The sequence below is a fragment of the Sarcophilus harrisii genome, chromosome 2 (assembly GCF_902635505.1).
Source record: "Sarcophilus harrisii chromosome 2, mSarHar1.11, whole genome shotgun sequence".
Taxonomy (NCBI): Eukaryota; Metazoa; Chordata; class Mammalia; order Dasyuromorphia; family Dasyuridae; genus Sarcophilus; species Sarcophilus harrisii.
The window spans coordinates 623,048,232-623,120,320 of NC_045427.1; the positions used below are offsets into that span (position 1 = coordinate 623,048,232).

The 72,089-nt window shown below is 37.7% G+C and overlaps 1 protein-coding gene across 2 annotated transcripts; it reads left to right on the plus strand.

The window, feature by feature from the left end:
• The first annotated feature begins 12,435 nt into the window (after nucleotides 1-12,435).
• Nucleotides 12,436-50,350, plus strand: FUOM (fucose mutarotase). 2 transcript variants are annotated; one of them, XM_031956679.1, is made up of 6 exons: nucleotides 12,447-12,609; nucleotides 15,790-15,858; nucleotides 19,894-19,964; nucleotides 20,905-21,003; nucleotides 46,939-47,012; nucleotides 50,099-50,350. In XM_031956679.1, the coding sequence occupies exons 1-6, from the start codon at nucleotides 12,525-12,527 to the stop codon at nucleotides 50,190-50,192; spliced, it is 492 nt and encodes a 163-aa protein (XP_031812539.1). In that variant the 5' UTR covers nucleotides 12,447-12,524; the 3' UTR covers nucleotides 50,193-50,350. The 2 variants fall into 2 exon arrangements, with proteins under 2 accessions (XP_031812540.1, XP_031812539.1); XM_031956680.1 differs by lacking the exons at nucleotides 46,939-47,012; nucleotides 50,099-50,350 and adding an exon at nucleotides 30,177-30,332 and having other exon boundaries at nucleotides 12,436-12,609.
• The last annotated feature ends 21,739 nt before the right edge of the window (nucleotides 50,351-72,089 follow it).

Consider the following 72,089-nt stretch of genomic DNA (forward strand, 5'->3'; position numbering starts at 1 on the left):
GACAGCCCAAGTCAATTGGCCCTGACTACAGGGAGCCAGAATTTCTGAATTAAATTCAAAGAGAAAGAAACACGATTTGGGCAATTTACAACATATAAGTGATACAGAATAGTTCCAATTATAAAGTGGGAGCAGAATCACTGGCCAATCACAAATCAAATTATAGTAAGAATGCCCTAAATGAGGGACAAATTCAGAGAGGAAATTTATATCACCACCAAGATAACTGAGAGAATTTCCAATATAGTTACAGAGAAACAAGCAAACCAAAAAATAGGACAACGGTGAACATCGACATTAACGCACATAAGTTTCCTTACAATTTAGTAACTGTTTCCCAATGTCCATTCATCAATACATTTCATTTTGGATCACAAACATCCCACACAATTGTCTGATCTGAAAAATCTTTTTGTGGGACAATCTGGAAAACATCTTGTCCTCAGGAATGCAACTTCAATAATTTCCTTTCTGATTCCCAGTTACTAGTAACAAATTTTTGGACATTTCTGCTAAAATCTTTTACAAAATAGATATTAATATAAGATTTCAATACAAATATCTAAGTTTACTTCTTCCACAACTAGTTCATGTGGTGAAAATGAGCTGGGACTTTGTGGTTCTGATCTTATCAATAAGAGAACTATAAGAAGGACACCAAATAAGAAACCCATAGTTTACTTGAAACTTCAGAGAATTTAGGTTTTTACATATCCCAGTAGAATCACTTACTTATGACACACAGGATTATCAGGTTTTGTTGTCTTCCCAAAATTTTCCATTCCAATTAATTCCAATTCCTTTAGGAAGATCAGAGGCTATTAAGAATCTAATCCTATATATGAAAATAAAAGTAACAATATTCTTTTTTTTATTTAATAGCCTTTTATTTACAGGTTATATGCATGGATAACTTTACAGCGTTAACAATTGCCAAACCTCTTGTTCCAATTTTTCACCTCTTGCCCCCCACCCCCTCCCCTAGATGGCAGGATGACCAGTAGATGTTAAATACATTAAAATATAAATTAGATACACAATAAGTATACATGACCAAAACATTATTTTGCTGTATAAAAAGAATCAGACTCTGAAATATTCTACAATTAGCTTGTGAAGGAAATAAAAAATGCAGGTGGGCATAAATATAGGGATTGGGAATTCAATGTAATGGTTTTTAGTTATCTCCCAAAACTAATGCAGACAAGATTAGAAGGGAAGCAATAAACTGGGAAAATATTTTTACAGTCAAAGGTTCTGATAAAGACCTCATTTCCAAAATATATAGAGAATTAACTCTAATTTATAAAAAATCAAGCCATTCTCCAATTGAAAAATGGTCAAAGGATATGAACAGACAATTCTCAGATGAAGAAATTGAAATTTTTTCTAGTCATATGAAAAGATGCTCCAAGTCATTATTAATCAGAGAAATGCAAATTAAGACCACTCTAAGATACCACTACACACCTGTCAGATTGGCTAAGATGACAGGAAAAAATAATGATGATTGTTGGAAGGGATGTGGGAAAACTGGGACATTGATGCATTGTTGGTGGAGTTGTGAATGAATCCAACCATTTTGGAGAGTAGTTTGGAACTATGCTCAAAAAGTTATCAAACTGTGCATACCCTTTGATCCAGCAGTGCTGCTACTGGGCTTATATTCCAAAGAGATTATAAAGAAGGGAAAGGGACCTGTATGTGCAAAAATGTTTGTAGCAGCTCTTTTTGTGGTAGCAAAGATTGGAAAAGGAGTGAATGCCCATCAACTGGGAAATGGCTGAACAGGATGTGGTATATGAAGATAATGGAATATTATTGTTCTATAAAAAATGATGAACAAGCTGATTTTAGAAAGGCTTGGAAAATTTTATATGAACTGATGCTGAAACAAGCAGAACCAAGAATACTTTGTACATAATAACAGCAAGAATACGGGATGATATACTATGAAAAGCTTGGTTCTCAGTGGTTCAGTGATCTGGAGCAGTCTCAATAGACTTTGGAAAGAAAATGCCATCTGCCTCCAGAAAAAGAATTAAAAAGACTCAATGTAAAATCAACACATGCTATGTTTATTTCTTTTTTTTTTTAATCTTTCCCATGATTTTTCCCTTTTGCTCTGATTTTTCTCTCCCAAAATGATTCATAAAGCAATGTGTATTAAAAATAAATAAACTTAATACAATGTTAAAAACTGGCAAGTTTACAGATTAAGGGGAGTTTACAAGATCTTTTCTTAGAATCTTTTCTCACACTGTAATTACCATTTCCCTTTTAGAATGTATGTTTTCATATCATGACATTAATCCCCAATAACTTATGTAACATTCTTATAACTCCCATAGGTGGTAGCCAAATAGCTTTAGCTATAACTTTTTCTTCATTAAAGGCAATGGTAGAAATTTCAAGTAACTAAACTCTAGTTACAAAATATAATTAGCCGGACTATACAATAACATAATAGATTTTAAATAATTTTTCTATATTTTCATAATTATATCTAAGTTATTTTTAAAAGTTGCTATTCTAACAACATACCTGATTCAAGAATTTTCTAAATTTCACAACATTAGAAAATTTAGAAACATAACACTACCATAAATAATATTACATATCTGAAACTTGAAACAAACCCATTACCAATCAGGTGACCTCATTTCAGTTGAATGCATTTCCAAATTACCTTGCATAGAAAATCATTCATTCATCACCACTGACATTGTATACTGATCACATCTAAAAGCCCTATATAGAGTTACCAAATATAAAGCAATTATAGCCAATTAAAGAAATAATAACAGATAATATTTATATGGTACTTGTCCTATGCCAGACACCACATTGTGACTTATCATAAGTATCATATTAGAACAGACATATTTTACTTAAAATGAGACAAGAATCAATTCAAATACACCTGGATTTATTTTCCATTATGTAGAATTTCAACTTATAATCTTAATAATTTAATATTATACTTTACACAAGGCTATTTATGCCACATATTTCAACAAGATCCATTACTTTCATTCAATTTTCTGCCAAAGAAACTGAAAGTGGCAGTCTGGTATTAGGTTTTAATCTACTCTAATTATACGACTAGTTCTCTACAATCTTTTTTCTATTGACTCCAACTCAAGCTGCAAAAAAAATGTATTACTACTAGTTCCAATAAAATAAACACGTTATTTCACACAACCTTCCTGCTTGAATAAAGCAAAAACTTTTTCAAACCCATTTGTTAACAGTCATTATTTTGTTCATTACCTACCTATATCCTCCTTATTATAATGGTAATTATTCACCAAGGTTCTTCTTGAAAAATTTACTATACACTGATGTTAAACAAAGCTAATTTACAAAAGAATTTTATTCTCAAGTTTCAATATTGCCTAGGAGTATTCATATAACATTACAGTATTGCTAATTTTGTCATTCACTAAGATACTAAGCACTCCAAAAGCCTTTAGAATGTTTTAGCAATGATAAAAAATTTTAGTTTACAAAAATTTGATTTATTCAAATAACAATTAAATTCTAGTGTATTATTCACAAAAGCAACACAAAGCATTTTTACATTGCTTTCTTAAATAAACTCCTCTTCTATAAAGAGGGAACAAGACAATTCTTTTTTTTTTTTCCTTCTTAGGAGGCAATTGGGGTTAAATGACTTGCCCAGGGTCACACAGCTAGGCAGTGTTACGGGTCTGAGACCCCACATTTGAACTCAGGTCCTCCTGACTTCAGGGCTGCTGCTCTATCCACTGCACCACCTAGCTGCCCTGTGAACAAGATAATTCTTAAAATTCAAACACATGCTCTATTATAAAATTGGTTAGAAATCTCACAGAATTTATAAGAAAATTTCCAATTTACAAGTTATTTTTATGTTGATCAGTACTTAACTTTAATTTGTTAGATTCCTCAAATATCTAAGTAGATGTTCCAGTCAGTCTCAATTAGCTTTTTGTTATTTCCTGGTATACCCAAACCTTTCTTCTTTTTTCCCTCTCTTCAGGGGCCAAGAAAGGGCTAAATGCCAGTCCTATTCCAAAGTGCAAGGGTTGAAACTTTCAGTGGCACAGTCCCCAAACCTGTTTCTCTATAATCAGTGAGATTATCTTCTCTAGCTATAAAGCAATAAACAAGCCATTCTAGGGGTGAGGGTGGAAAAATTAATTTTTTTAAAAATTAAAAAGAATATGCATTTATTTAAAAATAACCACTCAAACCACAATATAGTTCTGAGAATAGATGGTTCCCTTTTCCCCAAAAAAATCTATCCTTTTACACCACAGAACTTGGCCACAGACAGACAGACAGACAGAGACAGAGACAGAGAGACAAAGATCAAAGACAAAAAGAGTCCTGAGCTAGTACCTAGCCCCACCACCAAAGTTCTGATTAGTCTGCGTCACTTTCTTTCCTCATATCCCACTTCTGACACCAATTACCATTAGCCAAGTGTCATGACTCCAAAATATATGGATAGTAATAGCATATTTTATAATAAATAACATAATAAATAAATCTACTTGATTTATTTCAAGATAAAGATGCATTCATGTGAGAGCTTCTTATATCAAGGAGTCCATCCTACAGACAATGCCTTTGATTTTTATGAAATACCACAGAAAGGGGAGGTCACATGAGAGGAGTAGAAGGAAATCACCTCCCAAATGGGATCGATATGGGAGGTGGAAGGGAACAGTAGGGGAGGGGAAGTGAGAGGAAGCAGGAGGGCTTGGAAACATGGGACCATCAAGGGAGGATGTTCTATTTATCTTAAAGGGTCCCAGTTACCCAGTTAACCCATAATCTGGGTTAGCCAGGATTTCAGTGCACTTGGCTCCAAGGGCACTGATCATTTAGGAGAGTTCAGTTGCAAACTATTATTGTTAACTTAGTTCAGCAGCATTTCATCTCTGGTAATAGGGCAATTTAAGAAAGTTGAGGGAGTCCCTTTAGACTTTCCATTGCCTGTCAAATAAGATTTACTTTCTATATCTTGGCACTCAAAGCCCTCCAGAGCCAGGCAAACATTTAACAAAGAAGGAAACTTGGAAACTTTCAAGGCAGCAACAGTACCTGTGAACTCTCATTCATGGGGGACCCTCATTCCCTTAGTGCTTGACTTTGTAACATTGGGAACCAATTTTTTAAAATTATCCTTTCTCTTTTTGGGAAGGCCCAAGACCCAAATTTTAAATCATTTGCCTGAAGGATGCTGAATTGAGAGTTTACCAAGCTGAAGGATATGAGAAAAGGGGACCTAGACGTCCCCTCATTAGAAGTCAGGCTCCTCTGAACAGGGAAATAATGGAGGGAAAGGGGATATCTGAAGGAAAAGATTCCAGAGGAGGCAAGAGGGAATGGTTGTCAGGTCATAGATTGGGACATTTTCTATTTTCGTCCTTTGAGACAAAAGGAAAGGAACAGAGGGTATATGTAGACATGTTGAAGCCTTATCCTTATATCTTATACCTAGTACTTTACCCTTATCTCTGTACATTGTTCTTCTACCTGTCCCAACCTGTCCAAGGTCTAGCTGTTACTGCAGGGGAGGTTAATAGTGTGTAATTCTGAGGATTATAGGCTTTGTTCTAAAGTATCTCCACCAGAGAAATAAATCTGCCAGAAGAAGTAAGGTTTTAGGGTCCCTTTAGTGGTTAATCAGTATTCAAGTCTAATTAGGTTCAAACCTCTTAGACATGTGTGTGTATATATATATATCTATATATATATATATCTATATATATATAGATATATATATATATTTCCATTAGCAATCACCTCTTCTAGCTAGGTAAAAACGCTTTCATTTCTTATTCATTATAGTCCTGGAGTTATGAGCATTTACATTTTTGAGTTTCTTTTTTGTCTGTTGCCCTTTTCATCAGCATTAATGACTGTGGTCAGATTACTGGGTCTCTTCCAAGGTACTTAACTTGTGAGTCCTGAAGGATTTATTCTTCTCTCATAATAGGACATTGGATGGAATAGGCTTGAGAGAGGATTTCTCAATTAATTCGCATTGCTGCCTCTAGGAATGGTCATCCCTGGGAAAGGGAGCTCTTGCAGCCTTGGTGATTGTTTTCAATAAAAAGCATAATACATAATAACACAAGGGACAACTGCAGGCAGCTAGTTATTGATGGAGTGCTGGGTCTGGAGTCAGGAAGATTATCTTCCTGAGTTCAAATCTGACCTCAGACACTAACTAATTGTGTGACTCTGGGCAAATCACGGCACCCCGTTTACCTCAGTTTCCTCATCTGTAAACTAAGCTGGAGAAGGAAATGGCAGACCACTCCAGTATCTATGCTAAGAAGAATTGGACCTACCTGAAACAACTCAAAAATAAGAGTGACATCATAACACAAAACAGGAGCTTGACATAGGATAACTAGGTTCAAGTCCTGCCTGTGCCAATAATAGGTATGTGATTATGGACAAGTCATTTTCTAAGAATCTAAGTCATAAACAAATAGTCCCATATGTGGGTAGAATTTCCATATAGAATTCCCCACATCCATGAAAATACAAGTACAGTGGTGATTAGCTCTTCAGCTCTTTACCATCACCACAAAAATAAGCAAATAAATGAATGAAATTAAAAAATTAAATCATGATCACCTAGTCCCTTTTTTCCAGTATCAGATCTGTAACTAGGAGGTTTTGTTCTAAGGATAAATGTCATGAAACACGTTCTTAGTAGGTAGAGGGAGACACAAACCAAGGGACACCAGTGCAAAGCTGCTCCTCGGGAGTGAAGTAACAGGTACATAAAGAACATTTATGAAATACAAGGTGGGGGGGACAGCAGTTCAGAATGTGAAGAATTCTCAACAGACATTTATCATCATCACAAAAGGTGCCCTTTATTAATGTGAAAAGGTTCAGAAGCAAAATCAAAAAGATTAATTAAGATGCTTAGAGTAAAATGGCTTTTAAAGATGGGAGGGGGTAGGGGCAGCTAGATGGTGCAAGAAATAGAGCATTGGTTCTGAAGTCAGGAGGATCTGAGTTCAAATATGCCCAGAGACACTTATTAGCTGTGTGACTCTGAACAAGTCACTTAAACTCAATTGCCTCACTAAAAAAAAAATGTTGGAGGTGGGAAGTAAGGGCAGAATCTAAGGAGTTAGGGAAGAATTAGGGAGGTGTTAGGGAGAAGCCAAAGAGGGGCCTCATTGAGAATAAACTCATGGTCAATTGTGTCTAGAAGAGCAGTTACATGATGAGTGAGCAACTGCCTAATGAGAAGGTTGAGTTTGTCTCAGATATACTAACAAGACAATCTTAGGGATTCACTTACATTGTGACAATGGAAACAGGACAGGTTGATTAAAGTTCTGAATGGAGGCAGAAGGGACTGATTAAAGTTCTTCCACTTCAGAAGGATACCCCAAGTCTGAGGAACAGGGAATTCTGGGGGCAGGATTCCAGCCTGCCATCTTTTAACTAATTATTTTACCAATTAGCTCTTATGTCTTCTAAATCTGGCACTCTGGCTCAAAAGTCTAGATGCTTTACCCCAGTTATGTGTCTGACTACTAGCAATTTATATCCTAAGAACACACAGGACCAAAAAGCAAAAAAAGGTGCATCTCTGCTCATACAAGGGAATGCTGGAACAAATGCCTACCATAACTGCTTATATTTTGTTATGAGGGCCATGACATCTGAAAGGGGGTGCCATGGCATGTATGGAAACTGAATTTGATAAGGGAGGACTGGGCAAGGTCACTTGCATCCCTTCCTCCTACAGAATCATCTGGGTCCAGTGACCAGATATAGACCAGGATGACTGGAGATGGCCCTGGGTGCAATGGGAGAGCGTGGCCTTTTCAAGCTGCTTCAAGTCTAAGCCATAGAATTCAATAATGGGGTACAATTCCTCTGAGCTCTAGATTTCAATACTCCTCAACCCTACCTCTAAGACCACTCCTCAGTTCTACTCCTAAACTATAAAATTAGCATTTCAGTGACTTAAAATACCTGATCTTTCTATCTTTTCCCCATAAATTTATCATCTTCTTTATAGTTATTTGCTAAATTCTTTTGGAACTTAGCCTGCTATTAGCAGCATAATAAATCTTTGTCCCTTAACTTGGAGACAAATTGAGTTTGCAAATTATTTCACCATACTCATGACACTCACCTGGGAACACTAATATTGTTGGGGTGTCTTTCACCTCAGCACTGGGACCTATTCTTGACCAATCAATGAGAACCAGTGATTTGGATTTAAGACATAATTCTTAAGAAAGCAATCTAACCTATAAATCCCAAGATTTCTTGTGAGCTTTCAGCAATCGAAATTTATATTCCTTTGGGTAAAGTACATTCAGGTAAGGATATGATGCCCTATGTGGACCAAGGAAAGGAGAGGGGAGGGAACGGGCACAGGTTCCCAATGGGGCAGCTCCTAACACTACTTTCTGTGAGTAGAGGGCAGATACTTTGGGGCCAGAAATGGAAAGAGACAAGAAAGGACTTGCAATATAAGGGGGAGGAAAAAGATAGTGTCCAAGAATGGATGGAAAATAGAAATGTGGGGACCAGACATACAAGAAGGTAGACTGACTGGAGCAAAGATGTCTCTCAAAGGTTTCAAGCCAAGCCATTCCCTTCTATTTACCCCATTCCAGCAGCAGGACTAGAGGTTTCTCGACCTGTTATTGTTCAGTCATGTCTGGCTCTTAATGACTCCGTTCGGTGTGTGGGATCCTTTATCTCCCCTCGTTTCTTCACCTACAAAATGAAGTAGTTGGAGCAGGAGGGGATCTCAAAGGTCTTCCTATATTGAAATGTTGCTCTGTAGGATTCCTGTTGGCCATTATTCAATGTGGCCACAAGATGGCAGCCAGCGATTAGGAATGGGAAAGTACTGTGTCCCTCTGCAATATTCTAAGTCTCCCAAGGCTGGAAATAATCATTAAGGTTTATGGTTGTTGCTGTTGATAGTTGCATTTCTAACTATATTTTGTTTTGTTTCTAAATCGCAATTTCCAGCTTTATTTTTTAATTTCCTTTTACTGTTAGAGGAAAGGGAAGAAGCCACTCTAATGCTGTACTAATAATAGAAGAAATCTTAAGCAGAGGTATCTCTAGATTCTGGAAAGGACAGCAATAGACTGTCCTTTCCCCATGAAGGAAAGATGATGATTTCAACCTTATTGAACAATGTACTCTTATGGATAAATAAGAACAGTTCTAAGTATAGAGTACTGTGGTGAACAAACTAGAAGAAAGGTTGGTCATGAATAGAGTGGAAAGAGCAGAGAATCAGAGATTTGGGATTCAAATTTTATCCCTGAAAAATAATAGCTGGCATTTGTATAGTGCCTTATGGTTTGCTAAGTACTTTGCAAATAATATCCTTACAACAACACTGCTAAGAAGGTGCTATTGTTATTCTCATTTTGCATATGGGTAAACTGAGGCTGAGAGCTTAAGTAACTTGCTCACAGTCACATAGCTAGTAAATGTTTGAGACTAGATTCGGATTCAGATGTTCCTTTCTCCAGATCTAGTGTTCTGTCCACTGCTGTAACTGTCTGCCTCTAAGAATGTAGGCAAGTGACTGAATCTCCTGACCAGTGGAAACTCCATCTAAAGCACATGCATAGGGTGCTCTAGGATCTGGGCCCTGCTTCTAGATAGGTGTGATGATGTGTAATAAAAGACCCCATTAAATCCAGGGCCAGCACATTGACTCTGGATATGAGTGTTTGTTCTTTTCTTTCATTCTTTTCATGTTTTTAAATGAATGAATATTACAATTATGATCAAAGATCAATATAGAAAACTACCAGAGGTCTGGGAGCCTGAATCTTTGCCAGACTGATTTTTTTCTTCAGCCTAGAAGGGCAGGATCAAGGCTCATAACTCACGAACCCCTAATACAGGTAAGTGCTGGGAATACAAAGACAAAGAAAAAATAATATCTGATCTCAGGGAGCTTACATTCTAAGTCTTTTTTCTTCTCTTCTTCCAGGTTAACTCTGTTCCCCAACTTCTCACACAACTTTGTAGTTAAGTGGCAAAATGGATAGAGCACTGGACCTGGAGTTAGGAAAACAAACCTGAGTTCAAATGAGGTCTCAGATATTTACTAGCTGTATGATATTGGACAAATCACTTAACTCTGTTTACTTCAGTTTCCTCATTTGTAAAATGAGCTGGAAGATAAATGGAAAACACTCCAGTGTCTTTGTTTAAAAAAAAAAAAAAAAAAAAAACAACCCAGATGAGGCCATGAAAGTTGGACATAAATGAACAGCAATAAAAAAAAGCATCTTTCGGAGCACAATTCTTATCCTGATGATATATAGTCAAACCAGCCCAAATAGATTAAACCTCCTTGAGGACAGAGATAGCTCATTATCCTCCAGCCCCTAGCATGAAGTGTTGGATTAAGTAAGAAATGCTTATTAAATTTGTGTAATTGAATTTGTTGTGTCCCACAACTATTTCTGGGGTTCCGTTCTCACAAAATTCCTGCCCAGCAGCCGTGGCTTTCCCTGAATACCAGATACCAGTTGCTGCTTGGTTTCCAGTGCCAAGTGACTCAGATTTCCTCTACTTTAACAGGCTAGAACAAGTCACAGAATCCCAGAAATTTAGAATTGGAAAAGATCTCATCAGTCATCAGTACAAGCTATATCTCAAATTGAATTCCCATGGTACAAAGTCCTGGAACAAGGACAACAGCTCTCTGCACTCAGTGTGTAAACATTTCAAGTTTGCTTTCCTTTACTTAATCTCTTGGAGAAGCTAGTAGACTTCTAGGGGCAGAGTCAAAACTCAGGCTTTTTAGAATAATAAAAGATATATTTTTTCCACTAAGGTCCTACTCCAGTCTCATCTTTTTATGTACTTGTTAACTTCCATGTAAGTAGTTGGAAGATCAGGTTTGTTTTATTCTCTCTACTTTTGTCTGAAGTGTCTAGTATGGTGCCTGGTACCTAGTGGATATTTGATTAATCTGTGATTTTTTTAATTGATTGATAATCAAGGCATGGAGGCCATGCTGGGTCGATGGTAATGGCTAGAATGCAAGCTTTGGTCAGTGAACTAGTATGAAGACATAGCATACCCGATGGTGCTCATTCCAAGATCAATTTGGCTGCATCTTCAGCTTGGTTTCAAAACTGTTTTGGATGAGGGAAGATTTATACTAATGAAATCATAAATTATAGGAAAAGCTATTAATCCTGTGATTTCAGTGAATGGGGAACTTTTCCCATGAGGAAACTCCAGCTAATAGTACTAATCAATCTGTACCTTTCTGGCAATTTCTAGTCCTTATCTAGAGAAGAGGTATTAAATACAGGGCATGATGCTTTTAAGACAAAAGGGAAATATTTAACAAAATAAAAATACAGTAGCATTTAGATAATGTTAATATGTAGTTTTTAGATCAGTTGCACCTTCAGTGATCCTTGTTAAAATTTAGAGATACTTCCTTCCTCCCCCATGCTCACACATACTCTTTAATTTGGATTTGGCCCCACTGGTCTACATCTTGCCTAATTAAATGTAAGTGAAACTTGAAAACCAAGACTTCCTTGCTTTAATCTGTGCAACAGTCTCTGATTTAGATTTGTTAGGACCTTAGAAGGTAATTAGTCCAACCCCTTCATTTTATAGGTGAGGAAATAGAAAAAATGAAGTGATTTATTGTCACTCGAAGGCCTAGCGCTGCCTTGGAAATTTGAAGTAACGGTGAAAACTACAAGTTTTCTATTTGTCCAAGAGATTTCGGAGACCTCCAATATTCAGGTGGGAGGGAAGGAGCCATCGCTGGATTGGGAGTCAGACTGATTTGGGGACATGGCTGGATTTCCAGGACTCAGGGGATAGAGGGTAAGTTAAGCATTTGCCCCTCCGTGGATTGGTTGGGATCGGGCAGCCCTATGGACTGCCATTGCAAAAGAAATCCTGAAGTAATGGACAGGGAATTGGATTAGGAGGCAAGCGACACAGAAGTTCCAGTTTTGACTAATTGGAGTAGAAGTCCGGGTTCTAGGTTCAAATCTTGCTTCTGACACATATATTGCCCGTGTGACCTTAGGCAGAAGGATCCCTAAGCGTCAGATCCTTTTTCTTCAAACAAGGCGTGGGACGAGCCGCTCTGGTTGGAGGCCCCCCTCCCAGCTCTGGCTTTCCGTGATTCTTTGAATCCCACCTGAACTTACTACACGTCAGCATGGCCCCTGTGCAGCTGCTGATAGCAGGGGAGGACTCAGATTCCAGACCCCCGAGAGACTCGGGGTTTGCTTTGTCCTGTGGGCAAGGGCAAAGCCAGGCGTGAGGGCTGGTGATACTTAGGGCCGGGTACGGAAGATTGGGGTTCTTTTTTTTTTTAAATGTCTCACCGCCCCGCCCCTCCGAAAGTGAAACCATTTCCCTTCAATTGCTGAAGGTCCGCCCAGTCCCCACCCCCAGCCTGTCCCTGCCCACTCTCTGTGGACAAGCCGCAGGTGGTCGGCCCTACCTGGCCCGGGACCATGGTAATGCTGAAGGGAATCCCCGAGCTGCTCTCCCCCGAGCTGCTCTTCGCCCTGGCAAAGATGGGGCACGGAGATGAGATTGGTAAGAACCCCGAAGTCCGACCTGGGACTGCCTCGAGAGGCTGGGGGACGGATAGACGGGGCACGCTCCCGGTGTCCCCTCCAGCCATGTAGTGTTCACTTCTCAGTCCCCGACAGTCACCCCCACACTCCGCCGCCACCTCCTCCCCTCAGCGCGGTCCTTCGGGACCTCCTCTCCCCCCAAGATCCCCTGACAGCTCAGCTTGACCCCAGGACAGGAAGTCAGGTGACCCGGCCCTAGGCTTCCTTCAGCCTGCAAGCCAAGCAGCCTCGGGCTATTTGAATCTCAGTTGGATTCCCCGCAAAGAGAGAAAGCTTTGGGGGTCTGGCCCCTTAAGGAGTTTCCTGACGACCTCGGATTTTCCTCCTCTCTACATTTTCTTCTATCCCCAAGAAAAGAACGCCAGCCCGTGTAAATACAATTCGCATGATTTGAAAATCCACATTCATAAAAATTTCTTGGCAAGATTCCTGTGAAGATTGAACTTTCCTAGGCCATCTTAGGCAGGATTTGATTTACCAAAAAACAGAATTTTTCTGCCCTTATGTCTGGTGTCCAGAAGTGTGGCTCAGCTTTTCCAATCACCAGCCCCTAGAATTCCCTACCAGCCTTTCTCCAGGCTGTGTCCTAGTCACAGCACACTCGCGGCAGGGCGTGGTAATAGCCCGAGGAAATTATGACTTTTTGGGGGATCTGGTTCCTATTGATTTCGGCTTATGCAGCAGGAAGAAGTTGTGGGGTTAGCAGAGTTTCAAGGGTCTTTTTCAACTCTATGGGGCCCTGATATCTGCTTTCCTGGCCTAAGGAGACATACATCAGCAGGGACCAGAACAAGAAGATGCTTATGTTCGGAACCAGCTCTCTGGATTTTCCAGGGTTACCTCAGCTATATGTGATAAAGTAGATAGAGGGACATTTTCACTTATTCTGATGTTTAATTGTGTAGCTGATCAACCCCAGGAGATCTACTTGACTGTGAGATGGCCCCCCCAAAAAAACCCCAAAACCCTAAATTGACTATTGCAAGTCAATTATTTCAATGTTTTAAAACTGACTGCTATATTGACCCTGTACCCCCCTGCAAAAATTCACTCTTCTCTGTTTGGGGAAAGTTTTGCAAACCCCCCTTGCCAAGGCCCTTGTAGCAAGACCTGGAGGTAAGAGCACTGGCCAGGAGCTCGATTGCAATCCCAGTTCTATCACTGACACACCCTGTGACTTTGGGCATTGGTTACTAATTACATTTATTATCATCAGTTTGTGCTCTAATAAATGGGTACAGCAATTTCAATGACCCTTGCATTTCCAGCATTAGTCAGTCCTAGATGAATCATTTGTGTTAATGTATCAGTTTTTCTTCCCCATTTATGGGAGGAGAGCACAAACTCCTAGATAGTGGGGACTGTTTTATTTTTGTCTTTGTATTCCCAAAGCCTAGTGTCTGGCTAGAAAAAAAAAATGCTTTTTGAATGGAACAATAGCAATGATCATCTCTTTTACATGTTATTGTTCTTTTTTGTTGTTAATTCTGTGGCTATATCTTCCTTCTTTTGACTTCCCAGAAAACTTAGCTCCCAAGACACATGGAATTTAGCTTGGCCAAAACAGATTTAATTATCTCCCCTCCAAAATCCACCCTTTTCCAAACTTCCCTGTTGCTATGTAAGGTACCACCATCCTTCCATTTAACCAGTTTGACCACTTTGGTGAGTCATTCTAACTCTTTGCCAATATTCAATCTGTTGTCAAATCTTATTTCTGTTTCCAGTCTCTTGCATATGTCATCTTCTCTCCTCTCATACAATGACTAGTTCAGGCCCTTATTAATTTTTGCCCACTAGGAAACTTCATAGTTGTTCTTGATTCCTCAAATCTCCCCCCACTTCACTTTGATGGAATCTTAGCTGCTGTCCCAACCCCAATAATCCTTTCACTTTCCTTCTCATAGACCTCATAAACAAAGGGGTTTTTTACCTTTTCCTACATATATTAATCTAATCTTTGGGACTTTTGTGAGATGGTCCAAAAATATGCTATATTTCCTCAAATCTTTCAAATTTCCTGCTCTGCTCAGTGCTCCTGTTTTGTTTTTGTTTTTTTCTTTTTTCTTCTTACTTTTCCTTCTCTTTATAAACTCTCACCTGACTCTGCTGGGATTGCCCCTATCCTGTAAGGCAGAGGCCCCCGAGCTACTCCAAATAAATCCCCTTGCTTGATTTGGACATGTTTTGGGTCTGAATTCTTTCAGAAACAACACCTTGACCTACATTCTGGTACCCCAACAAGTTTATCCTCCATTCATCTTCCAAAGTATTATTTTTCAATCACAGGATTGTTATGGAACCGACCCATATATCCCCTCCATAAACTCTAATGGCTCCAAGAGCTTTTACCTCTAAGAGCTTTCAAAGCTCTTCCTTTCCAGGTCCTTCCTTCCTTCTTTCATTCCTTCCTAATCTTCTTCCATATTACTTTTGCAATAAACTCTATGGGTCATCCATGGTGACTTCTTGCTGTCCCAAATACACTATGATCTGAGTCTCTGGTTTCCTTCAAGACTCTGCTTAAGCTCCTCCTCTTGTAGAAGAACCTTCTTGATGCTTTTAGCTATTAATATTGTTACCTTATAACTATTTTATATAACTATTTTAAATAGTATTTCATACTATTATGAAATAGACCTTTGGATGCACTTGTTACATCTCCTGTTAGAGTGTATACTCTTTAATGGCAGGGATTTTATTAAAAAAAAAAAACTTTAAAAAAATTTTATATCCCCAGTGATTAGCACAATGCTTGATTAGTTTGCTATTAACTGATTGATACAAATCCTTTATTTTGCTGTCTTTCCTGGTTGAGAGGACCTGAGCATAGGGGACCTCTAATTTCTGTTTGGTCTTTCAGTAGTCATGTACCCACCAGCCAGCTATTGCACAGTATGGTAGTGACAAGAATGCTGGATTTGGCCTGAGGATCTGTGTTCAGCTACTAACTCTTCCATTTACTATATAAGTGACCTTGGGCAAAACACATTATCTTTTGGCTCTCAGTATTCTCATCTACGAAATGGAAAAATGGTCTCCAAGATTCCTTTCAGCTCTAAACTGATGCTCCTCTGATCTTGGCTATTGTTTTTGTTGGGGCTGGTGATGATGATTTAACACCTCCTGCCTTTTTCAGTTCTTGCAGATGCCAATTTTCCTACGTCTTCCATATGTCAGTGTGGCCCTGTGGAAGTCAGAGCAGATGGTGAGTCCCTTGCTTTCTTCCCACCCCATCCCCAGATGCACAAGGATCAAAATGAAAAAAAAATTCACCTTATCCTTTAGGGTAAGGTTTCAGATTTGCTGTTAACTACTGTGGGAGGTTTTTCATCTCTTTAAGATGCTTAGAAGTCATGTGCAAGAAAATGAATGAGGTATCAGAAGTGGGTCAGAGAGAGACATCTGTGGAAGGCTGGAGAGGGCTGGATTGGAGTCAGGAAATCCTGCTTCAGGCACTCGGTAGCTGTGTAATCTCTGGGCAAGTTCTTTTAGCCTCAGTTTCCTCATCTGTAAAAGGGGATGATAGTAACATCTAAGTTATAGCTTTGTTGTGAGGAGTAAATAATATCAAATAGGCAAAGCATCACAGACCTTAGAGCATCTCAGAAAGGTGGCATATTAAAATAAGCAGTGAGTTCCAGTTTTAGTTGCCATTTATTAGCTATCAGTAGAGTACTGGACTTAAGATCTTAACCTCAAGCCATGGCTCTGACACTTACTATTGGTATGATTTTGTACAAGTTGTTTAAACACTCTGGATTGTGTGTGTGTGTATGTGAGAGAGAGAGAGACAGAGAGAAACAGGGAGACAAGAGACAGAGAGAGACAGAGAGACAGAAACAGGGAGACAAGAGACAGAGAGACAGAGAGAAACAGGGAGACAGAAGAGACAGAGACAGAGACAGAGAGACAGAGAGAGACAAAGAATAAGGGTTCATCTAGATGTCCTTTGAAATACCTCTCAATTCTAAAGTTATGCTCCTTCAATTCTAATAGGAATCAGAAAGACCAAAGTTCAAATATGGCCTCAAATATTTACTCTGTACCTCTGGGCAAGGGACATAATTTCTGTGTGCCTCAGTTTCCTCAGCTGTAAAAATGAAATAATCACACCTATAGCTTAATATGTGTAATTAACATATTCCTTACCTTCTCAATGTAGAGGAAGGGGGAAGAGAATCTGGAACTCAAAACTTAAAAAGAAAAATGCTAAAAATAAATACTAAGTTAAAAATGTAAAAATAATAAAAAAAAAAAACAGCACCTATCACGCAGGATTGTTTTGAAAAGCAAATGGGATAACATGTATGGTGCTTTGTGAACCTTAAAGCATTATACAAAATTAGCTAATAGCTAAATTCCATTTCAGGGATATTATTCATATATTTTCTATGAGCCCAAAGATCAGTTGAGGTCATTCATGTATGTCAAGCATTTGCAAGCATATGTGCTTTCTAAAGATAAAATGCTATGCAATTTGGCTGAGTTGCTATCTCATTCTGAGGCAGGGCACTGAGAAGATGACCTTCCAAAATTTTGCTATTTCTATATGCATGTTTTTCAGTCAGAGGTTTTAGTCAATATGATTTCATCAGGAAAGTAAGATCCAGTTTGAGAAAATTCCTTCTACTGCTTAATATCTGAGTTCTCCAGAGCAGACTGATAAAAGGAGTCTTCTCACTCTATATCAGTGCAGGTCATTGTCTTCAATTTATTGGCTTACAGAGTTCACTGAGGGCACTGAGAAATTAAGTGACCCATTCAGGGTCACATAGTCATTATGTAAAAGAGGTTGCTTCTAAGCCCAAGTCATATTGACTCCAGGGATACCCTCTATTCATTAGAGAAGAGTGCCTAGGACTAGCTAGATGATATCTGGAAATGAGCAGATATGAAGACAGCTTCAAACTGGGAAGGGATTCTGGAAAGATAGCAGAATAGGCCATAGAATTCCAAGCTCTCCCGGATTCCTTCCACAAACAAGACAAAATAGTATCTTAGGGTGAATATAGTGCAGCAAAAAGAAAAAAAAAGTTGGGGCATTGTAGTAGTCCTCTTAAGGTACATGAAGAATGCTTGAGAAAAGACCCTTGGATGGATATTCTACCAGGGTGAAGGGCAAACACCTGTAGGCTGTCTCTGCTAAAACCACAAACAACAAGCCCAGGGGCAGCTGGGTTGGGAAGTGGGGGCTAGAGATGCTAATACAAAAACAAAAACAAAATAACCCAATGTAAAAATGTGCTAACAAAGGAGAAAAAACCAAACAATTGACAACAATGGGAATAGAGAAGATCAGGACTCCTTTTCACAGGGGGATGCTGAAGGGAAAAAAAAAGTCTCTCCTACCCCTAAGAGTAATATCAAATGGTCACCTCCCCAAAAGAGATAAAGAATTAAAAAGGGTTTTAAAAATCAAACTAGAGAAACCAAGAAAACCAAAAAAGTCAACCAATTATACAAGAGATCCAAAGTCTTAAGGAAGAAAACAACTCCTTGAAAACTAGAATTGCACAAGGGGAAGTAAGTGAAGTTAGGAGACCAAGAAATAATAAAATAAAATTTAAAAAATGAAAAAATAGAAGAGAATGAAAAACATGAGAAAAACAATAGATCTGGAAAACAGATCAAGAAGAAAAAACATAAGAATAATCAGATTACCTGAATACTATAATAAAAAAAAATCTTGATATAGTAATATAAGAAAGAAAAATTACCCTGAAGTTTTAGAAAAAGAAGGAAAGTAGAAATTGAAAAAAAAAATCTACCAATCACTACCTGAAAGAGATCCCAGGATCAGAACTTATCATAGCCAAGTTCTCCAAACTCTAGGTTAAGGAGAAAATATTACAATCAACAAGAAAAAAAAAAAATTTAAATACTACAGAGCCACAATTAGAATCACATAGAGCTCAGCATAGTTTATACAAGTATTAAGCACTTAATGGATGCTGGAGGTAAATTTAATACATGATAAAATGGAATTCTACTAAGTCTTTTAACAGCATGTTATGCTGTTATATATTCACTGCACAAACAAGCAAAACAAATGAATAATGACCACCTTTTTTATAGAGCTTTAAGATTTGCATTGCACTTTAGGTATATTCTCTCATGATACTCATAAAAGTTTTGTACTGTTGTTATTTTCATTCTTTAAATGATAAAACTGAGGCTGAGAGGATAGTTACTTTACCAGGGTCAAACAGATATTCTTCTCCACCAGGCAACTAAGTAGCACATGTTTGTGCATACTATCCACAATGCTACTTAGTTGCCTGGTGGAGAAGAATTTCCATTACAAAATACCAGTGACTGTCATCTGGCCTCTGTTTAATGAGACGAAACCTGTGATCTCCTCACTTTGGGACAGTTCTATTTGTCAGGAGGTTCTTCCCATTAAATTGTAAGCTCCTTGGGGGCAGGGACTGGTTTTTGGTTTTTTGGTTTTGCCTCTCTTTGTATCTCTAGTGCTTGGTATAGGGCCTGGCACAGAGTGAGCACATAAGAAGTATTTCTTATTTGTTAATTGATTCCTGAGATCAAGCACATGATTTTACCTGCTAACAACTTTCACCTACTTTTCCTAGTTCTGCTTTGGATGTGCCCTGTTTGGGCAGATCTAAACATTCTTTTACAGGATGGGTTTTCAAGTACTTGAGGATTTCTGTTGTGCCCTTTGACCTTCCCACTCCCCAAATTTCTGTTCCAAGCAAAATATCCTAAGATCTTTTGATCATTCTTCAGGTGGTGTAAACTTGAGGCCCTTCACCTTTCTGCTTGCTCTCCTCTGAACATCCTTCCCTTTATCTGTGTCCTTCCTAACTTGTGCTGATGAGAGCTAACCACCAGATTCTAGTTGAAGCTTGACTAGGGCAGAGTATCATTGGCAACATCATCACTACCTCTTTGGCTTTTGGAATTCTACCTAACAGCACAGTCCAAAATTGAATGAGCTTTTTTAAATTTTAAAAATTTAACCTAGCCTACGGGGTTGCTCTCATATTCTAATATGATACTGGATGGAAGAGTGCTCTGAAAAGTATTGCAGTAGTTTAGGTTTGCAAAGGATTGCTATTAGCCATGGCGGGAGAGATCTCAGAGGAAGTGAAAGTCATCATTCCTCTTCGCTAGTCAGATTTCCCTGTCCCAGAAGCCTCTGCTCATAGTCTTAGATTTTAAACTGCATCCCCACTGTCTGGCTCCACTGAGGCTGTCTTTGCTGTCTTTGTGTTTGCAGGCTTGAGTATCCCACAGCTACTGGAGTCCATCTTGAAGCTGCTTCCCTTGGATACTTATGAGCCAAATTCGGTAAGACTACCTTCAGGCCTTGGGCTAAGGGATAGGGATAGCAAGATGACTTAGAAGACAGGGAACTTCTGAGGCCACAGAAATTGCAGAATCTTATCCAGGAAGAATCCTTAGAGATCCATTAGTCCAACCTCTACAAGAAAGGAATCCTTTCTGTAGCATCTGCAACATCCCCAACAAGTCATCATTTAAGCTTTGCTTGCAGACCTCGAGGGAGAAGAAAAGCTTGGAAACTATCATTTTTTACCCTAGTGAAGAGAGTGGGAAACCCCTGGGTTCCTGGATTCAGTTTTATGAGCACTATTTTCTCTTTGCTTCAGTTTTTCTGTGTACCAAACTATAAAAAAAATTGTTTGCTGTCATTCATGCCCTCTTCTTCAAAAACTAGTTTATGCAGTGCTTTATAGCAGTTTAATTAATGCTGTTTTGTCATTAACTTGATATAAGACTTTGGAGAAATTATTTCCTGTTCTCTCTGCCTCAGTTTTCTCATATGTAAAATGAGAGGTTTGGGCTTCATGCCAAGGGGTAAGAAGCCTTCACTTCCTAGAGCTGCCTCTAAATGGAATGATTAATCTCTGGTAGTGATAGCCTCTCTGCCATTGGAGATCTTTAATTCAAAGGCTAGGTACACACTTGTTGGAGACGCTTTAACAGGGATTCCATTTGGGGGTGACTTGAATTAATGGCCACAGAGATCTTTTCCAGCTCTTCAGTTTGGTGATTCTGTGATTACTTGATCTCTGAGGATCCTTCCAACTCAAATATTCTCTGAATCCACACTTCTGCCATCTTCTTCCCATTTGAACTGAATGGCCATGAGCACTTCCCTCCCAGTCTTTGGAGATTTCTTTGATTGGGTACAGCCTGTCATAAAATCATAGGAAAGAGTGATAATTAGTTGGGGTATGCTGACCAACTCTTCCCATCCTCTTTACAGGTAGTGATCATGGACCTGGTAGAAAGTGACAAGGCCAGAGGTCTCCAGATCCCTGTGTGGGAAACCTACAAAAGCCTTCTGCTTAAGGCTGGCCTCAAAGTGAGTTATTTGACTCTTCTGTCACATAATAAGGAAAAGGGTGGGTAGCCCCAAGAGGTCAGGTGGGAAAAAGTCTATTGGTAACATAGGCCCCTGAGGGCAATTGGTGACATATCTTATATTCTAGTGGCTTTGTGCATAGTTCTTGCTCAGTGTTTTCAGTCATATATGACTCTTCCTAAGAGTCATTGGGTTTTTTTTTTTGGCAAAGATACTGGAGGGGTTGACCATTTCCTTCTCCAGTTCATTTTGCAAATGGCCAACAGGATTAAGCGACTTTCCAAGGTCACCCATAGTAAATGTCTGAGGCCAGATTTGAACTTAGGAAGCTGAGTTTACCTGATTCCAGGCTTGCTACTCTATCCATTGCACTGGATATTGCAGTGCTGGCTGCCCTCCCCTATTAAGATATAAATGCTTTGTGACTGAGGGGTGTTTCATTCTTTATATTCATTCTGCCATAGTGCATGGCACCAGGTAGGTAGGCACTTAGTACATAATACCTAGCATTTTTATAGTGCTTTGGTTTGTGAAATGCTTTCCATATGTTATCTTATTTGTTCCTCACAACAATACTGTGAAGGTACTTTTTTTCATTAGATATAGAAGTGGAGACTGAGAGCTTAAATGATTTGTCCAGGACTAGTAAGAGCCTGGGTGGAACTTGAATTTGGTTTATCCTGACTCCAATTCTTATACTCAGCCACCTTGCTGCCCCATAGCATCTTTGTTGATTGTTTAATTCACATTAATGTTATTGGTATCACTGGCTGTTTTATATATGGGCTTTCTCTTATGAACAAAGGTTTCCTTCCCTCCCTTGAGTTTTGGGCTTCAAAAACAAGCCACTTGGCTCCAGAATCTTTGCTATAATAACAACAATAGCATATAATATATAATATATTTTATATGTATGTATATATAATAATAATATAATAACAACATAGCAATAATCTCTGAACTAAGAATCAGGAGCAGTGAGATCTAGTTCTTATACACTATTAACTGTGTGTTTTTTCTCAGTCTCCTTTTATGTAAAGTGAGTACATGATTTCTTTCCTTCCCTTGTAGATGATACTTTAATGTAAAATCCTCCTGAAATGTTTATAGAGCCATAGCAGTGAGAAGTGGTAGGGATCAGGCCAGTGTTGTCAAATAGAAACTGGGGCTGCTAATCAATCCAAAAGGGCATCTGTGAGCTGCATGTTGATTTAGTTTTAAAATGTAATACCATCTGTATTTTACTGTTTTTTTTTTTTATTTATTTTGTCAGTATATCCCAGTTGTTATTATTTTTGGTACATTTTGTTTGGTGAGGTGATTTGTGTTAAGTGACTTGCTCAGGGTCAAACAGCTAGTAAAGCATTAAGGGTTTGAGGGTGAATTTGAACTCAGATTCTCCTGACTTCAAGGCTGGTGCTCTATCCACTGTGCTATCTGGCTGCCCACATGCCTCTTCCTCCCCATTATTTTTCAGTCTAGTTTGGCTAGCCTAGCCAAATGTAACTGGGGCAGCATGTTTGATGAGTCTTCCATAGAGGAATCAGAAGAGACCTGAGTTTGAATCCCCTCTTTGATGCTTACTAGCTCTGTGATCATGGCCAAATCCAGTAGACCAAACATCTGCCTTAAGCTACATTACAGACAGGATATTAAAATAAAGGGAAGAAGGGAAAGGCAAAGATTTAAAAGAACATCAAAGAATAGGTGCCAAAGGGAGAAGATCTATACGAGACAAAATGATAACTTGTCTATAAACACTGGGGAGATAGCTGGAATTTGCAAACTAAATATTAATTCTGGAGTCATAGCTACTTATATTACATGTTCTACTTAAGTACATAGAGATAAAAAAGCTAAGCCAGAGTTTCCCTTTTCACTAACCAGTTAATCACTTGAGCTACAATTTTTAGTCTCATTTTGATTTTTTTACATGAATTCCTTGTCTTTCATAAATGGAAGTAGTGAAAGTAGGTTAGAAATTCTCTTAAGACATACCCATGACTTAGGAAGTTTATCATAAAGAATTTATGACATAATTAGGCAGCTAGGTGGCATAGTGGATATACCAATGACAACTAGCATTTATACAATGCTTTAAGGTTTGCAAAAGTCTTTATAAATAATAATTCATATTATCCTTCTCACAGCAACTCTGAAAGGCTGGAATGCTTCTTATTCCCAACCTATAGATGAGCAGACTGAGGCATTGTGTGACTTGCCCAAAGTCACACAGTTCAAGTCTGAAGTCACATTTGAACTCAGATTTCCCTATCTTGGAGTCCAACACTATCCACTATATCATCTGGTTGCCCTTAGTGTATATGCTAGCTGCTTAAATTAGGTCCTTTAACATCCTCTGGATCATATGACTCTGGAAAAATCACTTAATCTCTCCCAACTTCAATGCTTTCATCTGTAAAATCATCTGTAAAATGGGGATAATAATAATAGGACTTATCTCCCACGGTTATTTTGAGGATTAAATCAGACAATATTTGTTTTTTAAAAAGAGCTTAGTATAGTACCTGGCACACAGTAGGTGCTATATAAATGTTTATCTCCTCTCTTCCCAAAATTTTTGACCCATTCCTATACTCCAGGCTTAGTCATATTCTGTAAATAGAGATTGTGATACGACTGGCAATCAATATAGGGGACTTGTGGGTAAGGAAACTACTCTACCAATGTAAATTGATACCTTCTCTGAAAATGATAATCTTGGAGAGATTATAGCTGCAATATAGCACGGAAAGGGTAACTAAATTGCCTGACTTTAAGGCCAGCTTTCTATCCAGAACATCATGTTGCCTTTGCTATGTAAAAGTAAAAAAATAAATACAAGCTTAGTAAAAATGCTAGACTAATTTGATGCTCACTTGGAAAAATGTTCTCTCTTTAAAACACATTGCCAAGTACAATAATATCAGGAACAATTGATATAAAAAGCAGCATCTTCCAGGAAGACAATTTAAGCCTCCTAGTGTGGAGCCTATTCTTAAACCTATTAGCATCTTGTGATGGCTCACTCTTGAAAGTGAAAGAGAGGTATGTCAAAACAATACATGAATCATTTAATGTATATTGGTAACATCAATTTACATTATGTGGTTTAACTGAAAAACAAATTAAATTAGATACTTTATCTTGTGGGATATAAAAATGTCATTTGGATTTGATAAGTATAAAATTCTTAATGTACACCGATGAAAACAGAGACTGAAGACTTGGAGCTTGAATTCAAAGGTCAAACTGAATCAGTGATTGAAGGTGATACTTATGAATACCTTAGCCTTTTCCAAGCAAGGTACATTAAACATGATCTGACAAGAGCAAACAAACTTCTCTTTACAAAGCAATAACAAAGGCTAATTATAGGTACACAATATTGGATTTAGCTAATGTAAGCAAATAGTCTCTATTGGAGACTACAGAACAGTCAAAATCCAAGAGTGTTATCATATTTACGTATATATATATATATATATATATATATATATATACACAATATATACACACAAACATAAAGCTGTAGACATACATATATTCATTCCCACCCACAGACATACACATATACATATAGTTATATACACACATACATAGCTGTGTATATTCAGACAAACACACACACACACACACACACACATGTGTGTGTGTGAAATTACCTATATGTAAATCTGTATCTAATACAATATTAGTATGGTTGATATTTAATGTAGATTTCTCTCTATCCAAGAGTATTATCAAAAAACTCTATGGACAACATTCATATGAATTCAACCAAGAATATATAGATAAATGGCTTAATCACATGTAATTGATTATAGCAACCAAGAAGTCTATATAGATGCAGGACCATATCATTGCTATGAGAAACAACAGAAAAGTCATTTTGAGGAAGCCAGGACTCATTGATAAATGCAGATTATGCAATGAAATGTTGGAAACTGCAAAAAATTACTGCAGATTGCAAATTTGCAAACAAGACAGCAAACAATCTGATATAGACTAAACATGTGTAATCCTTTTAAATATATTTACATACCTGTCATGTTGTCTAAGAAAAATCAGAGTAAAAAGATCCAGAAAGAAAAAGCAAGCAAACAAAAAAGGGTGAAAATGCTATGGGTCAATCTATATATTCAGTCTCCATAGTTCTCTCTCTGGATGTGGATGGCATTTTCCATTCCAAATCTATTGGAATTGTTTTGCATCACCAAATTGCTGAGAGGAGCCAAATCCATCGGTTGTTGATCAATATTTTTAACAGATGTCACCATTTCAAATACTTATAATCTCCCAACAAAATGGAATGAAAAGCTTTAAAAAATTAGAGACTTGTGGAAGAAATTAAAACCATGTGGGAATGAGATGAGTATGTGTCATCCCTGACATCTTTTCTATTATGGGAGTTGGCTCAAAGATGCTTTCAATGAGTCAAATTAGAGTTAATCCTAATTCTGTATTTTCAGGAACTATGTTTAAAAATAACTGAATCAATACACTTTATATACTAGGACTTTTTCTCATTATTTTTGATTTTTAATCCAATATTGTTTTTTTTAATATATGTTTATAGGGGTTTCTTTGGAACTATATAAAGTATGAATGCTTTATATGAAGTACATAAATATTTGGTTGTTATTTGAAAGAGTCATTGATATTCTCATCTTTTGTTAATAAAAATGTGATGCTGTATATTAAGAAATATGAGATCAGGGTTGGAACAGGGAGGAAGGTGAGTTTGAGTCAATTTGTGGATTGGATCCAAATGTATTTTCTAGTTTTGCAAAGAAGTTAGAAGTTCAGTGACCTCTCTGGATGTTACCATTGTGCTGTTCATGACTTTAATGGTATGTAAGCATTCTAATCCATATTTGATCCTCTCATATTTTTGTTATTTTACTTATTTTAACCAGCCAGTAAACATTTACTAAACATATAAGAAGAGACAGAAGACAGTTCCTCCTCTTAAGTAGCTCACATTCTAATGGGGGAGATGACAAAAAAATAGATATGTACAAATAAACTCCATACAGATTAAATAGGAACTAATTAAAAGAGCACTAGAATTAAGGGATTGGGAAACACCTCCTGTAGTATATGGAATTTTAATTGGGACTTGAAAGGAGCCCAAGAAGCCAGTAGTCAGAGAGGAAGAGCAAAATCATTCCAGGCATTTGGGACAGCCAGAAAAATGCCCAGAGCCAAAACAAGTGCCTTGTTCTTCATGGAAGAGCCAGAAGTCCATTGTCACTAGACTGATAATATATATATCAGGAAGTAAGGGATTTTAGATATGAAGAACTCTAAATGACAAATACAAGATTTTTTTTTCTTTTCTTTTCTTTTTTAGGTTATATATGTACATTTTTTTTTAACATATTTCCACTTGAGTCAGGTTGGAAGAGAACAATCAGAACAAAATGGAAAAACCATGAGAAAGGGGGAAAAGGTGAAAATAGTGTGTGTTGATCCACATCAAGTACAAAATTTTCTATTTGACCCTGGAGGTGATAGGGAGCTATTAGAGTTAAGTGGAATGTGGAGTTAAGTGGAAGGAATAATGGTTAAATTTGTGCTTTAGGAAAATCACTTTGGTTGCTGGAGTATAGATTGGAGTGGAAAGAGACTTGAGGCAGATGATCCCAGCAGCTATTGGCATTAGTCTAGGTATAAAGTAATGATGATGGACACCAGGTAATGGCAGAGTCAGAGGAGAGAATAAGACCAAACAGAGAGATGTTACAGAGGTGAATTCAACAGAAGTCAGAGATAATTAGGAATTGAGGACAACTCCTAAGTTTCAAGCCCGAGAGACTTGGAGGATGGTGTTGTCCTTTATAACAAAAAAGGAAGGTAGAAGGTTTTAGGAAAAAAGGTGAGTTTGATTTTGGACATGTGGAATTTAACACGTTTACTGGACATCCAGTTCAATATGTGTGCGAGGCAGTTAGAGATATTAAGTGAAAAGAAATTTGCCCCATCTCTCCTTTGGGGAATTCTTTCTCACCTCAAATGTCTGCTTTTGAAGCCTCTAAATTTAGTTTTTGACTGATTTCAAATTATTTAACTAGCTTGTCTGTTTTTACTCCTCATGGTCTTAACTTTTCAGCTTTTCTTTTTGATTGTTGATTGAAAATTTCAAGAATTTCTGGATTTTATTGCATTTTTTCTCCCACCCAGATTCCACTCTTTCTTTCTGCCCTTAATTTGACAATCTGCTAACACTTTTGACTACACTCAAAAACATGTTACTGATGTTATGAGAGGCATCATGGAACAATGAATAGGCCTCTAGACTTGGAATCACAAGGACCTGAGTTGGGATCTTGCCCCTCACACTTCCTAGCTATGTGATGTTCAGGGTGTCACCAGACCTCCTTGTGCTTCATTTTACCTTAGATATACATGGAGGGATTGGGCTTAATAATTTTTAAAGTCCTTTCTGACCTTCCCTTTATGGGTCTATATGCTTCCATTGCCTTTCTAAGACTTGTCTTCAATAGATGTCTTTCTTTTTTTCTTAATTAAATTTTTTGTGTGTGAGAGACAATTAGGGGTTCAGTGACTTCCCAGACTCACACAGCTAGGAAATGTTAAGTGTCTGAGGTCAAATTTGAACTCAGGTCCTCCTGACTTCAGGGCTGGTGCTCTATCTACTGTGCCATCTAGCTGGCACTTCAATAGATTTCTCAATCTACCTCTGCCTCAGCCTCCTTTCTTCCTATGGTTCTATACATTGGTCATAGGTTTGTTACATATTATTCTATACAGTTTTTGAAATGTTTTTTCTATACTCAGTCAAATAATTCATTTGTTCATGAGAATTAGAGAGGCTATCAGCTCTTTGGAGTTACTCTGCTTTGGTATAGTATAGTTGGTCTGTCAGTTGACTCTGTGCTAACAAACTGTTAAAAAAAGACTTTTTGAAAATCTATTCTAAGTATGCTCACCTCTACTGCAAAGTTGTTTTAAACCTTGGAGTTATTTTTTGCCATCTGCTGCATTGTTACACAATGCTCCTGGTGTTCATGCTAGGTGGAGCTTTTCGCTGTTTTCAGGTTCCTCTACGTCTCTTTCTTTAGATTAAAGTCACTCTGCCATTTCCATGTTTAGTCTGTCTAATCTGGGATTAGGAATGAAGTTATTTCTTCAAATTGCCATGCACTAATATGCAGTATCTTGCCATGGGGCTTCGAGTGGAGAATATTGTTGAAAACAGCAATTCAAAATCTTTGCTAAGATCTTTCCAGTTTTATCAGGTAGTCCTGATATATAGTTTAAAAGCATTCATAATGTCAATATGTAATAATAATAATGTAGTGCCTACTGTGTACCGGGCACTGTGCTCAGCATTTTTCTGTTTACTCCAGTGCAGAGACACCCCAACATGAAAACTGCCTCAACCAGTGCAGATTAGCAAGTTACATATGATATGTAATGTTGGGGAGTCCCTCCTGGGACTTGATAAGTTAAGGGACTTTACAACCTGCCCCTTTCCTACCTTTTCAGGCTTCTCACGCTTCCCTCCACACTGACTACAATCCAGCAACAAGGGCCTTCTTGCTGTTCCTCACACACAACACAGAGCCCATATCTTAGTTCTGTGCTATTTCCCCAGCTTTGCCCCATTCCCAGAATGCTCTATCTCTTCCCCTCTGTCTCCCTGCTTCTTCAAGACACAGCTCCCATTTCACCTTCTACAAGAGGCTTTTCTAGTCCCCTCCATTGCTAATACTTTTCCTTTGGGATTACTGCCCCCCTTTACATTGTATATAACTTATATGCACATAGTCATTTACATTTTCTCTCTCTAGTGAGAATGTGAGTTTCTTGGGGACAGTCACCTTGTTTTTGCCTTTCTTTGTGTCCTCCCATACTTAGCATGCTGCTTGGCACATTGTACATGTTTAATAAATGCTTATTGATTGACTGATTAATTAATATTATATAGCCCTCAATTTCAGACTGATGATCGTGACCCTCTGCTTTAGTTTTACTATGTGAACTCAAGCCTTACTGATGTGATTTTTCTGATCACATTCTTCATTGGGCTCCAGCTCCTAACCCTCCCCATCTGCCCGTGTCCATGAAGTACTGTAATTTATAGATTCCTAGCATCTAACTTCTGCCCTTAATTACTTCTCATGGACTCGGGCCTGGTAGGCAGCCTTCACTGGTTGAGATCCAATGTGGCATCTACTTAATTGTTGGGTTCAGACTCAAGACCGCAGTCACTGTTCCATACCAAAGAATGAAAATTGCTGCATTTTAATTTTTTGGCATTAGAAACAACTAAACTTCCATACTCTCCTTATCCAATTCAGCCTTTCTTCTTTCCCTCCCCTCCCTCTGTGGATCTCATACCTCTGAGGCCTTTGTCCAGTGAATTCCTGTTCCTTCAAAGTTCCCCTTGTATTCTGGAATGATTTCTGTCCTGGTCTTTGTAGGAAAACGAGTATTTGAAAGAAGGCAAGTAATAAATCATAGTTTTAGAACTAAAAGGGTCGTTTGAGGTCAGTCAATAAACATTTATTAAGCACCTACTATGTGCCAGGCATTCTGTTAAGCACTGGGAAAACAAAGAAGGGAAAAAGACAGACCCTGCTTTGAAAGAGTTTACAGTCTAATGGAGGAGATCATTTAAGATCATTTAATCCAACCCCTTCCTTTTATGGATAAGGAAAATTAATCCCACAGAGTGTAAGTCACTGGCCCTTCATTACATGGCTAATAAGTGTCAGAGTCAAGATTTGAATCCATATTTTCTTGACTCTTAAGCTCATTGCTTTATCTCTTATCACAGTGTCCAAGTCCCCTTTGTCTCTCTTATTTTTACTTCCATTAACTGAAAGACCTTCTCCTTTCCCTTTTTGTTTTGTTTTGTTTTGTTTTGTTTTTTTTGATTCCTCCAAGGTGACAGCAGGTAGGGCCGGTCTTAGCTTCCTTTGTGATGGGAACATAATTACATGGCATTGGATCTCTCCTCTAACCATTCTTGCCATATCATCTCTGGAGCTCCAGGGAACGGTAAAGCATCTGTTGCCCTTTGCTACATTATCATATTGCTTTTTTTCTCCCATCCCTGGAAAGTCTGGTGGTTTATTACTGTCTGTCATCAGTCTGGGAAATAGCAACTTAAGTAAAAATTGGGTCTTTGTTCTTCCCAGGCCTCAGAAACCCTCCCTGACTATGGTTCTCCAGTGGTAAATTCGGTACTATCTGATGCTATGGAAAGGATTTTGGCCTGGGTGTCAGGTAACGAGGGCTCTATTCCTGGGTCTGTATGTGAGCCATGTAAACATGGGTAGTCTGTACCACTTCTTGGAATCCATTTCCCTCTTCTGTGAAAGGCCCGGGATAGAACAGATCACCTCTAAGCTTGACTTTGAAGTTCAAATTCTAAGCAAATGCTATTGATCCAACTTAGAAGGGAAATTGAAGCACAGATGGGTTTGCTCACTGCCTCCAACCTACTCTGAAGACATGCTGGGGGCTCTCCTATTACTGAATGTTGTATCTAAGAGACTGACTTTCTGCTGATGGTAGAGCCCTCTATTATCTTTGTGGAGAGATAAAAGATCTTGTGGACATGGAGCCAGAAAGAACTGAGTTCAAATTCAGCCTCAACAAGTCACTTAGTCCATGTGGCAATCAACAGAGCACTGGACTTATATCAGGAAGATTTGGTTACTAGCCATGTGATCCTGAGAAAGTCACTTAACTTGTTTCTGCCTCAGTTTCCTTATTTATAAAGTGGAGATAATAATGGCACTTACTTGCCAGAGTTGTTGTAAGGCTTAAACAAGATGACATATGTAAAAAGTATTGCAAACCTTAAAGCTCTATATAAATTCAGGCTATTTATTATAATGTAATGAAGGAGAAGGGATAAACATACAAATTTTGAATGATGATAATTGCAAAAAACACATATAAATATATATATATATATTTACACATATATATAGAATATAGCAAACACACACACATATATATATATATATATATGTTAGTCTATAACAGCCTTCCAGGTGGTCTGTCTCTTGGGGGATTTATGTTTATAATATGGCTGCATCTTTTTTCCCCGTGTCTGGTGTGAATTAATAATTTACTTATAGTTAATGAAAGTCAGATGTTGTCTCACTGGTGCGACTCATCATCATCTCATCAAAAACAGCTGCATTCTTCCCATTGTGTTTTTTCCAGTGGCAATCAGGAGACTAGGCTGATGGGTGGCTCCCAGAATTGTTTGCCTTTCTGACCAAAGAATCCTAGGCTTTTGAGGAGGTAGAGTTCTTAGAAGTAAATATATACATCCAAAGAGCCAGAAAAGTGGGGGAACCTCTGGGTTAGGACTTCAGGAAAACAGGATTCTTTTCTGGGTCTTATTTCTTGTTTTCTTTGTGACCACTTAGCCTTTGGGAGATGAGTGTGTCTATGAATCTCTGCCTACTTCACAGGGATAATACGAGAATGAGTGAGATATTATGGGAAAAGATTCTTTGAATTTCTGTGAAGAAAAGTACCAGGAAGAGAGAAAGTGGTAGAAGTGGGGGTGGCAAGGCTGATAGGCAGAGGTACTAGAATGGGCAGAGAAGGAGAGAGAGGGAAGATAGAAAAGGAAAGAGGGAGGGAGGATATTTTTTACTCTATTTTAATTTCCTGGGCAAGTTTATCCAATGGAGAGAATGCTGGTCCCTTTAAAAAGTTCACTGTTGTCACTTCTATTGAAATCCTAAAGTCCTGTCTCTCATGAAGGGGCACTTTTGCATCTCTCTCTATACATAATTTGTCTGCAAGTCATCTGAGGGAGGGTATGTCCATGCATGTGTGCATTCATTTGTGTGTGCCCGTGCACCTGGATACTAATTATCCCAGATTTCCTCTCTGTAGACCAAAGCACCTGAGCGTGTGCCATCCTGCATCTGGGATCAGACTGTTATGTGGGCAGGGACAGAGTCGGTGCTTGAGTACAATAAACCAAGCACAGCTGGGCTGAGCATTATAACAAGCCGTGCTAGGCCCGGCTGTCTGGATGGGGCTATTGATTGACCTGATGGCACAAGCAAGAGATCTGATGGTTTACTTAGCTGGTAAGGATACAGCTGTCAAATGACATTTGAGCGATAGTCAAGTTAGGGACTATGTGACTAAAATGTGTCTGTTTTACCTTTTACAATCTTGTTTTTCTGACTCTGTTCGTCCTCTATTTTATAGCCTTGTTTATCTGCTTTCCCCTAGTTAAACTCTCGCTCTGCTCCCTGCCCTCAGTGTACGGCTCTCAGCGGGGAGCCTTAGGCCCTGGCCAAGTCAGTCACCACAAAAGCTAACACCGTCTTGGGTTACATTAAGAGAGACATAGTGTCCAGCACTGAGGAGACGGTACTGCGTTCAGACCACATCTCTAGAGACTGGGATCACTTCTAGGTGTCATATTTTAGGAAAGACCTCCCTCCAGGAGAATGCATTAACTGCTCTTCTCCTCAAGTTCATGGCTGCCCTTTATTCTTGGGAGTAAACTAAAAGGCTGTCAGATGCCTGGAGGAAATCCAGACACGATCATGCCTTATGATGACTAAAGGAAATGGAGGTGTTTAGCTTGGAGAAGTAACTTTGGAAAACAGCATGATAGCAATTGAAGAACTGTCAACTGAAAGAAGAAGTGGACTTGCTCAGCTTGGTCCCAGAGGCACAAGCAGAAACAATGGATGGAACTTTTGAAGATTTAGATTTGATGTCTGGGGATAATTTAGCAGAATGAGATCTCTTGGCAAATACTAGGTTCTCCCTTCTTAAGTAAAGGTCATGTGGTCACTTGCTGTGTTATGCCCTGAATAAAATTATTATGACCACTCCCCTTCCTTGTCATTAGGACTGGGAGAACTGAGTTGGGAAAAATCTTGACATACCATTGAGTCATAAACTCCATGTGCTTTATCTCAATCCTTGCTGGGATAATTCCCCCTCATATCTCCTGTCTTCAACCTTCTTATCTTGACCCCTATCCTGTTAGAATTAAATTATGATCCTTTGCTGGAATTATGGCTTGTCCATCCTCACAGCATCCTCGGCCCCCACCCCCCTTATCTGTCTTTGTTAAACCCTAGTCAGCAAAAACCCTATATAAGTTCCCTGCCTCAGTTCCTCAGGGCCAAATGATTTTGAACATGAGGTCTATTTGGTCGACTAGTCTAACCTCTCCACATTAAAAGATTAAAAACCAGTCTCTGTCTTGCTTCAGTTTCTCTGGCATTACAGTTGGACATATCACAGAGAGGCTTGAGTATAAGACCCTTTCTAACCCTTAGCTTTTGTGATTCTCTCAAAAGGACCATCTGTAGGATAGGAAGACATCAGCACTCAATTGGTGGATCAAGGAGCTAATGTGAATCAAATTTCAGGGAGCCCATGGCTATTGACTGAACTAAATCAGAAATACTTGTAGGTTTTTCAGTTAGGCTTGCCAATGTGAACTCAACCTTCCTCATTTTGTTGTGGATGGTGAATGTACCTTGTAACTCCACCCCATATGACAATAGCTTAATCTACACCTTAATCTCCCAAATTGCAATAAGTCCCACTATGCTGCAATAGATAGAAGATACTCTATTGGAAAAGATTTTAACAATAATAACAATGATAATAGCATCTGATATTTTTCTAAAATTTGAAATATTTCAAATTTTACAAAATTTAATCTCATGAACCTTAACAATACTCAATGAGAAGGTAAATATATATCCTTTGTATAGATGGGGAAACTGAGGCTTAGAGAGAAGGGTAGATAGATAGATAGTTAAGGGTAAAAAAATTCAGAAAATACTGAAAAGAGTGGGATGAATGGGCTCTAGCAAAAGACAATGTCTCTGGTAGCAACCCAGTATCTGAGTGGACCCCAGTGAGGAACTTGCTGATCCTATGGAGTTATCTTGTACAGACAGAGATATCTTGTACAAATGCTCACAATTACCTTGTATAATCTGAAAGTTAAACTATGAACATCAATTTCTGAGGAAATCTTATATAAACTGGTTGGCCAAGACTATTAGATGATTTACTAACATACACAATTAGCATAGTTAGCACAATCCCATAAAATATTCCACTTCTCTCCTTGTTAATTCTGAGTTCATTAGAATCTTTGCCCACCTTATGAACTTACATTAAAGTTTTTCCCCTTGACCTGGAGATGGTTTGTTTGTGAATTCACTCCCTACACCAATCAATCCAGACTAAAAAATAAAGTTTGGATAAGGAGCTAGTGCCTCTAGGAAAATCAGCCTTGTACTCAGTGCAAGCATCTCAGCATTAAGAAGACCATGATGAACATAAATTTCCATATCCTCTGAGAAGGACATTTGCTGACTTTAATCCTGGACCGGAGAACAGCTTTGTCAACTTTCCTTATTTGCACTTGAAATGAATTTAGCTTATTTTGTATGTACTGTAGACATTTCATTTGAATGCCTTCGCCTGGCCAGATGGCTCCATGGAATTTGTGGCTTGCAGAATAGCAGGCGTCTGACTAATGGAAGGATTTTTATGTTTGTTTTTAGCTGGTTGTATTAAGGTGATGGAAGGGAAGAAGAGATGAAAGATTTGTCTGCTACTGGGGCAGACGATGTTTAATATAGGATTTGGAAAATTGGTCTGGTTGTTAGGTAGTTGGGTTGTAATCATGGAATTTGAGACTTGGAAGGGATTTCAGCAGCCATCTAGTCAAAGCCATGCCCAAAAGGAATCCCTATCTGGCAAGCAGTTATCCAGTCTCTGCTCTGTGATGGGGGAAAAAAATTATAAATTGTGGAACCAGAGGACCTGGGTTTGAATCCCTCCTCTGATGGCTTACCCTTATAACCTTGGGAAAAATCACTTAACTTCTTTGAGCTTCAGTTTCCTCATCTCTAAAATGAGATTATAATTAGAATTGCTTCTAAGTATCTCTTCTTCTTCTAAAACTTAATTCTATGATCTTCAAGGAGGGGTACCCCTCACTTCTCAAGATAGCTATTTACTCTTGGACAGCTCTAATTGCTAAGATTTTTTTTCTGACATGAATCCTAAATATCCTTGGGTACATGAAGTACCAATTCCTCTTCCTCCAACAACTATTTTCTTTCTCTTTTTTAATAAAGCTTGTTATTTTAAAAATATATGCAAAGATAGTTTTCAACATTCACTCTGAAAAATCGTTACTTGCAAAATTTTCTCCCTCTCTTCCCGTCCCCCCTTCTCTAGACAGCAAGTAATCCAATATATGTTAGACATGTGTGGTTCTTCTAAACATATTTCCACATTTATCATGCTGCCCAAGAAAAATCAGATTAAAAAGGAAAATAAATGAGAAAGAAAACAAAAAGCAAGCAAACAACAACAAAAAGATGAAAATACTATGTTGTGATCCACATTCAATACCCACAGTTCTCTGGTTGCAGATGACTCTCTCCATCACAAGTCTACTAGAATTGACCTGAATCACTTCATTGTTGAAAAGAGCCACGTCCATAAGAACTGATCATCACACAATCTTGTTGTTGCTGTGTACCATGTTCTCTTGGTTCTACGCAATTCGCTTAACATCAATTCATTTAACTCTCTCTAGACCTTTCTGAAATCATCCTGCTGATAGTTTCTTATAGAACAATAATATTCCATAACGTCCATAACTTATTCAGCAATTCCCCAACTGATGGCATTCATTCAGTTTCCAGTTCCTTGCCATTCCAAAAAGGGTTGCTCCAAACATTTTTGCCCACGTGGGTCCTTTTCTCTCTTTTATGATCTCATTTGGGATATGACCCAATAGTGATACTGCTAGACCAAAGGGTTTGATAGCCCTTTGGGCATAGTTCTCAATTGTTCTCCAGAATAATTGGATCAGTTTATAATTCAATCAATAATGTATATCAACGGCAACTTTTAATAAACATTTATTGAAACCATGTTATTTGTAGGATACTATGCTGGGCACTGTGGATATAAAAATCAATCTCTGGGGCAGCTGGATAGCACAGTGGATAAAACAGAGGCCCTGAAGGCAGGAGAGCCTCAGTTCAAATCTGGCCCCTTAATACTTCCAACTATGTGAACCTGGCAAGTCACTTAATCCCAATTGCCTGACTAAAAAATGAATAAATAAAAATCATTCTCTGCTTGCAAGGAGTTTATATTCTTCTGGGTAATACAGCCTGTCCACAAACAGTAGCAGTTGTTCTGTTAGACACCTTTCTCAATCCTCCTTAATTCTGGTCCTTTCCCTCAGGGATTATCATCAGTTTATCCTAGTTATATCTTCTTTGTCTTTAGTGTTTTCATTTGGATGTTGTCTCCTTCATAAGATAGTGAGATTCTTGAGGATAGGGACTGTCCTTTGTCTTTCTTTGTATCTCCATCACTTAGCACAGTCCTGACACATGGTAGGTATTTAATAAATGCTTGTTGACTTGATGTCAAGGAAATAAAACTAGATCAATGGAAAATTGAAAAAGGCTTTAAAGAGGAGGCAGAATTTAATGAGAAAAGACTTTTGAAAAAGAGAAGGAAAGAAAAGAAAGATTCTGAAAGATAAAGATGAGGGAGCCTATTCCAGGTATTTAGGGCAGGTTGTACAAAGGAGAAGAGCAGGTGTGGGCATCAGCTCTAGTAGTTGCCAGAATTTCTCCTAAGATCAGCAAACCTTATGTTTCTCTAGAGTTGCTAGTAGACATCTGATAAAAGCAAGAAGAACCTCTGGAAGAATGCTGGTCCTTTTGTAATGATGTAAGGAGGGAAAGGATGAATCCAATGACACTTAAGTACAGCTTTGGAAGAATCTAGTTCTGAGTGGATTTAATGAATGTGATTGTAATCTCCTGTTTTGTTTACATCATAGGAATGTATTGTGTATCAGGCTTTATCAGAAGGAGGACACCATCCTCTTTGTTTCTCCTGATAGGATGAGGATCACAAATTTGAATCTAAAGGTCAGCAAATCTGTGTCCTTGACAACATCCTTTGAACACTTTATTTTGCTCATGCTTGGGTCAGAAGTATGGGATCCTAGCAGTTTGAGGACCTTGTGGACATAACTGTGGACTTCCCTTGGACTGCTATCAGAATTTGGGTTGGCTCAAGTTGGATGATGTAGGTGATATATGGGACAAGACGCCCTGACTTCCCATACTATGATAAATGAACCATTTTCAGAGATAGTTTATAGGAGCCAAAGAGAGAGAAGAGCAGAGACCTTACCAGAAAGTAAAGCTTACTTGACATTAACTACCTGGGGTCCATTTGCCAGGGTTTGGCTACAGGTAACAGGCAAAAACCCCCAAGATTTCAGAAATTAGTAGAAACTCAGACAAAATGATCTCATGAGTCCTTTCTAACTCAGTCCTATGATGCTATATTCCCATGAACAGATGGGTGAGGACTAAGTCATTATTTGTTTCCATTTAAAACTGTTAATTAATGAAAATATTGCTTTCTTTGTAAAGACACAGTCATTTCATTATACCAGTCTGCTTAGAGCTTCCTTGCTGTTTCTCTCAGACAATTTTCATGATTTTCTTTTTACGAGCTGAGACCAAGGATGTATGGCTAGTTTTAGCCAGATCAATAAAGAGAGTTAAATAGCTCTCTCTGATTATATTGATTGTATGGATTTTGCAATCCTAATCCAATGGTGGAGATCCCATGGATAACTGTTTTCGTTGTTATTTGAAATGGAATTTGCTAGCAAAGGAAAGAAATTTTCATTCATCCTTGGTGAGTATGGGGGGTTGAACTTAACGCTTATTTTTGAAACTTATAGACATCCATGTTATGAGGGCTCATGGCTCTTTAGGAATGTCTCTCCACCTTCCTGAACAGGAGATGATTCTGTTGAATCTGTCAATTAAAAGGTCATGCTTTTGATATGCTAAGGTGGGTCATAATTCATGGTCACTGTGACAGGACCCATGACACACTGACCAGACTCCTGATTATTGACATTTCCCACTAGATTGAGGGAATGTTTCCTAGTTGTAGTATCATTATGCTGAGAATCAAGGAGCAGCTCAGTCAAGAAAAAAGAGAAAGAAGTTACTGTCATCAAATCTTGCTTTATTCTTGTAGAGATTTTAGGTATTAGCTGCCTTATTAGCCAAAGAATCATGAATACATTTTGCAACATGAATCATTATCTTCTTTTGAATGGGACTGATTGTCTTGTCTGCCAAGGAAAAGCCATTAGGAGATAATTGTCACTTAGGGACTGACAGGCCCTTTGTTAACATGCATATCAGGTATTACCTAGTATTCTGAACATGAAGCAGAATTTGGCCTGAATTTCAAGTAGGGAATGTGCAAAGAACCTGAAACTCCCAGTAGACATTGATTTGGGATTGGACTCCTTCTGCAGGGCCCAATCTATGATGGCCCTGGTGATATGCACATTATCTTGGTTATGAAAGTGGTTAGCAAGTAAAACTAGACAGGACATCCTTAAATCAGAGCTTTTTTTTAAATGAATTGCCTGGATCTTGCAGTCAAAAGTTCCAAATAACATGTCTGTGCTAGCCCTAATTTCTTCCTAGTAGCCTAGAAAAATTCCCAAGATACTAAGCCACAGTGGAAAAGCACTAGTTCTGTAGGCAGAAGCCCTGAATTCAAATCCCACCTCTGATACTTACTAGCCATGTAACTCTACCGAAATAAGTCAATTGATCTCCTTGGACCTCAGTTTCCTCTTCTGCAAAATGAAGGAGTTGGACTAGATAAATAGTCTTTGAGATCACTTCCAGCTCTAGACTGATGACTATTTCTACGAGTAAGTATCATTCCTTAGGTGCTTTCTTTACTCCTGGAAAAGGGCAAACTATTATAACCCCTGGTATACCCATTTTGACCCTCTCAGTTCTCAGTTTCATATAATCAGTTCCACATTGGAATGATCTGGCATGGAGTCCAGTTAGGACAGTCCCCCCTGCCCTAACTCACCCTCTCAATTTCCTCTCAGAGATTCATTCAAGGTCAAGAGAGAGTCCACAGGATCCAGGGAACTCTGGGTAAAATATCAGTTCGTTTTTCAACAGATGCTTTCTGCATCTTAAGTTCCCATAAAAATGACATTAGAATGATGAGTGAGCTTACAGGGTTAAAGAGAACTTGAATGGTTGCTCCCCTTTGGTATCTGCTTACTTTAGCCAGACTGAGTTGTACTACAAAAAATAAGAATCAGCATTTTATTGAATATTTTAAAGTTTTAAAGTGATTCACATTTGTTATCTCATTTGTTCTTTACAACATCCTTGTGAGGTTGGTGCTCTTATTATCCCATTTTACAGATGAAGAAACTGAGACAGACAGAAGTGAATTACTTTAACCAGGGTCAGACAGTTAATAAATGTTTGGGGCTGGGTTTGAATTCAAGTCTTCCTGAGTCCAAGTGTAGCCTTCTAATTACTCTGTACTTAGCTTGAACATTCCTTCTCACAGTTCCAAACTTAATCCCAGCCTCCCTTAGTCCTCTTCCCCCTTAGTCCTATAGACAGCAGAATCCACTTTAAACCAATTTAATTTTGGGGAGTGAGAATCATCTCATCCCCCACCCCACCTCCTCCTTCTCATGGAATTTGAGTTGCTGGATTTTATTTAATAAATGGATTGGTATTTTGTATAGAAGCCCAGAAATCCCAAGGCTATGGGCCCATTTTTAAACGTAATTGAATAAATACTATAATAGTTGTGAATAATAACTTAGTATTTATATAATTTTAAACGTTGAAATTTATGAAAAGAACCCCTATTTGTTCAGATCTGGTCTGTGAGCCATTACATTAACAATGAAGCTCCCAGAGAGACTAAATGGAGGTTATTTTTCTGATCAGGCAGCTTGGCATCTGGAGGAATCCTGGCCAGGGACTTAGAATGCTTTTGAGAAAAGAAACAAATTCAGAATCACTCAAGGGAGATGCTCTGGTATAGGGTTGGAGCCTGCTGACATGAGTTCAAATCCATCATTAAGTAGGCATTTATTAAACACTTATGGTGTGTCAGGCACTGAGCTAAACAAAAAGAAGCAAAAGATAGCCCCTGCACTCAAGGAGTTTCCATTCTAATGGGGGAGACAACATGTAAACAGACATGTACAAAGCAAGTTAAGATACAGAAAGAATCCTGTCTGTGATACATATTTCATTGGAAAGAACACTGATTCCAGATTCAGAAGTCTTGGGTTCAAATCTTACTTTTATCGATGTAACTTTGGGCAAACCACTTAATCTCTCTAATCCTTGGTGACCTTAAATATAAAAATTACCCATCTGTGAATTTCATCTTCTCCCAGACACCTTTCCCAGAAGAATTTGGAATTATACCCTAAGGGCTACAAAATTATGCCTACCCTTTGACCAAGCAATATTACTACTAAGTCTATATCCCAAAGAGATTTTTAAAAAAATGAAAAGGACCTATAAGTAAAAAAAATAATAATAATTATAACACCTCTCTTAGTGGTGGCAAAGAACTGGAAATTGGTAGAATATCCGTCAATTGGGGAATGGCTGAGATTATTTCCCTCTGAGATTGCCATCCAACTGTATGTTATATGATTTTTATAGCTTTATATGCATGTTGTCTCTTGAGGATCAGAACTGTTTTTTCCCCTTTTTTGTGTCCCAAACGCTTAACACAGTGTGAAATATAGTCAGTTAAAAGTGCTTGTTAACTGACTGACCTCCCCTGTATCCTATTCCATCAAGAATTGCACATAAAGTACACTCTCTTTGCTTGTTGTTTGCTTTTTATTTTTCAAATTGAGGAGATGGGTTTCTCTTAGCTCTTGAGGACAACCATCACTACAGATTGTTTTTACCAGAAATGAAGATTTGGTATTAGTGGTTGGGCAGAGAACGATGTGTGAGGGCTGTTAGTGCTAGTAGTGATACAGGTGATAATGAGGGGGTAAGGGTGGGTGGCTGCACATAGTACAGACCAGGTGAGGGTGGGGTAACCCAGTGGGTACAGTTAAGTTGGAAGAATAATAGCGAGGTAACCCAGACACTGAGGAAACTTCATCCCGAGATTATGGCTAGACTAGGGAACATAGTCTGTGGAGGACTAAAATCCAGGGAGGAAGTACATACTCCTGGATGTCCAGAAGTTGGAAAATATTCCGGGGGTACTATCCAAGTTACAGCCTTGATTATGATTAAGAATTTTGGACAAGTGTTAAGCAAAATATTATAGTATTTTGGTTATACTATAACCAAGTACTGGTTAGTACTTGGAAGATAGTGTGTAGTTCTACAGAGAGCAAGCATTTTGGTAAGTATTTCTTTTGTTCAGCATAATATATTTAGTTTAAAAAAATCTCCCTGTCAGGTTTTTTGTTTGTCTTGGTTATTATAGCCTTGATCTCTAATCAAAATTCTTCTAGGACACACACCCATGTGTCCTTCCTTCTGTGTTCTTATCAACACACACAGTATCCACTTTTCTTTTTTTCCTTGCAAGTTTAAATTTTAATATTTTATTTCCCTCAATTATATGTAAACATGATTTTAAACATTGATTTAAAAAATGTTTTAAGTTCTGAATTTTCTATCTCTGTCCATTTCCTCCCTCCTTTCCCAACTGAGAAAGCAAAATATTTGATATAAGGCTATGAACATACAGCCATGCAAAATGTTTCTATGTTAGCCATGTTGAAAAAGAAAAATGGACAAAAAAGCCCTAAGAGCAATAATAATAATAATAAAAAGAGGTTTGTTTCAATCTGCATTCAGACTCCATTAGCTCTTTCTCTCAAAATAGATGACATTTTTCTATCATAAGTCCTTCAGAATTGTCTTAGATCATTATATTGCTGAGAATAGTTATCATTCACAGATGATCATCATATAATGTTGCCGTTATCGTATACCATGTTCTCCTGTTTCTGCTCATTTCACTTTGGATCAGTTCAAGTAAGTCTTACAACAATTTGTTTGGCCATTCCCCAATTGATGGACATAGGGCACAGTTCCAAATTGCTCTGTAAAATGATTGAATCAGTTTACCACTTCATTAATAGTGCATTCATGTTTCAATTTTCCCACATCTCTATCAACATTTGTCATTTTCTTTGGTAATCATATTATCAATCCGATAGGTGTGGAATGATAGCTCTCTAATTAATAGTGATTTGGAACATTTTTTTCATATGACTATAGATAGCATTGATTGCTTTCTCTGAAAACTGCTTGTTCATATCCTTTGACCATTTAATTGAGAAATCACTCATTTCTATAAATTTTCCTTTTATATGAGAAAAGATCTTTATCAAAGAAACTCGAGAAATTTTTTTTTTTTAGTTAAGATTACTTTTTATTTCCTTCCATCGTATTTCCCTCCTATTTATGCTACTTCTCTCTCTTTTCATCTGGTACATTATCAAAATTTTTCTTTTGATTTTTACCTCCTGAAATCTGTCTTCCCTTTGATCACTTCCTTATCCTCTTACCCTTCTACTTTCATGTAAGCTAAGACAGATTTCTATACCCACCTCAGTTGTATTTTATTCCCTCTTTGAGCCAATTCTGATGAGAGAAAGGTTTATGAGCTACCATTCATCATCTTCCTCTCCATTGCAAAAGCTCTTTCAAGCCTTTTTTATGTTAAATAATTTACCTCATTCTACCTCTTCCTTTCCCCTTTCTTCCACTGCATTCCTCTTTCTTGGCCCTTAATTTTATTCTTTTAGATAATTCTCCCATCATATTAAACCATATTTGTGCTCTCTATTTATACTCCTCATTGCCCTATTAAAGAGAACGGTTTTAAACATTACAAGCATTATTTTCCCATGTAAGAATGTAAACAGTTAACCTTATTCAGTTTTTTGTGATTTCTCTTTTTATGCTTCTCTTGAGTCTTCAATTTGAAAGTCAATTTTTTTTATTCAGCTATGTTTTTTTTTTTTTTTTCCATCAGGAATGATTGAAAAACTTTTATTTCATTAAATATCCATTTTTTCCCCTTGAAGGATTATACTGTTTTTCTGGGAAAATGATTTTTGATCATAATCTTCATACTTTTGCCCTCTGAAATATTATATACTAAGTTCTCTGATCCTTTTATATAGAGATTGCTAAATTTTGTGTCATTCTGACTGAGGCTCCATAATATTTTAATTGTTTTTGTTACGGTTTTTGGTTTTTTTGGCTACTTAGGATATTTTCTTTTTGACCTGGAAACATTGGAATTTGACTATAACATTTCTAAGAGTTTTCATTTTAGAATTTCTTTCAGGAGGTAAGCAGTGGATATTTTCAATTTCTTCTTTTACTCTCATATTCTAATATTTCAAGAAAGCTTTATGTTATTATTTTTTGAAATAAAAACCAAAGCCATTTGTTTTAGATTTTGTTTTATTGTTTCTTGATGTCTCATAAAATCATTGGACAAAAATATTCTAATTTTTATTATTGAGTTTTCTCATCTCCTTTTCTTTTTGGTTAATTCTGTTTTTAAGGAATTCTTTCCTACAGTGAATTTCTGTACCTTTTTTTCCCTATGTGGCCAATTTTTCTTTTTAAGAGGTTCTTCTCTTTAGTGAATTTTTGCATATCTTTTTCTAATTCTGCTTTTCAAGACATTTTCTCTTCATTAGATTTTTGTGCCTCTTTTATCATGTGGCCTATCCTACTTTTTGAAGATGTTATTTTCTTCAGTATTTGTGTGTGTGTCTCCTTTATAAAGCTGTTGACTCTTTTCCCTATAATTTTCTTTTATTACTCTCATTTATCTTTCAAATTTTTCTTTTCCCTCTTTTACTCGATTTAAAGAATTCTTTTTGAACTCTTCCATGGACTGGAACAAGATTTATATTTGTCTTTGAGGCTTTAGATGAAACAGGTTTTGACTTGGTTGTCTTCTCAGTTTGTGTTTTGCTCTTCCTGGTCATCATAGTAATTTTCTCCAATAAGCTGTATCTGTTGCTGTGCATTCATTTTCTTAGTGTATTTCTTGACTTAACTCTAAGCTAACATGGACATTTGCTTCCAGGGTGAAGGGCTTCCAAGCTTCAGGTTTTTTGTGCATCTGCTTTCAGAGATAATTCTACAAGACCTGTAAGTTTTTGGTCCTTCCTAGGAGGTTTGATCTGTACAGGTGTATTTACTACTCTCCTGGCCTATATTCTGGTCTGTGAGCAAGTATAGGCACACTTCCACTCTAGAACCATGACCAAGTTTCTGGCTCCCAGGCAATTGCAAGTTTTGGTTTGCTAGTCCTCTAGCCTTGCCCTGGGACCATAACCCAAGCCTGTGACTCAGGTCCAAAAATGGGCAATGCAATGAAGTCCTGTCCTTGGTGTCAAAAAAGGGATCCATGTAACCTTTGGACAGTTATTGGACTCCCTAACTGTCTGGGTGCTAAGAGTCCTGGAAACTGGCACTCCTCTTACGGATTCAGTCACCTCCAAGACCTACAGCTGGTTTGCTAGGGGTAACTTGTCTGCACCATACTCCATTTTTATTCTGGCACAAAAGAGCTTTCCTGACAACCTCCTAAATTGTTCTGTGCTAGAAAATTGTTTCATCCCTTCCTTTTGTAAATTCTGCAAATACACAATTTGTTTTTGAAGCATTATTTAAAGTGGCTTAGAGGAATTAGGGAGAGAGTTCAGGTTCTGCCCTGTCTTTTCTCTGCCATCTCAGCTTCACCCCTTCAGTTTTCAAAGAATTGAAGAATATCGCTGAAGACATTTCCTGAAGTTTTTCCCATTCCTACCCCTATTCTGTCTCATGGCTCAGAGATTTTGGCTCTTCACGAATGGGAGGGAGGGTGTTGTAAAGACACTCTAGTGGAACATTGGGAAGAACCCAGAATTTAGGAAAACACTCAGTAAATTCAGCTCCCCCCACTTTGGTGTCTTTATTGAAGGGCCCAAGGTCACTTGCATCTGCCTTGGGGACATTTGATATAGGGGAAAGAGGAACAAAAATGGACTAGATGTAATGGCAAAGGCAGGCCTGCTGCCAATAAAGATGAGGGGGGTGAAAGGTTAATTCATTAATGGAGGAGCAATTTGTCTGAAGAGCCATTTAAGTGTGCAGATCAAAAGTCGTAAAATATCATTTCCAGTTCATAAACTCTTTTTGACTCAGATAAAAGCAACTGTAGAAACCTGGGCATGTCACAGGATCCTGAGGGCTCCAGATTGCCTGCTGCCTGGCTCCAAATCAAATCACCACTGGACAGGGCTGCTTCTGAGGACCCAGGCAGCAATTGCACCAGGTCAGCATGACTGAAGAGCTGATGGTGTGAGTCCTGGGGACACACTAAGAAATTATCACAGTCTGAGATGAATGATGTCCCTATGCATGAGACAGCACAAAGAACTTTGAATATATTAATTTCAGCGACTCTAAGGCAGCTCCAAGCAGTGGAATAATCATGACCCAGAAGATTTGGTTTAGTCACTTACTGCTTGTGCAAAGTGGAGAAAGCTGTTTTTTTTTTTTTTCTTTCTGATCTTCATTTTCCTCATCTGTAAAAATGAGGATACTATTCTGTATTCTGTCTCAATGCATAGCCATTACTAGAGTGGGGAAGGAATTTCTGAACCTTTTTTTGTGTCACAGATCTCTTCAGGCAGCCTGGTAAAACTGATTAATCCTTTCTTATATTAATAATTAGAGGAAATGCTAAATTTCAGTTAAAAGTTAGTGAAAATAGGAATGCATTTCCCCCATTTTTATGGAACCCTATGAAATCTATCCATAAATTCCAAGTTAAGAACTTTTAGTTTTGAAAGTGAAAATTTTTTTAACATATTTATTTCAGCAGCAAATTTAATTCCTAGTTAAAAAAAGAATTAGTTAAAATAAGATGCTGCTAGATTGGGAAGGAGGTGTTGTTGATAGTACTCATTTGTGAGACACTATGGTAAATAATGTCCTCTCTTCTGACTGAATTTGTCTTAATTGCTTCTTGAATTATTTTTACACTATGAATTATAAGACTGATTTGTGGGTTCCTTTTATGTTGTTTGCCCTCAATCCCATAATTAGTAGTTAAGGGTTTGCTCTGATATATATCCATATGACATAATGGTGACCATGGATGCTCAAAGGTTATGCCAGTAGGGTATTGTTGGAATCCTAGGGTCAACTCAATTTGAAACAAGGTGAAAACTCAAGGGTGATGTCAGGGTCCTGGTGTTAACTCAATAGAATTGATACAGTGCTGGTTCACACCTTAGAGCGAATCCTTGCAGAGTGATGGGTTGCTAATACTGATAGACAATAATCTCTAACAGGTCCTATTGACTTCCAAAAGTTTTAAGTTCAATCCTAGCTGTAGGTGTGAATCTACTCATTGTTGAAGAGCTGTTAGAGATTGTAAAATGCAGAGATGAGGAGTGCAACATTTCTCACCCATAGTCCTCTACTCCTCAGTAGAGGCAAAGAAGATACATTTCATTATCTGTTCTTCTGGAAGAAGATTGAAGATCTATAATTTTTATATATGAAAAATTCACACAGAAAGGTTATGTATGCTGTGTGTAATCCCATGTGTTACTGCAGTAACATTCTTTGTCAGAATACTGATGAAGCTTGCTATCTATGATGGACAATATGACTTGTATATACTTCACCTTCTCTTTCTCCATCTTGTATCTTTTTTTAGGTTGTCAGAATTGGAGACAGAGATGGAGATATCTAACAATGGCATTATTTCCAAGTTTTTTCCACTCTGGTCAATGATATCTTCTCAAAAGTTCTTCATCAACAGCCCCATAATGGAGATCACTGAGCTTTCTTTGGCTGATGGAGAAAATGCAGTGCAGAGGAGGGTTGTGATTTCTGTCATGATGCTGGAATTCAAAGCTTTGCTACTCAGTCCTCTAGGGAGTCTAGAGCAGTGTCCAACAAGTGATGACTACCCCAGAGAGTAATGAGATCACATCTTTTCTTTCAGGTGGACCTGGAGAATATGGAAAGGTTTGCTTTTTATGAACGGGCAAAAAAAGCTTTTGCTGTAGTTGCAACAGGGTAAGTACTTGAAGTAGGGAAAGTTGGGAGCCCAAGAATATTTCCTGGAAGGTTAAGAAATAAAGGGCTGCCCTCTGATCACACAGGAATTCTCTCTTCCCCTTACCTGCCTCTCTGTGTTCACTAGCCTTTCCCCATGTGATGCCTTGTCTCTAAAATAACCTTCCATCAACCCTTTATACTTCTTGTATCATTCTTTCTTAATAGCTTTGTATCTATCCAATTGTTCATATGTTATTTCCCTAATTAGAATGTAAACTCCTTGAGGGCAGGAACCAGTGTTTGCCTTTCTTTGTATCCTTAGGGGTTATCATTACCTTGAGCACATTGTAAGTACTTAATACATTTCTGTTGACTGAATGCGTTTTCCTCTAGTTTTCTCATTAACCCACTGAAAATACCACCAGAAATGCAAAATGCAGAAGTCATTTTTGTGTGTGTGGTAATGTTTAATTTGCCATTGATGGTTCATACTTATTCTTTAAATTGGTGACTAAATGCTTTCTGTTATACATTTGATATATCTGGGCTTGATAATGTCAGTGAAATGGAAGACTGGATTTTTTTTAGGGCTTTCTTTCTTATCAAAGGAAAATGGAAACTTTTCCTCATGACCTCTGGAGTGGGTGACCTCTATCCCTCATAGGGATATAGGCTACACCATTAGTTATTCTGTTTGAGGAAAAAGGGAAAGAGAAACATAGTATGATGTAGAAGAAAGCACACTAGTAACCTGGAGCCTAGGCCTAATTCTGAGACTGACTCATTAAGCACTCTTAAGTACTTAACTTTCCTTTCTTCAGCTCAGTTTCCTCAACTATAAAATATGGACTTTGAATTCAGCCCTCTCTAAGGTCCTCTCTACCTCTCACATTTTTAATGCTACTTTTTATAATGTATCCTCCCTTCTTCACGCTTGTCTTTCATACCAGTCCCTTGTTCTAAAGCCTCTTAAGGCTCCTCCCTTTTCCCTATCTCCCCTCACCTTCCCAGCTCTCAGGACTACCCTCTTCAGATGGAGTTGTATTGTCTATCTGCTTGTCTGTTCTTAAGTATCTTCAGTTCCTCACTCTTCCTCACCCTTCTCCTTTATTTTCATTATTTTTATCTGTCCCCTTTTGTCCATCCACACAGATACCACCTTACTTTAGGCCCTTATCTCCTTTTACCTGTTCCATTGCCACAACCTTCTTATTGATCTTCTTGTCTCAAATCTCTCTTCCCCATCCAATCCCTCTGTCACTCAGCCTTTTGTTCCCCCCAATTTGGGGTTTTCTTGGCAATGATACTTGAGTGGTTGACCATTTCCTTCTTTATTTTTTATTTTTTTACACATGAGAAAACTGAGGCAAATAGAAATTAAGTGATTTGTTCAGGGTTACACAGCTAGTGTCAGATTTAATTTCATGAAGATGAGATTTTTCTCTCTAACCATTCTGGAGAGCAACGTGGAACTATGCTCAAAAAATTATCAAACTATACATACCCTTGGATCCAGCAGTGTTTCTACTGAGCTTATATCCCAAAGAGATTTTAAAGAAGGAAAAGGGACCTGTATGTGTAAAAATGTTTGTGGCAATCCTGTTTGTAGTGGCTAGAAACTGGAAAATGAATGGATGCCCATCAATTGGAGAATGTGGTATATGAATGTTATTCTTATTGTTCTGTAAGAAATGACCAGCAGGAGGATTTCAGAAAGGCCTGGAGAGACTTGCATGAACTGATGCTGAGTGAAATGAGCAGGACCAGGAGATCATTGTATACTTCAATAATACTATATGATGATCAATTCTGATGGACATGACTCTCTTCAACAATGAGATGAACCAAATCAGTTCCATTTGTTCAATAATGAAGAGAACTAGCTAAACCCAGAGAAAGAACTCTGGGAAATGAGTATGAACCACAACATAGCATTTCCAATCCCTCTGTTTTTGTCCACTTGCATTTTTGATTTCCTTCGCAGGTTAATTTTACCTTATTTCTAAGTCTAATTTTTCTTGTGCAGCAAAATAACTGTATGGATATTATACATATATTTTATTTAACATACACTTTAACATATTTAACCCCTATTTAAGGGAGGGGGTGGGGGGAAAAGTTGGAACAGAAGGTTTTGCAAGGGTCAGTGCTGATAAATTACCCATGCATATATCTTGTAAATAAAAAGCTATAATAAAAACATGTAAAAAAGATGAGATTTTCTGATTTCAGACTCAGCACTCTATACCTGTAGCTATCCAGTCCATCTTTCACACAGCAGCAAAATCTAATCTCTGTCTCTCTCTCTCTGTCACTCTCTCTTCTCTATATTTATATTTTTCTCTATCTCTCTGTCTCTCTGACACACACACACACATGCATACACACACAATTAAGAAATTAAAGACCAAAGAAATTAAAGATCCAGTGGCTCCTCCTTGCCTCCAGGATCAAATCTATGCATATTCCTCTGTCATTTGCAACCCTTCACTCTTCAGCTATACCCTACCTTTCCAAATTTATTAGACATCATGCCTTTCATGCCTTTAGTTTATTGTTCAAAGTGTACCACTTGTTCCTCTTAAGTATCATTCTCCACCTCCAATATTTTACACTGGTTGTCTCCCATTTCTGGGATGTGCTTCCTTTTTATCTCCGTCTCTAAGAATCTAAAACTGCCTTCAAGGCTCAGCTCAAATGTCTTTACTGCATGAGGAATTCTCTGAAGCCTACAAGCTTCTTTCCTATTTACTTTGTATGTAGTTTATATTTATACTCTATCTATCCTTTGAAATTATATCACTAGAAGATGCTGGCAACTCTGCACCATTGACAATGCAGGTGCAAGATGCTCTTCCAGCCCTGTGCCCTAATCACAAATATTCTTCACATGCACATGTATTTTATTGTTGCCTTAACAGTTTCTCCATTTGAATCACATTCATCTGTTTATCTGTCTCATCTATCTATTTCATCTATCTATATATATAGAGAGAAAGAGATAAAGATTTTTTTGGTCTTTTTTGCCCCTAGTGAAATATTTGCCTTGTGGCAGGCACCAAGCACAAAATACACTTGTTGATTAACTCATTGATATTTTGCAGAGAAACATCTCTATATGGGAACATAATCCTCAGAAAAGGTGTGATTGCCTCACAGGAACAGCACATGGACCTGAATCTCAGTGAGACCAAATGACAGCCATCAGAAGACACAGCCATTCCTCAGTTCTGTAATGATCACTTACAGTACTGCCAGCAAACACTGGTTCGCATGATGAGACCATGAAGGAAAGTGGAATGGAAATCAGATTTTGGATCTAATGTTAATTGAATAAATACTTTTCTTTTTCCTTCTTTGGCTTCTTATCTTTTAGTAAGCAATCATTTTAATGCAGGTATTTCTGAAAGCCCTGTCCTTCTCTTCTTTTTTTAGATACTGCTTCTTGGCAATCTCGATCATCTTTTTTATGATCACAGTTACATAGATGACTCCCAATTCTTTTAGCTTGGACTTCTTATAAACCTTAGCACTATACCTCTGCTTTAATGTCCAACAGGTACCTCAAAATCAACACAACAATCCCTTCTCCAATTCTGCTTCTCTGAAATGCATTATTTTTGTTTGTGGCACCACCATTCATTCCGGCTTCCATGTTCATAACTTGGAATCATTTTTGCCTCCTCTCTCTCCCTCACTTCATATCCAGTCACTTATCAAGTCCTGTTGATTCTACCCTCATGGCATCTCACATCCATTATCTCCTTTCTGCCCCCACACCTTAACACAGGTTCTCTTCCCTGCCCACCTGAACAATAACAATCATCTCTTCACAACTCTCTGCCTCTACTCTCCAATCTCCAATCTCATTTTCATGCACACTTCTGCCAGGACATTCTTTCTTATACTCTCTTACCCTGATCTGTTCAAATAACTTCTTATCCAATAGTCAGTCAGATAGTTAATAAATGTTGGGATTGGGTTGCAAGTTTGGGTCTTCTCCCTCAACCCGACTACCATTCTTTTTATTATGCCATGCTGGTATAAACAGAGCATAATAGTCCTTGGGCCACCATAGTTTTTATGTTAGTTTATATATATATATATATATAAACTATATATATATATATATATAGAAAGAAAGCAGATTATGATTTCTTTTTTAGGGAAAGTTGTAAAATTCACCAGTCTTTTTTAGTTTTCTCCAATCTTCCTAGGTCTTGTGACCTGCATAGAACAAAGGATCATGATAAAGAATTATTTTCTTCACCTAGTTTTATCCAGTAGCTAAGTGGTACAGTGAATAGAGTGCTTGGTCTGTAGTCAAGAAGACCAAAGTTCAATCTCTAGCCTCAGACCCATCAATTTTGACCTTGAATAAGTGATTTAATTCTGTTTGTCTCAGTTTCCTCATCTGTAAAATAAGCTGGAGAAGGAAATGGCCAACCATTCTAGTATCTTTGCCAAGAAAATCCCAAATGGGGTCATGAAGAATTGGAAATGACTGAACAACAAGCAATCTTTTCTATTTGAGGAAATAAAGGTCTTGGACTGTGACACAAACTATGAACTAGAATGGGTTTCTGATCATGTTTGATGAAATGAGGAATGTAGAGAAGACTTGTTCATAGTAGAGTTCAAAGAGCATATGTAACCTTAGTTAAGGCATCAGTTGTCCTACCTTTGTAGACAGGATTGAGGGGAAAGGTTCTTAGCCAGTGACTGATCAGGCTGACTGAGTGAGCTCTAGAGTTTTCTCCTATAGAGGAGGGATTACTGTTCACAACCCTTTCTTACATCCATTCCATGGTTACTGAAGGTAACCCCTCGGGCAACCACTGTAGCTGAGGTGCGATGGGAAGCTGAAAATTCTCCAGTCATAAATCATAGGGCAAATGCTTAATAACCACAGTTTTCATAGTGGGTATAAGATGTGGTATTAGAGAGCCCTGAAAGAAACTACAAGGCTTAAGATCAGCTTCAGTGGAGATGTTATGACTGGTGGAAAACCACTGAAATAATGTGCCTCCTGGGAAGCATTGGAAGGCAATATCTGTTGGAGAGGAAGCTAGGCAGAGAGCTCTGTAATGACATCCCTAGAAGATGCTGGACAATTCTGCATCATTGCCAGTGCAGGTGCAAGATGCCTCTCCAACCCTGCACTTCGTACAAATATTCTTCACGTGCACATGTATTTTATCATTTATTTACCATTACCAGTTTCTCCATTTGAGCATATGTATGTGTGTGTGTGTGTGTGTATATATACACATGCATATACATATATGTATAAACATACACACATATATACACACATACATATATATATATATATACATGTGTATATATGCGAGTAGAATGAGCTCAAGGATTTGGGAGAAAATGCTTTGTTATTTTAGTACTGTTCTTTTTCATTAAATGCAATTTATGATTGATGTACAGAAGCAGTCACATCAGTGGGGGCTTACAAACTTTAATTTGAAGAGGATTCTGACATTGGATATCTTTCTGACAATCTGCGGGTAAAAGGAGACAGTTGTTTATACACAGGACAATTTTTTTTTACTAATAAAAATCCATTCTATTATGCTTTTCTGACCACATTCCTGCACTGTTTCCATGACTCCAATTAGCTCTCTGCTTGTGCTCTTCTCCAACAGAATTCTGCTTAAATGATAGTAATTTGGGGCTTAAAGGCCAAGGTCTTTATAATCTTTCCTATTAACACAAGTTCGTGGTATAAGGTAAAATAACAAAATTTCTTTCATATTTGCATTTATGTAGTCATTCAAAATTTAAAGCTAAATAAGAACCTTAGAGATTCCTCCCTTGCAGGAGCATTTGCATTAAAAAGACCTCTGACTGAGAGAGGAAGCCAAAAGAATGAATTATTCTCGAATAGAATTTTAGATTTTGTGACATCTTGGTGACACTTGGCTTACAGTCTTTTCCTGGGTCTTAAAAATCTCATGTATGAAAACCAAACTGGGATCCTCAAATCAGTTAATTTCCATGTGGTCCTAGGTGCTGGGGTTTAGAAGACAAAAGTGAAAAGCTTTTACTTTCTACCCAGGAGAAACAGCATAGTTGAAATCCAGAATCATGGGAAACTGATCTTCATTGATTCTTGAATTATATCTAAATGTCATAAACCTTAGCACAATGCCTTAACCAGGGAAACACGGAGCTTAATCCCCCCGATTCATTGCTACCATCCAGACGTCCACAACTATGAGCATCTCTTTTCTTCTCTCTCACATTAGACATCATAGATATGGAGGTGAAAGGAATCTCACAGGTACAAAGCATGAACCTATTCTGCAATATCCTACCAGAATGATCACCTAGCCTCCATCTAAACGCTTCTGGTGATGGGGAACTCACTTCCCATTCTCTTTTGTACCAATTTAAATTATTGGGAAGATCTGAGTATGATTTCTACCAATAACTTTCACCCACTTTTTCTAGTTCTTCTCTTTAGGATAAAGAAGAACAATTCTTCTATCTGATAATTCTCTACACATATGATGATAGTTAATATGTCTCTTACTCTTTATTCCCTTTTTTCATCAGTTCCTTTGATCTGACCTTATACAGCCTTATCTCAAGGTTGTTTTTTGTCTGTATATGTGGCACCAAATAAAGGGGATATCATATTTTCCCCCTGTGAAATTAACCCTAAAAATAATCAATATGAAACAAATGAAATAAATGAAGTAGCACTCTCTTACTCTCTCCCCTCCAGGGATCATTTCAAGCAGAAAAAGACCCTACAGGTCATAGAGTCCAACTCTCTTATAATTTACAAATGAGGAAACTGAGGCCCAGAGATGTTAAGCAAGTTAGCTAAACTTATACAGGTTACAAGTGGCAGAGCTGAGCCCCCAAAATCTTTCTCTACTTTTCAGAATTTTGTGTAGTCAAATAATCTGGTTGTTATATATAATAGTTATATATGATGCTTTGTAAAAAGGAAGATATTGTGAAGTAAGAAAATCACTGGATTAGGAACTAGGAATCTTTGGATTTTATTTGTGCCCTGTAACTTTAAAGCTTGTGTGAACTTTTTTAGTGAATAGAGTGCTGGATTTGGGGTCAGGAAGACATGCATTTAAATTCTACCTCAGTAGCAGCTAGCATTGTTATGAGGATCAAATGAGATATTATTTGTAAATTGCTTAGCACAGTGCTTGGTATATAGAGTTTTATACATATATATATATATATATTTATATATGTGATATGTATGTATATATATATACATATATATATATATACACATATGTGTGTGTTATTATTCCCTAGGAGCTGTGTGACCATGAATAAGTCATTTAATTGTCCTGAATCTCAGTTTCCTCATCTGTAAACTAGAGAAGTTGGATTTCTGGATCACTTCTATCTCAAAATCTATGTTTGTTTGTATGTTTGAGCACATAACCAGAAAGATGGCATTATTTTCTGCACACTTTCCCAACCCTAAAACCAGCAAAGAAAACAATCATATATTAAGTAGCACAGTGGATAGAGCACTAGGCTTGGAACCAGAAAGACTCATCTTCATGAGTCTAAATCTAGTCTCAGGTACTTATTAGATAAGTGCATGATAGAGGGCACCTCAGTTTTCTTATCTGTAAGATGACTTGGAGAAGGAAATGGCAAACCATTCAAGTATCTTTGCCAAGAAAATGCCAAATGGGATCAATGAAAGTCAGATATGACTGAAAAAAGTGGTTTAATACAAATAAAGTAATTAGAACTGAATCCACATGATAAGAATAGAGAATCTACCCTCCCCATACCCTCCCTCACCAGAATGCAAAAAACACATGAACCAATACTAATATAACACTTAGAGTTTTGCAAAATGTTTGATCCTTACAATGACTTTGTGAGGTAGGTATTATTACTGTGCCCATATTCACAGATGAGAAAACAGGCTGAAAGACATTCAGTAAATATCAGGCAAGATTCAAATTCATTCCAGTCTTCCTAACTCCAAGTCCAACACTATCCATTGTATCACTTAGTTGCCACCTTGAAGAACCTTAATACTTAGAGAAATCATTGTGTCCCCCTTCCTAACTTACTCAACTTGTCCACCACAGTTAACACAAGTAACCTTATACTTTTGTGACTTTGGGTCTGGCTGTAATGATTGATTATGAAACCTAGCCCCACTCCTAATTCCTCCAGAGGCAGCTGACAGTGATTTTGCCTGTAATCTTGGGGTAATAAACTTGGAGGGTGGGATGGGAGAGGTCAGGGAATTGAAAGATTCTGACAAGATAGAATCTGAATTTGATGCTTAAAGTTCCTGGGAAAATGAGTGTCAAGCTTTAGGAAAAGGTAGAAGGGATAAGGGTCAAAGAGTGAGAAAGAATCCCATAGTGAATGATGAGGAATGCTTGTATTATGAAGCTGAAAGACCAAAAGATCAAGAGACAAAATCTGAATAAAACCACCCTACAAATCGATAATCTAGGACAGAAAAATCAGAAAGACAAAAGGAAAAATGAGCAAAATCTCAAAATGAAACTAAAGACCTTAAACAAGCCCTTATAGTATGCAAGAATAGAAGAGGGAATCCAAAGACTTCAGAAATCCTGAAGGAAGATCAAGAAATTCTAGAATAGCTCAAAAAAAAAATCAGATGCATAAAAGAAGAAATTAGGAATGAATTCAGGTTAGAAAGCAAGTCACTTAATCTCTTTGGGCCTGTTTCTTCTTCTTTTTTTTTTTTTTTAAACAAAATGAGTGGTTGATAAGAACAGGAAGCTCTTGAAAAATGGCCTGAATCACCCTAATGTGTAACTTATCAGATGAAATGAATCCTCCACCAGAGTTCTTCTCTGATACTTCACTGAATTCTGGGTTCTCAAAAGCCATGCTACAATCTTTTAAAAGGCCAATGTTAATGGCTTGTTGATATATTTTATCTATCTGTTATTCAAGGACAAGCCCATTTGAGACCGGAGAGTCATGTTACCAAATTGGATACAGGAAGATAAAGTTTTCAGACACAAAAATTCTTGAAGATTGCTGTACTCAAAGATTGATCCACATGATCAGAGAGATGGTAGAGTAGTGGTTTTCTTCCCAATCCTAAAAGAAAGGAAATTGCTTTCTGTCTCTGACTCTCTCACTGTCTCCATTTCTTTTTTTCTTCCCACCTCTCTTTCTCTCTCTCTCCCCACACATATGCCAAATATAGAATAATTATAGATAAATTCCCTTAACGAAAAACCAGAATTCCCCCTTGCCCCCTCCACAAGGCTCTCATGAATTAATAATAACAACTTGCATTTATCTAATGTTTTAAAGAACCAAGTTATAGGAATGTCGTGATTTGTGGTGGTGGAAGGAGCACCCACGATGACAATGAAATTACAGCTTTTTTGACATGCTGGTGTCTCGATTTTAAAATATTCTTTAAAACAAAGTAAGCAGCAATCTTGTCATTTACAATGTGCTTGTCATATGGAAGTATCCTGTTATAAAAGGAAAAGCCCAAGATTTGTAATCAGAAGATGTGGGTTCAAATTTTAACTCTTCCACTTTGTGACTTAAGGCAAGTTTTTTGTTTTGTTTTGCTTTGTTTTTGTTTTTTTTTTTTTTTATTTTGTTTTTGCTATGCTAGGTCTTAGTTTCTTTCTCTATAAAACAAAAGGCTACACAAAATGGCCATGAAAGTCTCATCTAGCTTGAAAATGAGACTCTATTTTGTAATAACAAAAAGTCTGGGGAAAAGCAGAGTAAGAGGGAAGGAGATTGTCACTGTTTCTATAGTGGCTTTCTCAAGGAGATGGTAGTCTGATGAGCAATATAATTATCTAGACAGATGCATCCTAGAATAGAAAAGGTATACCCACTAAGCGATGCAGAAAAATGGAAATGTCCCTCAAGCACATCCAGATTCCTTTGCTCTGATTCTATTCACAACAAACAGCTTTCTGATCTATGTTTGGCTTCTTTGTATAGATGGGACCAGTGCAAATCAATGATGTTACTAGTTCCCTTGCCAGAGATGTTTCCTCTTGTGAAATAATAACCTTGGAAAGCAGAAATGTCTGGGTCTGGCATTGAAATACATCATGGCATAGGGCATAGGATGGCATAATTCTTCTTCCAAGAGAAGGTACTTCCTTCTCTCCTCCATACCCTTATACCTTGGTATCTGCCCTGCTAGTTTATCCCTCTCCCTCATCCTTCTCCACTATCATCCTCCAAATCCTTGTCTTACCTACTCACTGGGAAAAATCAATCTCCAGTGTGATCCCTGTTCTGGCTTCTTGTGCCCAGCACTTAGAGTGAATGTGGGCATCCAGGGCATCTACTCTGCCATTGCCAGAATGAACTCAGTCTGAGACTTTCCAGGCTCTATTCTCTTCTGCCCTCCATTTTTACTATGTCCTCTGGAATTAATCAACTAGCATTAATTAATTATGTGCTTACCCTCTACTAGGTGCTGGGGTACAAAGACAAAAATCAAAACAATTCCTATCCTCAAGTGTAGGTGGAATGCTCTTCTACTATTAAATTCTCCTCCATCCTAGATCTCTTCTGCCATTTCTTCCAAATTGTGATGCCCAATGAAGCCTCCTTGTCTTCTGAGGATATCAACATCTCTTGATTATGTCTCCACATCTGGCTACTATTGTGTGGCCCCCAAGAGCAGAGGAGGAGCTAGCTATCTTATTTTCCTTTTACAGTTTTTCACTCAGCCACTTTCACTCAGGACCTCCCTCCCTCTATCCTGGTTAAATTTTTTTGGTTATCATTTATAACCCTCTAGACCGTTCTCCCTTCTTCTAGTATGTTAGGTAACTGACTCAGGATCTTCTTTTTTTTTTTTTTTCTTTAATTCTTTTTAATTGACAAGAATTAAATTATTCTCCTTTCCATTCCCTCTCCAATTGAACAACAACAACAACAGAAAAAACCCTTGTAATAAATAGGTTTAGTAAAGGAAAACAAGTTTCGACATTGGCCATGTTTGAAAAATGGTGTGTCATTCTGTATCTTAACAGTCTTTTCTTCTATTTCAACCCTGACTCCTTTGAATGCTCTGATAGCCCAATTCCTCACTCTCTTAAATCCTCTGATCTGATTCTTATTTACTTTTATCTGCCTTAATAACACCTGGGAGTGGTCAGATTTGATATTATTTCTCCCCCTTAAAAAGAAGAAGGAGGAAGAGAAGAAAGAGAAGGAAGAAAAGGAGGAAAAGAAGAAATGAAAAGAAGAAAAAGCAAGAAGGAGGAGAAGTATAAGAAGAAAAGAGAGAAGAAAAAGAAGGAAAAAAAGAAAAAGGAGGAGGAGGGGGAAAGGGAAAGAGAGAAAGAAAAGGAAGAAGGGGAAGGAGAAAAAGAAGGAAGAGGAGGAGATAGAGGAAGAAGAGAAGGAGAAGAGGGGGAAAGAAAAGAAGATGATGAAGAAGAAAAAAGGAAGAGGAAGAGAAGGAGAAGTAGGAAAAGGAAGAGAAGGAGGAGGAGAAGAAGAAAGAGGAGGAGATAACTGATGATGATGAAGAAAAAGGAGGAGGAGGGAGAGGAGAAATAAGAGGAAGTGGAGGAAGAGGAGAAGTAGAAATAGAAATAGAAGAAGAGTTTCATAATTCTACTTCACAAAATCACAGAATTTTAATTCATACCTGTAAGAAGTTCCTGTTATAAAACACCTAGCTTCTGCTTGAACACTTCCAATGGGGAGAAATGCACCACTTCCTTGAGTAACCCCTTCTACTTAGCAATAGTTCTAATAAGTTATAGTTCTGGGAATGGGCAATTAGTGATGTGAATTGAAAGAAACTGAATCAGGAGAACAATTGATAAAATAATAATATTTTTTAAAAAGGAATAAATTTGAAAGACTTAAAGAACTCTGATCACCACACTGTCCAGCCAAAAATCCAAAAGGTTTATGATAAAGAATGGTACTCATTGTTGGACAGAAAGATGGAGTATTGTGGACATTACCAATATGGGAATTTGTTTCACTTCACTATGCATATGTGTTACAAAACTTTTGTTTGTCTTTCTCAATGTGGGAGAGGTGAGATGGGAAGGAGATAAAATATATGCTTGTACATAAAAATGTATAATTTAATTAAAAAACAAGTTGGGAGTTGACAATGTAAATAAACAAGTCTCTTGTGAGCTTGGTGAATATGAATCAGGTCCCCTGAGCTTAATCACCTCTGGATATGGTGGTTTAATAGAGCTGATGAGCATACAGTACTGAGAACTCAATCTCTATTCTTGGCTCCTCCATGGTAGTGCCATCTTAGAAAGCCCAAACTCAGTATATGTGTGTATATATATATATATATATATATATATAGAGAGAGAGAGAGAGAGAGAGAGAGAGAGAGAGAGAGAGGGAGAAGGAGGGAGTCTCTCTTGAAAAGCATCTTTTAACTGCAGAATTGGTTTTGTGTGTGTGCAGCCATATGTATATGTCTTCATACATATAAGTGAACCATTTGCACAATAGTATGTTCTTATTACTAAATGGGAACAAATTAGGATAACCCATAAGAGGTCCCAGGACTCTGTGTCATTCTGGGCCTCTATATTCAAATGATTTGGGGAGATGGGGAGAAAAATTCAATTATAACTGTGTTCTAATTGCCACATTACAAAATAATTCTGTTAGGGGTGTCTGTTATGGTGGTAATCCTGCCTGCTGCTTCGAAAATCCCTAATTATTTACATGCTTTCTTAGAAACAAGGTCACCAAATAGCATGGCTCTGTGTTTAGTCAAGGAGTATGAAATGACATAGGCCCACAGGACCCTGTTATCATGAAGGTCCAATTTTAGAAGGCTGCTTGGGGCTTCCAAGATAATCCCCCTCGGTTTGCTATGAATGAGTTCTTTATAAGCTTACTAATGGAACATTCTACCATGGCTTGTAGTTAGAGCCCAGAGGATATGTTTGCTGCTTAATTACAGATGTGGAATATTTTTGTTGACTTTCTTGGTAGATGTTGGGAACTATTGAAAGGGGGGGAAAGGCACATGGGGTAAAAGAATCCAGATCTACTTCATGTCATCACAATTCAAATTATAAAAATGTGAATAGGGAAGGAAGAATTAAAGATCAGGGCTGGAGGGAAGTGGATCACAGGACAATAGGGAACATCTAGAGGGCAAGGTTCAATTCTGGATGCTCATTTAAAGAAGAACATTGACAAAGAATAGGATGGTGAAGCCATCCCTACCTACTGTAGGTTGAAGACCGGTAATGTTTGCTCTGCTTTTCCACAGAGACTGAAATAATACAGGGAGGGATTACACTTCAAGGGATTTGGGGGATGTTTACATGTTTGTTCTTATGAGTAAATAGTCTTTTATAAGAGCTAATTTGATTATTAAGTGGTTAAATGTACTTGGGTATAGGAAACCTCTAAAACTGGAAAAAACACCATCAGAAATCACTTGAAAGGGAGCCAGTGGAAGATAGAATGGACACCCATATCTTAATCTTTCTAAGATTACCAGAGAATCCTGGGCAAAGGGGTGAAATGTAACATACTTGGTCTTAAAGTAGTATAAGTCAGAGAAGTCACTGTTATGTGTGTGTTGGGGTGAGAGTAGCTACACTTCCAGTTGAAAGAAGCTATTCCTAGCCTAGGGAATATAAAATATCTTCCAGTCTAAAGCCAGAGAAATTGAGGCAAGAGAGAGATTAGTTTTTAATCTTTTAATGTGGAGAGTTGTGACTAGCCGACCAAACCGAACTCATGTTCAAAAATCATTTGGTCCAGAGTGACTGGGGAACAGCGTTTATATAGCAAAGCAAGCAGGTGATACAGAAGCAAAAAGAATGCACTTAGGTCATCAGGCAGCTGTTATACAAAAAATCATATTTCTTACAGCTGAAAGCAAATCGGATGCACACAGTGATGGGAATGGTTTGGGGGTATATACAATAGTAGGAGTAACAGATGCATACCAAGATGGGAATGGGCTTGGGAGGACCTTCCAGAGTCAGTATTTTCAGGGAACAATTGCTGTAGAAGCACCTCACAGGTGTGATGCCCAAGTAAGCAGAACAACAGAAATAGACAGGGTCACTTTATGGCTTGTCACTTTGAGCCTAGTGTGTGAGGATAAGTTCAGGTTCTCATGAGAAACATATGGGTCCTTTTTGGTTCAGCACCAGAAACTGATCCCTTGTGTCTCCTGTGTGAATGTCTCTATATTAGTTATTCTGAACATGCACAAAGCCTGGTTATAACAACAACAAGAATGTATATGATCCTCTTAATAATCCAAGCCTTGTACAGACAAGAACTCATTCTGCAACATTTCCACCAAGTGGTTGTTTAATTTCTCCTTGAAACCTCTCATGACAGAACTTATTTTTTCTCCAGACAGTCCTTTCCATTTGTGGTTAGATCTCATTGTTAGGTACTGACATTAAGCTAAAATCTCTCTTTACAACTTTAACCCTTTTCTTGTAGTTCTGCCTTCCGGGACTAAGGAAAACAAGTTTAATTCCACAAGATGGCCCATCTCCAAATCCTAATGCTCTCTTCTACAATGATAGATTTGAAGTGAAGAAGACTTGAGTTTGAATACAGCCTCTTATTATTTATGTGAGCCAGGGCAGGGGCAGTTTGCATAGGACTTGGAATCAAGAAGACTCATTTTCATGAGTGCAAATCCAGCCTCAGATATTTACTAACTGTGTGATTCTAGACAAGTAACTTAACCCTGTTTATCCTATCCATTGCTTCATTTAATTTTTTATTATTTTAATTCAATTTTTCAATGAACAATTTTTTTCTCCCTCATTCAACTCTTTCTCCTCCCCAATTAGAAAAAAAAAAAGAACAAAACCCTTGTAACAAATATGTATAATCAAACCAAACAAATTTCTGTGTTGGCCACATCACAAAAACATACATCTCATTCTGTATCTTGAATATATCACCTACTTTTCAGGAGGTTAGTAGCATCCTTCATCATTTGTCCTCTGGAATCATCAATTTCCTCGTTTTACAAATGAGGAAACAAGGGTCCTAGGATGTTGAATGAGTTGCCTAAGGTCACCTAAGCACTAAATGATGGAAAAGGGGCTTGAACTCAAGTTCTCTGACTCCAAAATCAATGCTCTCTTCTTTGAACCAATATGTCAGAATCATTTGGTTTGGAAAAAAAAACTTTGCCAGATAATGTAATAAGAAATGTCAGATTGAACTAAGTAGTATAGTTGGTTTTGGAGGTCTCAATTCAAAATTTATTTTTCTAAATAGCTACAATCAACCCCTTATCCAAAAGGTTGTATTTGTTCAATTTAACATAAGGATAGTCCCGTTAACCTGGGAATGACTTAGCCTTCACCTTTTGGAATATTTTCTATTTTAGGGTAGATTTTACTGAAAACTGCTGACTAAACTTCCAAAACTCATTATAAAATCATTAGACTCAAGTTAATATGTTCCTCTAAATCTCCTGGAATGGATACCTCCTTCCTCAGTAATATGTCTCTTTGCTTCTTTCACTTGTGAGGCATCTGGAAGAACAGAAAGGGAAGGGGTGTTATAAAGGTGTGTTCAGTTGAACATTTTTGAGATTGTATTTAGGAGATAATTACTGAAATGAGAGGCCCAAAGGGAGCACCTCAAAGGAAAGGTGAGAATTGTAGAAAGTCAGAACTCTTAATGACCAAAGGACAAAGAGGTCTTTGCTCCCAGATACTAACTTGAAGAGGATAGTAGGTGGTAGATGCTCCCTAAATGTGTAAATGCCTTCTCCACAGAGATCACAATCCCTAATACTAGTCTTTTGCTTCTTTAATATTCTATTGCCTTGCACAGTACAACTGCTACTGGGCTACCACCATACCTGGTCTTCATAAGACCTTCATGCTATCTTATTCTCTCATAACTCCTAACAGACAAAAGGTCAAGTTGCCTTATGAATTGTTGAACTCAGATTCAGCTGCTTTGACATTTCTAATTCAGACAGAATTTCTGGTGATGGTCCAACAAGAGAGCAACCAATACCCTTGTATTTATTTTTTGTACTTGGACTAGAAGGATTTGGGGACCTATTGGTTTGCCAAGGCCTGAAAGTTTTGTTAATGAGTACATTTCCATGTGAAAGGCAAGCATTTAGTACAATAATCTAATTGAGATTGATATCTCCTAATCTCACCCATTTAATGTGCAATGTGCAAGACAAAGGCCCTTGAGGTATGGCCCTCATACCCAGATAGCCCTTTGAAGTTTGATAGAAAAAAATGTTTTAGAAAATTCTGACTGGCCACTGGTTTGCACTGGGAGAGCATAAAGGAAGAAATATCTTTGTTCTTTTATCAGTTAAATAATAATGAAACTTTCTAAGCTTGGCCTTGGAACAATTATGTAGATATAGTTAGCAGAAAGAAGAAACTTCAAAGATAAACTCTCAGTAGTCTCTAAAAACTTGATTGGCCGTATGGATATCCAAAAGAATTTGGTCCTTGGAGGTTGACTCTGGGGACTGATAGAACTCTCTCAGCTAACAGAGCGAATTACTTTTCCTTAGTTTTGTAACCGGGTGGAGTCCTTTTTAAACAAGCTGAAATTTAGCCTCTGAGCTTTAAACTGGAGGACAGATGGCAGAGCCCTGCCCTCTCTCCCCTTATGGAAATGGAAACATCTCAACCTCATCAGAAGACACTGGTGACTCAGTAGCATTAGACCATTAGTTGCTATTCCATGTTTGTATGCCCAGGTCACACAAGTTCCTTCACATGTGAGTCTTTGTTCCATTATGAGCATCCATTTTGATGGTTATATATATTTGTGAGAATAAACCCCAGGTTTATGGGGAAAATATGCTGTTGCTACTTATCTTATCAAGTTATTTCATTAAAGGCCTTTGTTTTAAACCGGTGGTGTTTTTTGGTTGATTAATAAAAGTACATTCATCATTGGGGGTTTGTGAGCCATGGTTTTGAGGATATTGCAATGGTAGAGAGTACATTGAACTTGAGATAGCATTTCTAGGAGCTCCACTTTTAACCCAGGAGCTGTTCCAGGTGCTAGATATATGATACTTGATAATAGAAGTCTACAATGGCTGGTGTCACTATACTGTTCTTTATTCAAAATCCCAATTAAATCAGAGAAATAGAGCTAGAAAAGAAGAATATTAATGAACTGATCATCAGGACGGTGAAGAAATAATCCTTTGAAAATCAGGTAAAGGGAATGGAGATGATTAGTTTGGAGAAGAAAAGTCCCAGAGAGATTGTGGTAACTAACTTCAATCAATTAATGAGTGAATATGGATTGAGTAGCTACATAGGCTATGCACTATGTACCAAGATTCAAAGGTAATAGCAACAAAAAGTAGTCCCTGCGAAAACATTTTTACAGTCAAAGGTTCTGATAAAGGCCCCATTTCCAAAATATAGAGAGAATTGACTCTAATTTATAAGAAACCAAGCCATTCTCCAATTGATAAATGGTCAAAGGTGTGAACAGACAATTCTCAGATGAAGAAATTGAAACTATTTCCAGCCATATGAAAAGATGCTCCAAGTCATTATTAATCAGAGAAATGCAAATTAAGACAACTCTGAGATACCACTACATATCTGTCAGATTGGTTAGAATGACAGGGAAAGGTAATGCAGAATGTTGGAGGGGATGTGGGAAAACAGGGACACTAATACATTGTTGGTGATTTGTGAATACATCCAGCCATTCTGGAGAGCAATTTGGAACTATGCTCAAAAAGATATCCAACTGTGCATACCCTTTGATCCAGCAATGTTACTACTGGACTTATATCCCAAAGAGATCTTAAAGAAGGGAAAGGGACCTGTATGTGCACGAATGTTTGGGCAGCCCTCTTTGTAGTGGCCAGAAACTGGATACAGAGTGAATGCTCATCAATTGGAGAATGGCTGAATAAATTGTGGTATATGAATATTATGGAATATTATTGTTCGGTAAGAAATGAGCAGAAAGATGATTTAAGAAAGGCCTGGAGAGACTTACATGAGCTGATGCTGAGTGAAATGAGCAGGACCAGGAGATCATTATATATTTCAACAACAATACTATATGAGGATCAATTCTGATGGACGTGGCCATCTTCAGCAATAAAATGAACCAAATCAGTTCCAATGGAGCAGTAATGAATTGAACCAACTACACCCAGTGAAAGAACTCTGGGAAATGACTAAGAACCACTACAAAAATTCCCAATCCCTCTATTTTTGTCTGCCTGCATTTTTGATTTCCTTCACAGGCTAAAAATACACTATTTCAAAGTCCAATTCTTTTTGTGCAGCAAAATAACTGTTTGGACATGTATACTTATATTGTATTTAATTTATACTTTAACATATTTAATATGTATTGGTCAACCTGCCATTGCGGGGGAGGAGCTGGGGGGAAGGAGGGGAAAATTGGAACAAAAGGTTTGGCAATTGTCAATGCTGTAAAATTACCCATGCTTATAACTTGTAAATAAAAATCTATAATAAAAAATAATAAATAAATAAATAAATCTATGCTTGTAGAGGAAAAAAAGTAGTCCCTGCCTTTGAGGAATCCGAGTTCTTCCATGTCAAATCATTTGGCAGTTATACCTCAGTTGTTGGAGATGAAAGCAGATGTTGACTTAGTTGGCACTAAAAAACAAAGCAACAACAACAACAACAAAAACAAGCTGCAAATGGTCACAGAAAAGCTCCTGGTGTACTTTTTTTGAACACCTAGCAAAACCTCAATTTTACTTCCATCTAATGCAATTCAGAAAGCAGCTTTTGAGCTTCTTACAATAATATATTTAATTTTTTCATTTGTCTTTTCATATGTTTGCTCTCCTCTTCTCACAACAGAACCCCCAAGGGCTCAAGTCCACTTCTACACAGATTACTGGAAAGTTTGAGTAATATAATTATCTATCTATATTCATTTATTTATATATATGCAAACAAATCTACCTATCTGCAATGAGACCCTATAAAGCAGGTACACTGGGCTTATTGGGTGATTCAATTTGTTTTCTGCTGGGGCAGCCTCAGGGAAGAACTGTCTTGTTCTTTCATCAGTCAGTTGGTAACCAATTTTCAAAACTTAACACCTTTTCTCAAACACAGTTCCCCAATGAGACCGCTGTCTGCTTCCTTGCCTTCTCTTGTCTTTCTGGGCCAGCATGCTGGTTAGCTATACTAAGGGAAGCCAAGGGGGTGGGGAGGTTGGAATCATCTTCTCACCATAGAAATCTTTTTGTTCCCTGGTTCCTTTAGAGAAAATTCTTATTTTTAGCTATTATGGGGTCTTGATTTTCACAAAATTAAGGGGATTTGGGTACTGTGTTGAACTTTTCTCTCCTACCTTCCATATTGCTATAAAGGACAATACCATATTCCCTGGTGCTCAGTCCTAAGAAACATCCTGGATTCCTCACTGTCTCCAGTGATTTTGCACTCATTGATTTTATTTCTGTCTCATGAAGTCATTTTTTTTCCTTTCATGAAGTCAATTTTTAAGATATAGTTCAAACATCATTTTCCTCTTGTCTGATCCCCCCACCTACTCATTCCTATCCTTCCAAACAGACACACACACACACACACACACATACATACACATACACACACACACACTTACATGCTAATATAAAAGACCTGCATTTAGAAAGATATTTTTTGGAAAAAAAAACTGGTCCCACTGTAATCTGACCTTAACAGAACTGAAGAATTATGTTTAGGCTGAGTGGCATAGGATAAGAACAATGGTAACTGCAGAATGTCCAGAGAAGGACAACTGAAATAATGGTGGGCCTTGAGCCCATGTCATATGAAGACTGATGAAAGGAACTGAGATATTTTGCTTAGAAAAGAAAAGACTCGTAGTTGACGTTATTTATTTGAAGGACTATCATGGGGAAGGGACTTCCTCTCATTTCAAACTGAAATGATCTTGCTTACTTCGTTTATGATACCTTTTGTTCTAACACAAATTCACTTCCAGTCCTTTTTTTGAAAGCTAGTTGTTAAACATTTGACAGGACACTATTGTTTAGGTGATATACATGTAGATGTGTAAAACTTCTTGTGTAAAACTTCTTGAGAGGAGTTTTCTTCATTTTCAAAGAGGACCAAAATGATACCACGATGTTAGAATGGAGTTACACTGTGTCCAACTGTGGCTGATCAGACCAATATGAGCTCGGGATGCTCTGCCACAGGTCAGACACAAAAAGTCCATATGAACATTTGGGATAACTTCTCTAATTTTGTGTATTTTGTGTTTCCTTTGGGCTAATTCAATTTTGCTTTACTCATAGAGTATAGCACCTTCTCTGATGAGAGCAGACCATGCTGGGTGGTCCTGTGTCAATGTCTCCCATGTCATACAATCAGTTCCAAAATTCTTGAGAGTGTCTTTGTATCACTTTTTCTGATCATCTTGTGAGCTCTTGCCATGTATGAATTCTTCATAAAATAATTTTTTTTGGGGGGGGGGGCAAACATACAATTCAAACAATATGGCCAGCCTAACAGAGTTGTGTTCTCTGAAGAAGAGTTGGAATACTTGGCAGTTTAGTTCAAGAAAGGACCTCAGTTTCTGGTGTCTTCAGAATCTTCCTAAGACAATTCAAATGGAAGTGATTCTATTTCCTGGAGCGGCATTGATACCCTGTCCAGGTTTCAGAGACATACAACAATGAGGTCAGTGTAATGACTCTGTAGACCTTCAGTTTGGTAGTCAGTCTAATACCTCTCCTCACCCATACTTTCCTTCAACACCTGTTAAAGACCACACCTATATGTGAAGGGAGAGGTCGATTCCCTGAAAGCCCCCACAACTGTGAATCATAACCCATTTGAAGGGATTGCAAATCATTACTGACACACATTTTGCTTGTGAATTGGGAATGAAATAAATTGGAGGCAATAAGGAAGAGGAGAGAGGTCAGAGAATACAATTGGCTCATAGTCTCCTTGTATTGTTATCATCCTCTCACATGAAGGGATCTATTCTGCTGGACAGAATTAGATCCCCAGCAGCCACTAGCAGGTTGCTTCCCTAACAGACACCTGCCAAACCTGAGCCAGCCCTGACAATGCATATGTCAATCTCATTATCAATGTGGACAAGACAGGAAAGTATGCTGCTGTGCTAAGAGAACTTATCCACAGCATTCAAAACTTCATCATTTACTGTAATTGATGTTTACATACATGCATGGTATTGTGCTAGCTTTTGGAGGATCTGTGTTTTCTTGGTATTAATTGTTAGACCAAAATTAGCACAAGTAGCAGAAAATCAATCCAAAGTTTGTTGAATTTCTGCTTCAAAGGCGGTATTGAGAGTACAATCTATATGATCCCTTGGCCCCAAAAGGAAGAACCAGGAACAATGGGTACAGGTTACAAAGAAATAATTTTTGGCTAAACATATGTAAAAGAATGGTGATAATTAAAGCTATCTAGATTATAGATTGCTTTAAGAAACAGTGGATGGGATTCTAATCATGAGAAGTCTTCAAGCATTGACTAGTTGGTAGCTTGTTTGATATGTTATAATCAGATCTCTTTCAGGTATGGTTTGAATTAGGAGTCCCCTGAGGTGCCTTCCAAATCTTCAATTCCGTGATTGGACCATATAATCTTTCCTTTGCAAAATCTGATTTGTGTAATCCCAAATGATATCTTGGAGATAGTGCTGGATCTGACATCTGGAGGCACGGCTTGCAGTTCAGATGTGCCACTAATTCATCTTGTCACCCTGGCCCAGTCACTTCAGCTCTCAAGGTGTGTTTGCTTAATTATAAAATGAGAAGGTTGGTCATCCCTCATGTGACCTGCCTGGCCCCAGGGTTCAACCCTCACTAAGATTTCTAGTAAAACAAATGTTAACAGAATTATCTAGCTCATGTTAGCTAGCAGGGATCAGTCACCTGGAGTTTTCATCTATGTAAACAAAGCCTAGTCAATATTTGTATCTACCTGGTTTAGTGTATAAGGACATGGCTTTGTACAATCCATATTGCAGGAAAAAAAATCAGGCAGTTTTGGTGCTGGTTGCTAATAAAGGTAGGAATGGGAATCAGAAACTGAAATGATCTTGCTTATTTTGTTTATCTGACCTTTTGTTCTAATGCAAATTCATTTCTATACCTTTTTGTGGAAAACTAGTTGTTAAACATTTGATAGGACACTACTATTTAGGTGATACACATGTAGGAGGAAAGGTTTATAACAAATAGAGAGCTAGCAGTTTCAGTTGATCAAGGATGGACAGAAGCAGCTACACCCAAAGAAAGAACACTGGGAATTGAATGTAAACTGCTTGTATTTTTGTTCTTCTTCCCTGTTTATTTATACCTTCTGGATCCAATTCTCCCTGTGCAATAAGAGAACTGTTCGGTTCTGCACACATATATTGTATCTAAGATATACTGTGATATATCTTAAATAGGTTAACATTTAACATGTATTTAACATGTATAGGACTGCTTGCCATCTGGGGGAGGGGGTGGAAGGAGGGAGGGGAAAAATCGGAACAGAAGTGAGTGCAAGGGATAATATTGTAAAAAATTACCCTGGCATGGGTTCTATCAATAATAAGTTATTAAAAAACAAACAAACAAACAAATAGAGAGCTAGACCTAGAGTAAGGAGTAATTTTACCTAGAGTAAAATCCTGCCTTTGACGATTATTAGCTGTGTGTCTATAGTTAAACACTGGACTTCACTTCTATTGGACTCTGTTTCTTCATCTGCAAAATGGAGTAAATTACCTTCCTCAGAAGATTATTGGGAATCATCTATGTTAATTATTTTTGTGGGGGACAACTAGTTATGTTTTTTTTGCTCCATTTTTTCTGGTTATACATATATATGAACTTTTAAAATGTACATTTCTTTTTGAATCATGTTGGGAGAAAAATCAGAGCAAAAGGGCAAAACCATGGGAGAGGAAAGAAATAGAAAAAAGAAGAGAATATATACTATGCATTGATTCATTACATTCAATCTCCATAGTTCTTTTTCCGTTTGCAGAATATGACTAAACAAAGTTTCTTGGGATTGCCTTGGATCACTTGACCACTGAGAAGAACCAAGTCTTTCACAGTTGATCATCATACAATCTTGCTGATATTGGGTACAATATATTGGTTCTGCTTGTTTTGCTCAGCATCAGTTTGTGTAAATCTTTCTAGGTCTTTCTAAAATCAGTTTGTTCATCATTTTTTATAGAACAATAATATTCCATTATCTTCATATACCACACCTTGTTCAGCCATTCCCCAATTTTTTGCTACCACAAAAAGGCTGCTGCAAACATTTTTGCACATGTGGGTCCTTTTCCCTCCTTTGCGATTTCCTTGGGATACAGACCCAGTAGTGTCACTGCTGAATCAAAGGGCATGCACAGTTTGATGGCCCTTTGGGCATAGTTCCAAATTGCTCTCCAGAATGCTTGGATCACTTCACAACTCAACCAACTATGCATTAATGTCCCATTTTTCTCATATCCCCTTCAACCTTTCTCATTATCTTTTCCTGTCATCTTAGCCAGTCTGAGAGGTGTGAGGTGGTTCCTCAAGAGTTGTTTTAATTTGCATTTCTCTAATCAATAGTGATTTAGAGTATTTTTTCATATGATTACAGATGTGTGAATTTTGTCTTCTGAAAATTATATGTTCATATCCTTTGACTATTTATCAATTAAGGATCATCTATATAAATTACTGCCAACCTTAAAGTTTCTTTAAATGTTAGTTATTATAATGGGAATATAATTAATCCTCCCTGACATTTATATAACATTTTTAAGTTTGTAAAGGACTTTATTTTATTTATTATTATCTCATAGTTCACTTTCATGAAACTGTTGAAAAAATACATGTAAAATTGAGATCAGAATTAAAATGTATGCAGACTGTGAGTTCCTTGAGGGCAGGGACTGCCTTTTTTCTTTTTTTGCATTCCTTTTCCCCAATTTAGCAGGAAACAGCATATAATAGGTGCTTAATAAATATTTGCTGATTATTTGATTGATTGACTGAAGATTTCTAGTCATGGAACAGGAGGACAACATTGGTCTAAGGTCTAGATCATCAGGGCTCAAATGATGCTTCTGTCCTTTCCTAACTTTTTGATCTAGGGCATTTCATTTGGATGAGTCTGACCAGGGATCAGACTTCTACTTCTATCTCAAATTCTTTATCTGTATATTAAGGGGATTAGAGTGGATATCATCTGAGCTCTCTTCCACTAAGACATTCTAGATGAATCCCACAGTTCTAGAGAGAATAATTACAGAGAGTTAAATGTAATATTCTCATTGACTTAATCAGAATTAATGAAATGGTAGCAATGTATTGAGAATTATGAATAAAGTTGATTAAATTTTTTTTTTTTTTTGCGGGAAGGGTGGTAAGAGGAAGCTTTATTATTACTGCTAAAATCCATTTTTAAAGTAGCCTTTGGCCTACTAATCATTGCTAACAAGGAAAATTAATATGACTTATATGTAATAGAAGATTGCTTCAGATTTGGAAGGGATGTCAGCAGCCATCTAGTCCAACTTCTACCAGAAAGACATCCCCAGTATGACAAATATCCATATAACTTTGCATTTGGAAGCTTCCAATGAAGGTGACAGAAGTTCTGTTCTCCCTTACACTTACAATACATTTATATATACAGACATAGAAACCAAGGCTAAAAGGTACTTCAGAAGTTCAGTCCAGACTCTTCATTTTCAGATGAGGAAACTGAAATCCGGAAATGGGAAATGATTTATTCAGTGTCACATAAGTAATAAGGATGAGAGTCAGGATTTGAATCGGGGGCCTTTAGATGCCAAACCCAATGCTCTTGACAATTCTATATGTTACCATGGTGATCCAATGGCCTGCTATTAAAACGAACAAGCCCGGGGATTCCAGACCTACCTAATCTTGGCAGAGCTTCCATTCCAGATATGATAACCTCTAATTTTCTTTCATTAAATCTTTAAGAATGTTGCTGAAAATTATTGTTCATTAGATTTTGTATTCCTGAGACCCAGGCTCTCATAATAGCCTTCAATTCAAGAAAGATCAGATGGATTGTGCTTTAGAGA

Excerpts from the sequence above, each read along its gene's own strand:
- FUOM (XM_031956679.1), top strand. The coding sequence starts at position 12,525 with ATGGTAATGCTGAAGGGAATCCCCGAGCTGCTCTCCCCCGAGCTGCTC. Across the intron at positions 19,965-20,904 it reads ATACTTATGAGCCAAATTCG|GTAGTGATCATGGACCTGGT; the intron begins GTAAGACTACCT and ends TCCTCTTTACAG. Across the intron at positions 21,004-46,938 it reads TGCTTAAGGCTGGCCTCAAA|GTGGACCTGGAGAATATGGA; the intron begins GTGAGTTATTTG and ends CTTTTCTTTCAG.